Source organism: Phaethon aethereus, assembly GCF_964289735.1.
Source record: "Phaethon aethereus genome assembly, chromosome: 5".
Taxonomy (NCBI): Eukaryota; Metazoa; Chordata; class Aves; order Phaethontiformes; family Phaethontidae; genus Phaethon; species Phaethon aethereus.
The window spans coordinates 5,158,368-5,230,048 of record NC_138579.1 but is presented as its reverse complement, the minus strand read 5'-3'; the positions used below and the strand labels follow the sequence as shown (position 1 = coordinate 5,230,048).

General features: G+C 45.4%; 3 protein-coding genes across 3 annotated transcripts; 2 read left to right on the top strand and 1 right to left on the bottom strand.

The window, feature by feature from the left end:
• Window positions 1–13,290: 13,290 nt before the first annotated feature.
• TBPL2 (TATA-box binding protein like 2) lies at window positions 13,291–22,287 on the top strand (the record flags this gene model as incomplete). Its single annotated transcript, XM_082000694.1, has 7 exons — window positions 13,291–13,341; window positions 16,342–16,748; window positions 17,765–17,852; window positions 18,520–18,611; window positions 19,490–19,657; window positions 21,230–21,324; window positions 22,208–22,287. The coding sequence occupies 7 exons, from the start codon at window positions 13,291–13,293 to the stop codon at window positions 22,285–22,287; spliced, it is 981 nt and encodes a 326-aa protein (XP_081856820.1).
• A 2,348-nt stretch (window positions 22,288–24,635) lies between these two features.
• Window positions 24,636–41,839, top strand: ATG14 (autophagy related 14; the record flags this gene model as incomplete). Its single annotated transcript, XM_082000807.1, has 10 exons — window positions 24,636–25,031; window positions 30,393–30,455; window positions 30,592–30,634; window positions 31,046–31,127; window positions 35,797–36,034; window positions 36,476–36,705; window positions 37,147–37,268; window positions 38,384–38,470; window positions 38,581–38,666; window positions 41,533–41,839. Exons 1-10 carry the CDS (start codon window positions 24,754–24,756, stop codon window positions 41,837–41,839), a joined length of 1,536 nt encoding a protein of 511 aa, XP_081856933.1. The 5' UTR covers window positions 24,636–24,753.
• A 7,054-nt stretch (window positions 41,840–48,893) lies between these two features.
• Window positions 48,894–59,974, bottom strand: FBXO34 (F-box protein 34; the record flags this gene model as incomplete). Its single annotated transcript, XM_082000693.1, has 2 exons — window positions 59,795–59,974; window positions 48,894–51,078 (listed from the first exon to the last, which is right to left on the bottom strand). Exons 1-2 carry the CDS (start codon window positions 59,869–59,871, stop codon window positions 48,894–48,896), a joined length of 2,262 nt encoding a protein of 753 aa, XP_081856819.1. The 5' UTR covers window positions 59,872–59,974.
• Between the last annotated feature and the right edge of the window lie 11,707 nt (window positions 59,975–71,681).

Below are 71,681 nucleotides of genomic sequence, written 5' to 3'. Positions count from 1 at the left end.
TAGTTAAAGTTTGCAGGGCCACCCAAGCGTCGCAGCGTTCGGCTCACGCCTAACCTTACCCGGGGGGCCAAAAACCACGGGAAATTCCGATAAATCAGATTGGGAGGCTACAGTTTTTTTACTTAGCCGCCCTTCACAGGTCCCTGCCTCCCGCGGAGAGCAGGTAAAGACCCAGACCCACAGGAGACGACCGATACATCATTTTCCGCTCCCCCGCCCTTTTTACCGGTTAACGTGGCCTGGGGAAGGTTACCGGGAGATGCTGCGCTGCTCCACAGCCGCGGCCACTGGAGGCCCGCAGCGGGAGCCGCCCCACGGCCGCGGGCGGGAGCGGCTTCTCCCCACCACCCCCCTCCCCGAGCAGGACCCACGGCACACCCTCCGCCCTCGGCCCCCCGCCCAGGCCGCTCCCGGGGCCCGCCCCACCGCCCACCTGCCGGCACCGCCCGCCCGCCCGCGCCCCGCGGCCACGCCGCGGCCTAGGCCCGCCACCCCTCACCGGGCAGGCCGCGGGCAGGCCCCGGCTCCGGCCCGGACCCCCACGCCGCCGGGCCAGGCGCTTCCCAGGCGGGACTTACCGTGAGGCGCGGCGGGCCGAGCCGGGCCGGACCGTGCGGAGCGGCGGGGACGGAGCGGCGACGAGTCGGAGCCGGTGCCTGCGCGGCGCTGGCAGGCAGGAAGGGCGGGCGGGCGGGAGGAGGCGGCACCGCACGTCCGCCGCGTCTGCCGGCCCCCCCGCCCGTTAAAGGCGCGACGCCGCCGCGGCCGCCTCCTCCGTCTCGCCGCCCCTCCGCCTCCCCCCGTGGGGATCCCTCTCCGCCTGTCCCACGCGCGGGGATACCCCTGCCAGAGCCCACCCACACGTGGGGAGCCCCTCAGGCTGAGATACCGCCGGCAGTGAGCATCGCCCACCCGGACCTCCCCCACCGAGGGAGCCTCCCAGCCACGTTTCCCACGTCTGTGGGTACATCCACCCAGACCCTTCCCGCGTGCACGGGGATCGCATCCCAGAGCTTCCCCACGCGGGGATCCTACCCCCCATACTTCCCCCACGCAGGGATCCCCCACCTATTCGTGGAGATCACTCACCCAGACGTCTCCCACGCGAGTATCCCCATGGATCGCCCCACCCAGCCCCCACCCATGGACAGGCATCACCCACCCAGACCTCCAGCACGCAGGGATCCTCCCACCCAAGTTTCCCACACGTGTGGGTACATCCACCCCGTCCCCACCCAAGCATGGGAATCCCCCCTCAGGACCTCCCCCACGCAGGGATCTCCCACCCATGCATGGGTACCGCACCCCCTCAGACCTCCCCCACGCAGGGACCCCGCTGTCCAGACCTTCCATGCACAGGGCTCCCCCACCCACACATCAAACAGGGGTTGCCCCTAAATTTCCTTTAATTGCCTTAAAACCGCCTGGGTCTGCAGCATGGAGCAGCCCTGCTCCCAGCGCTCGTTCAACCCATGGGGGCTCGTTCAACCCACGACCCCACCGGTCTGCAGTCGTGGGGAGCTGAGATGGAATTTTTCAGCTCTGACTTCCTAAAGCCCTGACTTTTTCTTCCCTCTGACGCGGATCCTTCCCCAAGCGCTCGTGGGGAAGATTTCTTTCACCTTAAACGTCGCAACAGCTTGCGCATGAGATCACCACGGATCTGCGGGTACCCACGGGGATGAAAACTGGTGCTCCGTCGTATGGTTACTTGGGGACAACAAAACAGCACAAGAAGCCACCAAGTGCACCAGTCCAGCTCCGTTGCTGAGGGATTGACATTAACTCTGAGCTTCCCGGAGTCCTAAACATCAATGGGAAAAAGCAAACTCCTGCGCACAAGCAAATTCATGTTTTTTGGCAGCGGGAAGCGGTGACAAGGACAGCCGAGCCAGCGGCAGCTGCAGGTCAGCACCAGTATCTGCAGTATCCACCGTGGCTGGTCGCTCTGCAGCGGGGAAGCAGTTATCCCGGTGAAGTGGGGCGGCTGGTATCGCCCCAGAGCCTTGCACGCATGCTCCCGTCGTTTCTACAGACCTCAGATGTAACCCCCAGGCCCCGTTGCTCACAGCAAACAATTTCTTTATTTGTCCCAAAGCATCTTTGAGAAATCAACTGCTCCACAGCATTCAGTATCAAAGAAGGATTTGCATCCAGCTGCACTAAGGGCTCATCATTACCCTCTTTGCCAGCCCTGTGTGTCACTCGGCTGCAGGCTACCGCCGCGTTTCCAAACTATCTGGAGAAAAGAAAGGCAGCGGCGCAAAGCAGACGGATGCTGGCGGAAGCTGTGCCTTGCATGGGAGGCTAAGTGGGCCCGGAGGCAAGGCCACGCCGGCGGCACACCACACGGGACCGGCCACCAGCTGGCGAGGCAGCATTTTAAAGCCGCTTCATCCCAGAGCTTCCCTGGCTCAGCGTGTCCCGGCCGGTCACTCCGCTCTTGCGGGATCGCTGCTGAGAGCAGCATGTGAGCCAGCCAGAGGCAGCAAACGCACCCTATGCTCACAAGGTGCAAATTTAAGGTCAAATCTTGCTTATCTTAACCATTTAGGTAGCTGCAGTGGTTGTGGCAGGGCTCCGCAGCAGCAGATGTTGCCAACATTTAATTGCTTTTGTCCACAGCAGAGTTTTCCAGCTGGCATCAGAACCAAATCACCTCTTCCCAGGAGCAGGAACAGATTTGCTGCCCCACGGACAGGGGATGGGGAGTCCTGCCAACAGGGAGAGAAAAGCTGGGGCCAAAACCCAGGGAAGGGCGTAGAAGGGACAGGGCTGCCCCTCCTGCAGGGAGCTGAGCAGGAATGGAAGAGCAGAGGGTGCAAATCCAGCTGCTACAGCTGCAGAAGATTTTTCTTTTCCTCCACCTTCCAGGACTCGGAGGCAGTTGCCCCGCTGTCTGCTTACTGCTCGCTCTGAAGGGATCTCAGCCGAGAACATACCGCTTACCACCAGCTCAGAAATTTCTTGTCCTTCAAGTCCCTTATACATTTGCCACAACATCACAGCATAAGGTGTGATATAAGGACCTGAAAATGCTTTTAAATCATACGTTGTGTACTGTTGCCCAGTACGTAAGGCAATAAACCATCTAGATTATGTGGACCGGTGGAAAAACTCAGTGGAGAGCTACCACTGTGCAGATCAGCCAGCCTGGCTAATGATGCTGAATATCCCCAACCACAGGGAGGAAATAAGGCAAACAGTCACTGAAATCCCAGTCACATTAGGCAGCCACTCATGGGGAAAAAGAAAAGGTTTTAAAATGCCGCAGGAGCCTGAAGTCATTTACTTCTGACAGGAATTTTGCTTTCTCAGATCACAGGGAAAATGCCTTTCAGATCTGTGGATTCAGAGGAGGCCCGAGAGAAAGGCAAGCTATGTGCTTAGCGGGACTGTAAGTCATGGAAGCCGATTATTGTTAATTTAGTGTTTTATATAAGAACATGAGACATCCTTATCAATGCCAGAAACAAACGCCCTGCAAAGTTTCAGCACCTCACTGATTCCAGCTAAGAGGAGAAAAAAAAAAAAAAAAGAGATAACCAAATGCTGAATTTTCTCGCTCTTTTTATTTGCATTAATTTTCTCAATAGTATTTACAAGCATGAATTCCTACAACTGGTAGGAAGTAAAAATTAATAGATCAAAGGCACATGTGCCAGAAAGGTTTCAACTGCTGCTAAAGGTCACAAAAATGACTACAATTTTCTTCTTGGTGTAGTAAACTAGGAGTAACTTCACTGTGGAAACTTGAGCAACATGGAAAAAGACATTTGATTCCATCCAACTGTAAGGGAATAAAAACACATCTGTCCTCTGCAGCATCTGTCAGCAGAAATGCTGCTGGAAATTCTTGCGAGAAGGATAAAAGCTCATGATAAAAAACAGCCATGACATTGTATATGACCAGTATAAATCCATCAGGCTAATACAAGTCTTCACATAATCCACACGCTATCACAACGTCTACACATTTTTAATTAAACTGAGAGGATCATGGTCACATTTTGTACTGATGAAAATCCAGCTAATGAAGTGAATTGTTAGAAGCTCAGAATTTCAGAGCTCACCAAAAAAACTTGTGTATTTATAAACTACATTCACCTTCCACTTCTGGATTTCACCATTATAATAGAGCACTGAAAAGCCCAAAATAGGGGGCTTAAGACTCTGCTGTTCAATTCTATCACGTTCAAAAGAGGACCAACTACGAGCAGCACAATTAAAGTCACCCAAACAATTCAGTGCCCACCTCAGTGACTGACGTTTTCAGAGTGATCAGACTCAAATCATAACTTCTGACAGTTTCCCTTCAGGCTCTTCAGTCCTTGCCTCCTAGCTCAGGCCTGGGACTAGTCCCTCTGAGCTTTCACATTTGCAATGAAAAATGGAAATCCCATGGGAAACCGCAATGGGAAACCCCTTTCCTTCCCTCCCCAGGCTGCCGGTCCTGTACCAGACACCCGAACCACACACAGGTCCTCTCCCAAAACGCTGCGGTTTATACCCAACATACCAGCAGCAATTGCTGTCGATGCCGTTAAGCGCTGCATCTCACCCGGCTGTCCCGACTGCACGGCTCATCACCCCGAGCCATGGTCACGGCCACCCTAAATCCCCCGTCAGCCTGAGACTGAGCCTTTCCGACCATCCTATGCGCCAACACATGCAAGAATAAAACAAGCACCTAAATCCTTGCAAGGTCAGGGCCTGCTATCAGTCTGAATAATCCCTTCCTGTTTTCAAGTCACTAATTATTCTTATGCCTGTATCGCATGGCTTTAACTATCTTTTCTTCCAAAAGAGTTCAATCTTGACCAAAAAGCAACAGCTTTAGCTGGAAGAGCTCCCTGTAAAGAAAAACCTATTTGCCGTGACTCGAGTGGGTCATCAGGTCTGGGCCACAGTGGTAGAATTTAATTTCTAATCTGGAGATTTCAAGCCTTCAGTATCAGATATAGCTAAAGGGATCACAGGGAAGCTGCACAGAAAAGCAGCTTTCCGAGCAGCACAATAATAACCATACTTTGAATTCACATCAGAGTACTGTTTCAAAGCAAGTTTCAAATATTCTTCCTCTTTCTCGGTAGCATCCTAGCAGAAGATGATTTTTTTGAGTGGATGGGTATCGTTAAGCAAAGCAAATGAAGAAACAACACAGAAAATACCTTGTCTCCTGTAAAACGCTCCCTGTGTGGTATCACAGTGACAGCTCAAGTCTTTCCTCCGATTCGTCATTCATAGCACCCAGTTGTTATTTATGCTGCTCTACATTAATCTATAGCAGGTTTTAAATTAATACTCTTCTTCATCGATACCTACAGAAGGAAGATATTTCCCTTTGCAAAAAGCCACGTTTGCCACACCAACACCATGCCCCTCCTGTACTTACAGACCTGTAACTCACCTGAGACATAGCAGGATGGGTAGCAGAGAGAAACGATACGCAGTGAGAAATGGAGGGGGGAAGATGAAACGGAAAGTCAGACAAACCTTCTGCTCCACGGGCTCTGTCAGTACGAGGATAAGCTATCCCACCGCCGAAGCAGCCTGCGAGGCTGGCTCAGCATGTTTTCCTCCCGCAGCCGGGGAAGGACACGGACTGAGCTCTGCGAGGCATCACGGGAACGGCGTGCGTCAGGCTGTGACAAACTCCTAAGGAAATGTGCAGCAAACACGCTCGGAAGCCTGTCTGGATAAATCAAAGAGCGCAGGAACCATCCCAGCTGTTTGTGCCACCGCAGAGTAAGTTAATATCGACGTATTTCATCTCCGGCTACACAAAGGATGCGGCCGCCTGCCTGGTGCAATGAGTGTCACGCCGGAGGGGATCTTTGTTCTCCGGTCCCCAGTTTGCCACCACTGGTGGTGGTGACACGCACCTGCATCCCCAGGGTGGCTGGAGACGTGGAAATGTTTGCACATCCTTGAGTCTGAGGAGATGTCCTGCAAACGGCATAAGGATCGCCAGCATCCCAGGAGATCCAGTGACAATTCCCAGCAGTGTCACAAACTCACTGTACACCCCTCTGCCTGTTGCTGTTTTAGCTCCTCATGCTTAAAATGAGCAAATATTCTTCCCTTCGCCTATATATCCGATCTTTTTAGATAGTGACAAGCCTCTCCCCAGTGAACTTACCATCTGCCCATGCTGTGTCTAGACTCATAAGACACCCAAGTGTTTCTATCATACCATTCGTAAGGCCTGGAGGACAGAAAGGTTAAGAACCAACTCGGATTCTCTAGGGAAAATAGAAAGGTGCCAGAAAAGAAGCCAATTCAACTGATTTTACCCAAAGGGACAAAAGGAGGTTTAAAAGGTCCTTCATAAAACGTCAGAGAAAAGCATTATTGTTCTAAAGAGAAAAACTTACCCGTTTTAACAAATTAGGTGAGAATCGAGTGAGATGTAAGAGATCTGAAACAGAGGCGTTCCCTGACGCCTTTACACTGTCTGTCTTCACACACTTCATTTATTTTGGATAGCAGCATTGCCCATGCCAATTTGGGAGTAAAGGGGACTGTAAAAATACCTGGAGATAAATATGAGTATTTTTCATGTTAATAGGCAAAACCTAACAGATCTGAGCAACATGATTTGGGTTTTAGAAAACAGCCAACTTAGCACCCTCCCAAACACATGCCCATCTGGGTTCCTCATTTTCCTCAAAGCATTGCTGAGCGTACCTTAGCAACTCTACCCGAGCCCTCTCAAATGGTCCGAATGGAAACGGAGCTCAGGGGAGCTCTTCCTGTATTAGCAAGTTGGGTAAATGCCCGTTGAAGGGAGGCCAAAGCAATCACAGCATTTAATTATTTCTGCCAAGTCGCAGATAAGTGAACTGAAGAAAAAAAAAAAAAGAGGAAAAAATTGATACTTTCTTAAGGAAGGGCACTGTGACAAGTCTGCTTCTTCCACAGCCTGCTGACACCAAAAACATGTAAAAATATTCCATCATATTATCCTGTATTGTATGGGGAAAATTAATTATATTCCACTTCTATACACTGACCATAAAAGCTAAGGTATAAGAAAGCATGATATCCACAGTCTAATGCCATAACCTTTCCAAGGGTACACTTACTGACAACAGAAACTGCAAAGACAGCAAGGAGGAGCAAGGAAGAACCAAATGGAGGGATGAGGCTGTACCGACAGGGATCTCAGGCTGGATTCCTGTGTGGCTGGGACAAGCACGGAAACGAGCTGAACCACAGGAGCACACGATGGCTGAGCTGGGCACGGACTCCTTCGTCACGGCTAAGCTAACAGCATTCATTGGCAGACCACGGGCGAAGGGCTGGACTGACAGAAACATGACTGTGTTAACAGTTAATTATGTGTGTTAAAAGTACAAAAAGGTCAAGGCGGGGGGCGGATCAGAGCTTCTGCTGACATCTGGCAGCATTTTGGGGGAAGTCTAGTTTCTCCTGAGGTCTTCGTTGACTCAGGAGCGCTGATTTGCTTGCTGTTAATTGGAGGAAGAGGTAATGAGAACTGACTCATCGCTGAGCTGTGCAGCCTGCGGACTCATTCCAGTGTCAGTCATTATGTCTTGCTGATCACTCAGACAAAACTTTTACAGGGATTTCAGTGACTAGTCAGCACCCTTCCTTGGCTCATGCTATTTGCAGAATTCTCAGCTGCCCTCCCCTATATGATAAGCTAGTAAAATCTCTAGTGCTGGCGTAACTCAGCTGACACAGCAGTGAGGGCATCACGGTATATGTTCTAATTCCTGGAGAGCTTGCACTGAAGGTCCTAGACATGCTAATGGCATCGCTGATGTCTTCAATGATACTGCGACCCCTGCAAACTAAATTAATAGAGGTCTGTTAGCATCTGCTATAGGCACACCCCTCTGCTTTTCTGTGCAAACACGCATGAGTGCTATTACTATATTGTTTTTTTCCAGACAAGGCTTAAAGGATCGGTATTTAATTGCAGCAGTAAGTTCAAGGTAAGAGACACGGTGTTTGCATTAGAGTGATTTGTCACAAAACTTGGAGGGAAACAGCAGCAGTCAGATGATCCATTGCACACTCACCTCATTTAAATGCAATTCCATTTAGACAGACCATTTGGCACAAAAATTAGAAAGATGACTTAACAAAAAGCACGGAAGAATACTTCTGAACCTGGCTGTCAGATATATTTGTGTGTGACATTCATGGAGGAGCTATCCAAGAAAGCCTCTAGCCATTTTTTCTAGCCATAATTGCTCAGTTGCAATTAAGATGGCAGCCAATGTTTAGAGCCCCCCCCCCCCGCGCCCTCTCTCCCCCTTTTCTGGCCCTATTTTGAATGCAACACAGAATGAAAAATAAAAATAGACCAATGTGCTCTCCCCCACGCCGCAGTACAAGGCTTAAGAGCATGGCTGGGCCAGGACAAGTGGATTTCTATGCAAACAACATACAGAATGCCTTCATTTAATCAGTTGTTTTGCACAGATATGAAAATTAAATGAAGTTAACTGTATAGTTTTAAAGTCTCCATTCAGCCTTTCAGTTGAGACGGATGGCTTTTACTTACAGTGCTTCCTCTAGCATTCAGTGGTGGATTTGGCAATCCTCTCCGGGTCTGGTTCTCAGCAATTCTCTGACATGGGGGCAGTTAGTGTCTTCATTGCACATAATAGTCCTGTAGAAGCCAGAAAAAATGGCTCTTTTCTGGCCAATTTACCCCTTTTCCGTCTGACAGAAGTGACTTTCTTTCCTGGTCCAGAAGTCAATGCACGCTGAGCATTGACCTCACGCTAGTCTCTGCCAGCAAGCATGGAAGGCACATGCATTAGCAGAGAAATGCTGAGAGTCCACTAACATTTGCAAAGAGTACCAAATCCCCCCTTACTGTCCTTTCCAGGGAATAAGAGAGCCCAAATTTAAGTGGGACAAAGAAGGGGCAGCTTTACCGCTGTGTGACCTGGGCTGCATCGTCCGGTGCAGGGAGGAACACATGGCACTAGGGAGTAAGTGGGAAGGCACAGCCCTTCTTCCCATCGCCCAGCAAACCTGCAAAATTAAACTAGATTCTGACCCAATTTCAAATCATTGTGACCTCACTTCTGTACAAGGGTTACTCCTGATTTACACAGGGGCAAGTTAGAACCAAATATCAGAACTAATGGACCTGATTCTGTTCGTATTTACACCAGCATAACTTGATGATCATACACTTAATAAATCACAATTAGAAGTCAAATTACTCACTATTGCTCAGTGAATAGTCATGGTGGTTTCCTTCCTTCCCTGGCAATAAATCCAGTATCTACTGACACTGGCAAGTGTTGATCAGGTCTAGAATAGAGTACTGTGGGACAAATGAGTATGAGAGAGAGCGATGGTCACATTTGTCAGACCAAAGGCACTCCAGCATCTACCTCCGAGTTGCCTTTCGGGCTGCAGCTGCTTCTTGAGAACCTTGCAAGGTCCATGCAGGTCCTTTGCTCCCGCAGAGCCCGCTGACCTTGCTGCAGCTTGCCCGCTCCTCTCTTTGACCCCTCTTTGGCATCCTCCTCAGCACCTCACCCTGCTTACATCCCTGGCAAGAAGGAAATCGAGGAACAAGGACCAAAACGGGGCTAAACCAAACAGAAGGCATCACCTTCACAACAAGATTTGGATTCTGCTGTTGACAGAAAAGAGTGGAGTCCTGGGGTAATTGGAAGGTGCTGCGTTCAGGGACATCTTGTGCATAATACATTGCTCTCTTCTTGGAACACAACCCTGGACAATCCTGCTGGCAGTTACTCTTCCACCTCCTCCAAAGGCTGGGCTGTAACTCTGCAGGCACTGAGGGCACCAGGAGGTGCAAGCTACACCTGAGACAAGCTACAATTACAGCTACGAAAGTTAGCATAAAGCTCAGGAGAGCAGAAAGCAGAACATTGTCAGTCACGAGCTTTTCATTCCCAAACTGGCTCCTGAAAAAGATAAGATAAAGCCAAACCAGATTAAGCAACTTCAAAGCAAGCAGCAAGGCATTTACGGGGTGCTAGAATAGAAGGCAGCTGTCGAGAGCACTAATGAATAACACAGGTAGAGCTTCCTTACTGACTTGCTCCTTGTCCCTTCCAGGTTTTTGGAAGTCTCTGTGATTAGTCCCATCCCATAACCAGATTAGAGCATTCAGGTAATGCAGGGATGTTTAGGTGACAGATACAGAAATGCTAGTAGAAGCTCTGGGGAATAGTCTTCTCCAATTAGTTAATCAAATAAGAACGATATTGAATGACTCTTACAAAGGATGCACAAAGCAGTTATTGTTGCACTAATCATCAGCTTTCTAAGTAAAATGAACCAATTTGCTAATTAAGACTCATGACAATTCGTCATTACTGTAACTATGCACTTCAGATGGTTCATCACCCCGTAACCGGCTCCTGCCGCTCGGGTTGGTGCGTAATGGCTGCCTCCAGCGCGCAGGAGGGAGCACCGCTCCTTCCCTGCTCTGAGCAGTCCTGCTCATGAGTCACCTTGGCCTGGCTCTGGGCTGCCGCTTTCAAAGGGAAGGAAAAAATAAAAGAAAAAAAAAGTGTGTAGGGGGGAAAGGTGGCAGCTCGAGACAGAAGTAACCTTTTTTAAATTGGGATGGGAAAAATAGTTGCCCTTTCCAATGTTATTCGACCTGGATGATCAGAAACTGAGCAAACGTCACACAAGTTCCAAGTGACATGTTTTAAATTAACATCTGTCCAGTTGATGACAGGGGTCAAAGTCTTCTGATGAAGAAGGAAGGAAGAGCACTACCTTGCAGCAGAGGGAGGATGATGCCTCTGATGACTAAGAAGGGGAAACCCACAGACTGGGAGACTCAGGAAGAGGGAAGCCCAGACTTGGTGCCTCCTGCTCACTGGATCACCGCTCTCTGGACCTCCCACTACGTAGCCTCCACTCACTGGGGCTCCCCATCACCGGGCACCCCACTTGCTGAGCCTCTCACACGCTGGGCACCACAAGTGGATGCCCAGCCTTGAGGAGGAGGCTGTGAGCACAGAGCCCTCCTGAGACACAGCCATGCCTCCTCTCCCTTGGGCAGCAGCCAGAAGACCCTTCCCCTACATCAAAGCAACCCTGAGAGCTTGAATCGCCCACACAATGTGACTCTTGACTCCTCTGATGATCTCTCAGCTTTCTAAACATCTTCCCTTCTTTTCCACCTCAATATGGGTAAACAATCTTACACCCCTTTGTCAGAGGAGGCACCAAACTCCATGACTTACCCAAAATCACATCACTTCCCACTGGTGCCCATGCCATTTGCAGAATGCCCCTACCCAAGGCAAGAAGGAACACCAATATTAAGAGATTTGTATTTTATGTTCATCTCTGATGTAGCCTTTCTCACTTAAAGACCATGGTTTGACCTCTCTGTCTCAAGTTTATAAAATGCAGACAAGTCAGTCCCCAGGACTGCAGGATGAACATACCTCATCTCCAGGGGGTTCTGCAGTGCAAACGAAGGATTAATTAGACAAGGAAACTCAAGGTGCTGTGGCTGCAACGATCCAGGCAGGACCACACCAGGGAAACACCATGACCACCACAATACTCCAGCTTCCCAACTTCAACACAGCAACAATGTTCACACACTGGGGGAGCATCACTCTCCTGTCTCCGTGGGATGTCACCACGAGAACAAAACGAAATTCAGCATAATCCCTGCATTGAATTCAATGACTCTCCTCGGCAACAGAGACCTGCGCTGTCATGACGGAGCCTCCAAGGGTCAGGCTTGCTGCTGCTGGTGGGAGCAGGGCTCCCCACCACAGCCCTTGGCACCCCATCCCATTGTGTTGGCAAAAGGAGGTGAGGCCATGGAGCTATCTGCAACTGCCCCAATGTTTTAGTTTTAACCATCCTGAACTGGTCCAAGCTAGCTCCACCAGCCTCCATAACTCAAGGTGCAACCTCTTGGAGAGTCTCTCCTTGCTTTGCTGCTCCACTTGCCTCCTGGGTACTTCGGGAGGGGTTGTGTGATGTAAATCAACCTGCCTGAGGCTGAATTTTTATGGGGCCATGGGGGGAGGAATCTGGCACCTGTAAAGCACTGGGGCAAGATGAGTCCCAAAAATACCACAAAACCAGCCCAGCAGGTTGTGCTGAGGAGGGAAGGATGCTCCTCAGCCACATAAGCTCTGCCCCACGGATAAAGGGTACAAATCTAATCCTTCACACCTCCAAGGCAGTGAGAAGAGCCTGACAGCACCTCCCAAACACCTGCTGCAAGCCTGGACTTTAATGTCTTCTTCCAAAGGGTTTCTTCAGCTCAGCCAGCTGTTTGCAAGCAAATCTCACACCAGAAAGCAAAGCCCTGTCTAGCAGAGCAACAAGTGCATTGATCATGGCCGCCAGCGCATCCACCAGTGCAGACAGGGACGGGTCCCCAGCTGCGCCTTCACAGAAAGCCACCCGTCCATCACCGCGCAGTGGCAGGACGCGAAAGAAGGAACAAGTCACACAGCAACGCTGGCATCGCGTCAAGCAGCGCCCAAACCGAGCTGCAGTGGCAGCGCGAGACTGCCGCAGCACCGATCAGCGCTCCCAGGCACAACACGAACTCCCCACCCTGGAACATGCCGCCTCACACTCAGACTCTCCACACATGAGTCTTTTGGAAAAGGGAATGGCCTTAAATCATCCCTCACGGCAAGGCAGAAACAGAGACCCCGGGGAGGGGGGGGAATGTCTGCAAGAGGAGGGCAGCAGCTGATGTAGGGAGCAATGGCTGCCTCCCCCAAGCAGCATTAGCAACACTGGCCCAGCTGAGAACAGGCCACTTCATTGCAATGCCTCGAGTTTGAGGTTTATAATTTTGGACTGGGGCTCTTCTCAAAGCACCAGCTGTGCCTTATTGCACTCGACGAGGCAGGTGGGAGAAATTAACGGCACGTCACAGTCGCTCGCTAAAAAGCACCAGCTAGAGGCAAAGCTTTATCTTTACAAGGTCAAAGTCACGGCTCTGACTCCTCGTTTGTCTTCAACCCCGCAGAGGGGAGCAGGCTCGGGCACAGGCTGTTGTAAAGCACATGAAAGCACCCCGATTTCTCTCGCCCTTCCACAGGATGGAGCAAACGCTTGCGGACAGCCCTGCCACGGGCAGGTGAAAGGCTCACAGGGGTAAAATTCACAGCCGGTGAGGGCCCGCAGGGCCCGCTTGTTTGTTTAAAATCAGCTGCGCTGGGCCCCGCTCCCCGACGAGCCTCACCTGCCCCCGGCGCCGCACCTCGGGGTTAAAGCCGGGCCCGGGGCTGTGCTGTGGCGCCCGGGTGGGCGGCTGCGCCCATGGACGGCGTGTCGCCGCTGGAGCAGTACCTGGAGCACTGCTGCGGGCAGGTAGGGAGGGAGAAGGAAGGAAAAAGAGAAGTGGAGGGGGGCAAAAACACAGACTTGCGTTGGCCGGGAATCGAACCCGGGTCAACTGCTTGGAAGGCAGCTATGCTCACCACTATACCACCAACGCCGCGCTGCTATTGCATTTCCGCCTGCGGCCCAACTGCACCGCACTCCTGGCTGGGCCGGGCCGGGGATCTGCTGCCCTGCGGGGCTTCCCTCTACCCTAAGCCGGCCTGGCCGCCATCTCCAGCCCAGCCTTGAGTAGGGAAGGAGTGGGCTATATGGGCTTGGAGCTGCCGGGGGCGGAGGGAGCGCTGGAGGGGCTCTGTGCTGTGGGGGTTGCTCTCTGTTGTGGGGGGGATGCTGCTGCATTTAGGCTCTTGCTGTGGGGTGCTGTTTGTGAGGGGTGGCCTCTGTGCTGGTGTGTGGTGGCACTTGGGGCAGGAGGCTCGGCTCTCTTCTTTCTGGCTAGTAAATGCTTGCAAAAATTATTACTAATTTTTTATTTAGAATAGCCCTCCTGCTCTCAGGTGGTTGCAGAGACAAATGGGTGAGGGACTAGGAGAGGTCTGGGCTCCACAGCTGAGCAGCATCTTCACCCAGGGAACACAACTTCCTTTTGAACTACTCTTCAGCTCAGAAAATGTGTCTGGTACAGGCTGTTTAAATCCAAAGACCTCCTAGTGGGAGTCAGTAAAGCCCTCTGAATATGGCCCTATAAAGTGGTGAGGTATAACCAGGGTTTTACAAATGATACTGAGCTTTTTGTGTTTTAGAGTTGCTGGGATAAGTGATAACAGCAGATGTGTGAAATATCACGGCAGAAAGGAAAAAAAATCTAAGTCTGTTGCTTAAAGCAGCTGGATTTGATTTATGTGTACCTGGGTTACAGGGATTTCTGCAGTGGAAGTGAAAATGGCCGTTTCCGCTCAAGCTGCCCCAAACTTCATGATCTCAGACAGGATCTTTGTGTGAAATCCCCTTCCTGGAGCTGCTGGGAGACATCCAAAGCTATGCAGTTGATGGGGCCTTCAGTGAAGTTAATTAACCTAGAGTCTATAGCAATAACCCTTGGCAGCTGGCCCAATATAAACACGGTCTTGTGCCCCTTTCACAGCCTCCAGCATCTGTCTGACAAGAAGGCAATCGTCCCCAGCGCTTAACCCTATAAGGGCTTTTTCCCAGTCCAGTTACATGGAAAACCCATGAGAAAGGAAGATTTGCTTTCTGTTTCTAACTACTCTATGCAGTTTACTTTCGGTTACTTTTTTATAACTTGTTTTACAGCTGTTTAATACTTCCAGCCTCATATACCTCTCCTTTTTCCATCAGCTGCTTTCTTTAAGCTATGCCACAAACTGTGGGGGTTTTTTGACTGTCATACACTTACCGCATCCCTTAGTTTGATGTGTGAGAAGTCCTACAGGCTCGCAGTGATAAGGCTTTTTTGTACCATCTTCTCCACATCATAATTCATACAAAACTTTCCTAATTAGTTCCTGCACAACTAAGCCTTAGTCCACTGGAGGTCTTGCAGAGCCTGTGCCTTCCTTCTCCTGTTGCTAACTTGAAAAGTATCTATTTAAAACAGATGTGTTTTAGTTATTCCATAGTATATTGTTATTTGTAGCTGTTAATACATTTGTGTCTGACCTTTTAATTCTCAAATAGCACTCTTGAACCCAGTTTTCCAAAGAGCCAAGGGGTTACCGAGTACCTAGTCTTATTCAGTAGCACTCTGCCCCAACAGATCTCATATGGGGCTCTGCATCTAGAAGCCAGTTTTGGAAACAGTTTTGAACCTAGGTGTTTGTGATGCTTTCAGAGCTTGACCTGATCACATTTGTATTCAAGCTAGTAAGGGTTCTCTGGGAGGATTTGTCATTTAGTAAGAGTTTTCCAAGTGTCTACAGGCAAATATACTGTGAAGTAGGGCCAGAGACCTCCCTGTGTGCATGGCCGTGTTGCTAAGTGAGCTGATTAGCACAGAACATAGGGCAGCACTAGCTCAGGGCTGAAAAGCGTTGATCTGGAAACCCTGCTCCCGCCGGAGCTCAGGCAGTTGCTGCTAGCTTGAGGGCCTCAGTCTTGTGCACTGTTCCCTGTTCCCATTTATGCTTGGACTTTTCAAATCCTTTTGGCTCTCAAGCCTAAAAATGCCGAAATGAACACGAAACTTCTCGCATTGATCATCTAGTCCAAGCTGTCACCTGCTCTGGGTATTGGCAGAAACCACCTTCTTGGAAGAATCTTTGTACTAACCAGGGGCTTATGCCCTAATGGAGAAGGGAATAAATCCTTTCCTAAACTCTTGCCTCCTCAATACTATGATGCCTTTTAAATAGCTTTTAATGATACATAGCTGATAAAGAAGGACATTAGTATGCAAGAACTTGCTTGCAGATCTGCTGCATGCTTAATCCGGGAAAGGATGCTGTCTTTGCTGACTGGGTCTCACTTAAATTCGTCCGGTGAGAGAATAAACTGATGGTGATCCTGTGAGCTGCTGCCCTCTGTTGCACAAATCCAACACAACACTGACGCTATCCCTTGGTAGCAGGGAGATGAAATAGTAATACCCTGACTGGGAGTTAATGGCAGCTGTCTTCCTTGGAAAAAACTCACGAGCGGTTATGTTGGTTTTCTGCATAACTTGAGGCACGACAATGGTTGTGAAGGGCAAAGTGCCAACGTTGTACCTCCAGCTATTGCTGAAGGTATGTAGTGTTTCTCTGTTTGTGGTATTACAGGAGTATTCTAGACTGCCTTTGAAGTGTGGTGGGGAAAATGCAGATCTCCGCTATCGAAGTTATTTGGATTTTTATATGCTGATAAACAAGCAAAGGACACACTTTCAAATCTTAAGACTATTCTTTGCTATAATATGTATGGGGGAAAAATTATTGTAATTTCGTCATTGAACAGAAGATTAATCTCAATTTAGTCTCCCAGTATGTGTTTTAATACAAGATCCTTAATGACACTTTTTCTTAATTCCAGGATGACCTCTCGGCTAGTCCTCAGCTGTTTACTTCCATGAGCGCTTATGATGTAGACCTTCCAATTCAAACAACTGAAGATGCATTGTTCTCTTCTCAATTTAATCAGCCCAAAGAGCTTCCTACAGACTTTTCCTCTGTGGATCTCAGCTTTCTTCCAGATATTACCCAAGATAACAAAGAACAAAACCTATCTGAAGAGGGTCATGAAATGCAAAAAGAGCTTGATGGGTCAATATCAAGGAATGAGGACAGTGGTATCTTCATGGATGAAAGCAGCTTGTCACATCCAGATGTGACTCGACCATCTCCTGAAGCATCTGGTGTATGTCCTTCTCTGACACCAATGACTCCTATGACCCCAGTGACACCTGCATCAGAAAGCTCTGGCATAGTTCCTCAGTTACAGTAAGTTTATGTATGTATTATACAAGTAGCTTATATAATAGTCATGGTTTCGCTTAAACTGCAAGGTACTGCTCTAACTTCTAGCTTAGAGAATGTAGCAAGCATGGTTTGGTCTTAAATAAGCCCACGCAAAAAACTAGAGGGGCAGCTATTCCTCTTTGGGGAGAGATGGAGCAAATGAACTGACAATACTGGAAGGCAACTAGATACTGTGCTGATCAGTGCAATACAAAAATGGAAGCAGCACAGAACAATACCCAGCTCAGCAAAACAGCGGAGCGTGGACTTGATGAACATGCTGGGTGAGTGAGTATCTGAAATGCCTCTGGCTTGTTAATGGGAAAAAGTCTCTTCTGGGAGACAGAAGATGAAGTCTCTCAATGGGATAAATTATTTATATATGGTATGTACTGCTAGTTAATTCAGTCTGCAAAAAGAAAAGATAAATAACACTCGAAAAGGAGTATTTCTTCCAGCAAGGAGAATGTTAAGGATCACAGCAGACTCCAGGGGTGTCAGTCTGCTTTTCTGAGTGCAGAAACAGGCTGAACTGAGCAAGGGAAAGGGGAATGAGAAGAAGGGTGAGAAATTCTGGCCTCGTTAAAAGATTCTGTCCTGTCTAGGCTAGAGCAACTATGAAGTAGTCTCTACCTGTAGAGAGTAACATACCCTTACCTACCTTGAGTGCTGTAGTAACTCTGTAAAACACTGAGTAATGGTTCAATTCAAAGCTGTAAAAGACTTCAGTGATGTAGTTATTGGAAGATACATAAACTAAGTATTCAGGGACTAATAATTTCATACTATGGTATAGCTCAGAAACTGTAATTTTGGTATTGAATTACTTAAGTTTTGCCAAAAGTAGCTTAATGCTAGAGTGGGGAAAAAGGCAGGCAGGAAATTAGTTGATAGCAATAATTAATTGGAGTGTGATTTCACATTAAGCTAATAATGTTGGGAGTTGGCTCTGTAGTGGCTTGCTTTTGCAATAAGAAAATTCCTCTCTCCTTCCTCAGGAATATAGTGTCAACTGTAAACTTGGCTTGTAAACTAGATCTGAAGAACATAGCTCTGCATGCCAGAAATGCAGAGTATAACCCAAAGGTAAATCTTAAGGACTGAAAGCTTTACACACACTCCCCTTTCTCAGTGCTGATGGCTTCTAATATAGAAATTCACCATGAGCTTTGTCCCTTTTCTAATAGCACTGTCTTGACCCATGGGGAAAGTCATAAAAATCTGCAATTTGGGCCTGTTAAATTAAAAGAAATACAGGTGGCCACAAGGAGACTTTCTTTTTTCTCTGAATAAAGCCCTAGCAATGAGATGTTACCCAGCTGTTTAAGAAAGGAGATGAACTCTCCCACCTGTGACCAGCTACCTCCAGCTGAAATGGCTAATGCAGCCCTTGCTGAGGGGGAGGAAAGATCTGCCCCTAAACTCTTGGCTGAAGGAAAAAGAATTACTGGAGTCAAACTGGTATTATGTGATACTTCTACCAAGTGGCCTAGACTGCAGTAACTTACTGGGAATAGATGGACTTTCTGTAACTGACTACAGACTGCTCAGCAAGATGTAAGGGACAAGGCAGTGGTCCTGTAACTGTAGTCTTAAGCCCCTGGGTCTTAGGGGGGTGGTAAATAAACAGTTTTACGAAGGAAATGCATGCTGTGTTGAGCTTTGAAAGTGACAGTTCTTGAAAGCATGAACAGAAATACAGTACCAGTTAAATCCCTCAGCTGGACTGTGATGTCTTCCTTTGAATTTGTAGAGGTTTGCTGCTGTGATCATGAGAATCAGGGAACCACGAACAACAGCCCTCATCTTCAGTTCAGGAAAGATGGTCTGCACAGGAGCAAAAAGGTATTTTTTTGCTTCTCCTTCCTTCTAAAGGTCTGGGTCTTACAGCTTTCTGATGAAAAATGTCAGAAAACCTTGTTTAAATTACCTAGCAGAGGGCTGTCATAATTGCGAGGAAAAAAATGCAGTACTGGTATTGAAAAAATGTCTAGCTTTCTTCATGATGGCAGTTCAGTAATTACTGAACTGTGAGCTTCTGTCCCTGAATATAGATTGAGTTGAGCAGACATTAGCAGAAAAGCTGCTAAAATGCCGGGGAATTGTTAAGGGGTTATTTGCATTTCTCACTGACTTTAAAGTGAGTTAGGACATAACTTGTGTCTGTCAAGTCTCTCCTCAGTGTCTGTGTTCACTAGTCAACACATCTGCCTCTAGAGAAAATGGGAATTGGAGAAAAGCAAAGATTGCTTCTGTGCTTGGAAGCTCTTATCCTCAAGTTCTTCAGCTGCTGTGGTTTTTATGTCCCTAAACTATCAATGAGCTAATCCATTAACTTGTAGCTTAGCAGACCTCTTCTCCAACCCCTACCACCATCCCAAACTAGCTAGGTGACTGTACTGGTGTCTGCAGTCTCCCTCTTGGGTCAGCTCTGAGAAGCTGTTGTAAGGAACTAAGAAAGAAACCTCTGAAGAGGGGAACCCCTGAGTGATGCAACATGCTCCAGTGTGCTCGGATACACCACAGGAAAGTGAATGACAAAGTGCCTTATTCTTTTTAGCTCACTGAAGTGGTTCTGGGGATAGAGGCTTGCTATTTTGAGCAGTAGCATATTTTTTTCCTGGAGCCCAGATTAGCATGGTGGTGGCTCTAAACTGACTTCCGTCTTGAGAGCAGAAGAAAGCCCTAATCGAAGCTGCTTTCCCCGTCTGCTCTTCCTTCAGTGAAGAGCAATCACGGCTCGCAGCCAGGAAGTACGCACGCGTGGTGCAGAAGCTTGGGTTCCCTGCCAAGTTCCTGGACTTCAAGATACAGAATATGGTTGGGAGCTGTGATGTGAGGTTCCCCATCCGGCTGGAAGGCTTGGTTCTCACTCACCAGCAGTTCAGCAGGTATGTGGCAGTCAGAGTTCCTACAGCCCCATGCAACTTGGAGCAGTGTCTTTGTAAAGTTGCAAACAGACTCAAATTCTGAGGCTGCCCAAGCCTGGCAAAGGAGAGTAATAGTTAATCAGATGCTGAATATCAAGAATGTCTTTTGCTCACCAGAAGAGATGCTCACTGTTTCAGTGAAGTGGCTGTATATGCCATGTGTTACAATACAGATAGTAAGGTTTATCTTCTGCAATGACTCCTGTTCTGAGTGGGGCACAGGCAAAAATGACCCTCTGCTTAATTGCTAGGATGACATAGAGCAGCTAGCAGTAAAGCTTCCAGTGCTTGAAACTGTGACTGACACAATTCAATAGTGAAGGGGTCTAAATTGCCCTCCTGTGTGGTGTTCACTGCTTTCTCCTTGCAGGGACACCATAAACACCAGCTTGAGAAACCTTGCAAATGAGAGCATACTACGCAAGCGTGCAGACACTTCTGGGGTAAACTGGATGCACGTTATATCTGGGCTGAAGCTCCTGGGTTCTTTGCTCAGTTGATTAATGAAGATACTAGCTTTTACAAAAGCTTTCTTTGACCATGAATATTGTTGATGCAATCTTTGGTGTTGCTGCATATTAGCAATGTGTACCAGAGATTTTCACTAATCTGAGCAGTGCTGGTGATCACAATTTTATGTCTCCTGTTACTGTCAAGTGCAGTATCAAACCTTACTGGGTATTTTTTGTCACTGCAGACCATGTCAATAGGAAAATAACCAGTCTTGATTACACACTTCATGTTTACTTGGAGCAGCTCTTAAGCTACTTGAACCTGGTCTATACCCTTGCTCTGTTGTGAACCTTTAATACTAAGCAGGCCTCTCAACTCCCATCAAACCAGATGCCTATCTGCAAGGATAAGGTTTCTAACCTTCAGGCATGAAGCCAGACTGCAGCTGCAAAATACAGAGCTGAAAATATAGTGTGTTTCTGGGATATTGCTTTGGTTCTTTCTGGCTGGGTATCTCTTGGCCATCAAGTTAAAATGAACCTGTGGCTGAGTGATTGGTATGATGTGCCTTCAGGATGAGCTTGTTCAGAACTAGTTATTGCCATCACTGAGGAAAGTATTAGGATTTTGGCACTGACAAAATAAAGATTTGTTTGTGTCTTTTATTAGCACTGCATTTAATACCTTTGCATTTAATTTGGGGACTAAATAGATAAGATTTGCTTGGCTGTCATCTTGTCTTAGTTGCACAAGTTGCTTCCTGATGAGGGCTCTTTGCAGACTAGAAAGGATTTGAGTACTGTCTGAAGACTACAGTAATAGTTTCAATGCTATGGAAAAATTACATTGGGAAGTGGTTCAGAAGTCTTTAAGCATGAAGAACTCCTACCAGTTCCCTACTCTGGCTGGGATTACCAGCTTTCTCTTGAAGATGTCTAAAACCTGACCTGCCTTTGGGTAGCTAGCTAAAATCTGTGGGTCTAATTACTCTATTGTTAGTATAATTAAAGAGCACTTTATGCATACAAAACTGAAACAGTATTTGTATTTTACTAATCTTACCTGCTTGCTTTGAAACAGCTATGAACCTGAACTATTTCCTGGCCTTATATATAGGATGGTCAAACCAAGGATAGTGTTGCTTATCTTTGTGTCGGGAAAAGTTGTACTAACTGGTAAGTGGTCTCCCTCTGTATATCTGTAATCAAGTGCCACCACATCTTCTGAGAAAGCATTTAAATGAAACATTAGCTAAGCTAATATCTTGCCACAGTAAAGCCACTTGGCAATCTTTTTTAATGCCTACTGCTGCTTATCTGTGTTTTCTGCAGATAACAATATCGGTATTGTTGCACTAAAATCTCCTATTGTAGAGGGTGTGTTCTGAGGGAAAGGTTTACACATTCATACTGAGTGCCACTTAATCCAGCTGCTAGTTCATTGAAACAGTTTTTTGTAGCTAATGTTTGTTGCACTAACACGGTAGTGTCACTATCAAGGAACATCCCTTCCTACTGCAATACAGCTTGTGTACAAGACTTGGTATTAAAGATTTGCTTGCAGTAAGGTGGAAAAGGTGGGGTTTGAAATCGCAGGTGCCCTAACAAAGCTTAAAAATAAAAAATCTTCTCGGAACCAGAGGAGGGGAGTTCTCAAACTATGAATCAACTTCCAGTATGGGAATAAATGCCCTTCATTTCTTGTTTCTGTCTTTCTACTTTATCAACAGGCAAAGGTGTTACTGTTAAGCAGATAACACCATGGTGGCTCTCAGTTGCTTTTTTTTTTCCCCCAAGCCAATGTTTTGCACCTGTCAAGAGTAGGCAACTCCTGTTTGTTCCACAGGTTAAACAAAACTGGTCTTAAGGCAAAGCAAGCCAGAAACTGTTCTTTGTGAGGTGGCAGAAGTATGATGAAAATTCTTCCTTAAACTAATAGCAAGTTGCTTTTAAACTCCTGTGTTTCTTCATGGTTTGTAATCTTATTAGGTTTGGGTTGCACTCAGTTGTTCTCAACACTGTTAATTCTTAACCTGTTTTTTTCTAAATGTCTGTCTAGGAGCAAAAGAGCGTTCTGAAATCTATGAGGCATTTGAGAACATTTACCCCATTCTAAAAGGCTTCAAGAAAGCATCATAACACAGCCCATAAAGCAACTAAGAATAATATATGGGTTTGTATTACTACACATGGAACAGAAGCAAGGGTATTCATGGACGCAGCTGTACAGTTGTGGATTGTTGAGCTCAGCTTTAAGTGTACTGAAACCTAGCTCCTGCAATGTTGTATTTTCATGTTTAAACTCAAGATATATTTTTGTCTACCACACAGCTTACAAAATCCAGCATGACTCAATTTCAGTGCTTTTGAAGACAGTGATTGCAGAGGAAAGCTGTTGAATCCCTCTGATCCTACTGGTTGGATAAACTCTTGTGTGTAATGGTGTTAGTAGTCCTTTCACAGAAGACACTCAAGGCCCCTGCCAGAGCTGGAACATACCTAGAAAGTCCACGTGTGGAAGGGGTAACTAAGCAAATTAGTTAACAAGATGGTACCCACTTGTATTGCTGAAGTCATCTCAGGTGATGGGAGTTTGTTGCTTGTCCCAAACAAAAGCATGTTGGTTAGGAGCTGCCTTTGAAGTGGACTTGAGGAAAATCCAAAGAATCTTGGATGATCAATGCTTAATTATCTGGGTTATTTAACTAGATGTCAGCCAATACCACTACATCAAAGCCTTTGGTAATTTTGCAGCTAGAACAGTGGGGTTCTTATACTTTTTTTTTATCTCCAGGTGAACTCAAGGCTTCCTTTTCAAAATGTGTCATGCTCAGGCTGGTGATGTGACTAGGAAGTCACACAGTGTCAAGATTATCTCTTGACTGTGCCGGTACCTCCTATGATTCTCTGGGAGCAAGTGGCTTTTTCCACAACAGGGCTTTGGTGCTGCTGGGGTTTGTCTTGCGTTCTCCCCTTGTTTCCTGCTGAAGATGGGACACATCTGTCGGAGAAAACCTGAGCCACTAGAGGTTGCTGTTAGATGACTTACGCATAACCCAGGCCAAAAGCTACCTCTGTGCTTCTCGATGGAAGTACATAATATGGGCTTAATATGGGACAGGGTGTCATAGTATTGTGGGGCTTAGTTTTGCTGTCACTAGTTTATTTCTAAGTTGGTGAGGATGTGATTTCAACTTCTGTGTCTGTAATATGTCTCAAGTGCTTTTATAACTGTCTCTCTGCTCCTCTGGAAAAAAGGTTTTCAACTTTGTGCACTTCCTTATGATAAACTGGTCTTAACTATGTTATCAGTTTCTTTGTCACAGTCAAGCTGTGGATTTCCACACTCAAATCTATTCTAAACAGAGGCTTACTTTTCTGTTTGTTTTCTGACACTGTAGACTTTCCATAGCTATGGGCTTAGACATCTATTTGCACTGTAGCTGTAAAAGCTGATAAGCTTGAGTTACAATAATCTTTTTTCAAGTGAAAAACAACCTGTGCTTACTGGGATGTTGGAAAAAGTTCATCTAAGATGAGCCCTCTTAAAGATTTTTGGTTTTAATTGAGAGCTTCCCACATAATTTCATCAGTAAAGTTAATGCTCTTTAAAAGTGTGGGTGAAGTCTTAAAGATTAAAAAAGGACTCTGTGCCTTTTCACTGAGCTACTAGTAACTTAATATTCATTATGATAACTTGTCTTAAACTATCTTGGTTCTACCTACATAGTGCTGTTCATGCTAGTGTTTTGTAGCACTTAAAATACACTAGGAAGGGTAAACAATACAGGCTGAGATTCTCTCTATTTTAAACTGGGATGTGTTTTGGTTTGTTGGGTTTTTTAAGGGGGTGTTGCTCTAAGTTATTCTGGCTTGCATAGACTGTACCAGATGTTTCCCACCATCCTCACGCAGAAGACTGTAGATTGTAGTTGACCATACCAATTTAACTCTTGATTCTGCCTCTAACCTTGAGGCTGGGGTGAGGAAACCTACTAGCTCAGGATGTGTATCAGTACTTGCCATTCTTCTTATGCAAATTATTCTTGATATTATTGTAACTATAACCCCAAAGGACTGACCTTTGTATATGTAGTCCATGAGGCAGTGCTACTGGTCAGCACTACCTATGCAAGGCTCATACAAACACCCAGCACCCTAGGAAGCAGAATACAACCACACTGCTTACTGCAGGCTTCAGTAAGCATGATGGCAGATCTGCAGTAGGTGCTAAGTTGGCTTTTTCTCAACTTCAGCTTTTGCAAAGAAAATAAAATTGCACCATTTCCCTACCAAGCCCAGTGTGGCTGGGCTGGCTGAGCCTCCTGTTGTGGGGCAGGGCCTGCACCACTGCTCACCCACTAAACCCTCCCCGGGAGCAGAGAAGGGGCGACCCGTCTTCCTTCAGGTGCCGTAGGCAGCCAGGCCCTGAGGCCGAGAGGAGGAAAACCCGAAATTTGTCTTTTTAAGGCCGTGACAGCGCTGCCTCTTTCCCCCAGTCTCGGCCCTGCGGAGGGAGCGGGTGTCCCGTTCTCCCCGCTCCTGGGGTCGCGGGAGGCCGGGCCCGGGCCCAGCCCGCCGCCGCCTCAGCGACCGCTTCCCACAATGCCCCTGTCCGAAAACAAAGTCCCACGTGACCGCCGGCGCGGGGCGCCCATCATGGCGTCTCCCAGCGGCTGCCGGCCGCAGCCCGGCGGGCAGGGCGGTGGCGGCGGGGCCGGGGCCGGGCCGGCGGCTCTGCGGGGTGCCGAGGAGGACGCCGAGGGGCTGTACGTGGCGGTGGAGCGGTGCCCGCTCTGCAACACCACGCGCCGCCGCCTCACCTGCGCCAAGTGCGTCCAGAGCGGCGACTTCGTCTTCTTCGACGGTCGCGACTCCGAGAGGTACTGGCTGTCCTGAGGGGGGGCGGGGGGGGAAACGGTACATCCTCTGCCTCCCTGGCCCCCCGCCGGGGGAGTGGGGGCCGACCCGCCTCGCGCGGCGGCCGTTGGGCTGCCCCTCCCCCGCTCTCCTCAGGGCCAGGGCGGGGGGGGGGGGGGGTGCGGTTTGTCCCCCCTTCGCCGCCCTTCACCGCTGCCCCGGGGCGGTAAACGGGGGGTGGGGCGGGGGTGAGGGGGCTCTGGGTGTGGGACGAGGGAGCGGTTCTGCCGCTGCCGGGCCCACCGCGGGGCTGCCTGCTGGGGGGCGCGCCCTGCGCAGGCAGGGCAGAGCGCACAGTGTTATAGTATCATAATAACGCTATAGTGCAGCGCCCTGAGTTTGAGCGAGGTGCAGCTGTCAGCAGGCCTGCCCGCGTTGCTGGAGCCGACAGAGCCGTGCGGTAGGATGTTTGAAACGCGTATCTCTCTTCGGCAGCGCGCGTTAAAGCGGTAGTCTTCTAAATCGTTAAACAAAATCAGGAAGGTGTACAAGAAAACGGCATCTTTCTTATTTTTCCTGTCTGTTTAAATAGTCTGAATCATGGGCCCCCTTTTACAACTACAAAAAGTACTCCACTTGAGTTAATCCTGCACCTTCCTGCTCCTTTTTGCAAAGCGTTGGCTCTGCGGGAGGGCGGCTGAATGAGTGTTACATCAATAAGTAAATATTATATGACTCAGATGCAGATTGCCCCAACGTAGCAGCCGTTCACGGCACGTCCGTCCCAGATTCTTAAAAAGTCTGCCCAGTGCTGCCTCCGGAATAGCTCTGTTTTTTGACGCTGTGTTCTTGGTCCTTCGCTTGTAGCTTCATTAGCAGCTGTTGAGAGTGATTTCTTGGACTATTTTGGGAAGGTGGTAAGCAGTATCTGGTGCAGTATGGTCCTCGCACCAAAGCCTCTTTCGCATCCTTCTGCCAAAAAGAAGAGCAGCCAAGGGGACGGCGGTGCCTGTCTTCCATGAACATCGGTGGGAGTGGGCACAGGGTGTCAGCCAGCATGAATCAGCCTGCACAATTGAGACCTTAGTCTGCCACTGGATTGGTTTTCTTTTCTTTTTTTATTTACATGAAAGACTCAGTCATGGAACCACAAACTGTATTTAGTCTTTCTAAAGTACATGGGAAAACTTGTGTTTGTGTGAGACTGCTTGCAGTTATCTGCACCCTCCATGAAAAAGTTGGGTTTGGAATTTGGAACATAAACCAAGTATATTGTCCTGCCCCTTCTGCAGCTTTAAGATTTTGGCCAAACATCTGGCTTAATTATAGAAATTCAACTGTAACCTTCATTATAGTGGAACCACTGTTGTTCTGTATTAACCAAGGCTTAAAAGTTTCTCTAGCTATCAGAAAAATGAAACCGTAAAGAAGCAGTTGTAGACAAAATACCAGAGGCAACAGCTTGTAGGAAAAAAAACCCTTTTATCTTTCTCTTGTCTTCTCATGTGAGGCAAGATCAGCTTTTCTGTCTGACAGTTTTCACTGTATCTGCCCAAGATGCTTTAACTGTCCCTTTTGTGGCTATAAAATCTTCTGTATATGCACACTGTGCTTCTTAAGTGCAAGAATTAGTCCCTTTTTTTTTCTTTGTCTTTTTTTGGACATCGTTGTTCCATCTGTGGGGATCACTGCTGTTCTTTTCTCCTAGAGCCTCCATTCTGGGGGGCCTCCCTGTATGCTCAATTTCCCCAGGCTTTGTCTCTGCTGCTCTAAACTTTTCCAAGCAGCAGTGCAATTCATTGAAAATAGCAACTTTGTATTAATGAAATAAAGGAAGAACCAAATGTATACGAATAACACAATGTGAGTAACATAAGCATGCTTGATTGCAGCAGGAATATTCAGCGTAGGGACAAAGCCGCGTAAAGCTTGGGTTTCTTCTTCTTTTGAAGATAATGGAATTACGTATTTCTAAAACTGTGCTTGGAATGTTTTGTCTGCATTCTAGAATTAATACTTGGGATGACTGATATTAGAGTGAGAGAGAAATAGCCTGTCGCTTCAGAGGTCAGTTTTCTTTTTCTGTGCTTTGTAAGCAGCGAGTGGGTTTCTATGAATTTCTTGCGATGTGAAGAGAGAGAGAGGAAAGCAACTTTTTAAAATAGTGACCACACACCATGGCAAAGTCATGCAGGGACAGGTGCAGTTAACTGGCTGGATTTCAGGTTGTGTTTACTGTCAGCGTTATTTATTTGTTTATTTTATGTCTTCTAGTAGTACCTGGGTTAATTTTAGATTAACGTTATGGCTGGTGCTGGAGGAGGCCGACAAGGGCTTTTCTGTGTGACTCGGTTATAAGCGTGGCCTGAGAAATTCAGGGTATGGAAGTGTATGGGGTCACTGGGACGTTTGTCTTTTTGAAGTGTTACAGATTGGGGAAAAGGGTTGTCCTCTCTCTCGTGAAAAGTAAAGAAAGCAAGCATTACCCCTTGTATCCAGTGGTGGTTTATTTTTAGAATTTACTTGTGATTTTTCCTTATAAGAAGATAAATGATTTCATGTTCTATCAGTAAGAATTATTTCAGATTTCTTTTCATTGGACTGTTTTGTGTGCTAATTTTTATAAAAGCTAGGGTAAAATTGAAGTTGTTCATAAGTCTGGCAAAAATCACACCCGATATCTGTGAGGGGGAGAGATTGAGGAGCTGTTAAGATTAATTATTGAAGTACAGCTACAATTAAGGATGAGTAGTCTGGAAGTCCTCCAGTAAAATAATCACTGACATTCTTCTTTTCATTAGTAATGTGTTGTATATTCAAAAGCTAAGCCAGCATCTTGATGCTGGTTTCAGCTTGGAGACTCTTCTTGCTCATGGGAGTTTACTCCAGCCTGTCATATGCATAAATTCTCAGAGTGTGTTTTACAAGCATACTGAATTGCTTTGCTTTGTATGTCTGCAGATGGCAAAAGCCAAAGACAATATAATTGTGATGTCTAAGCCTGTCTGACTTCTCTAAGCTGTGGGTTATGATTAGGAATAGTGACTTTTTGCAGCAGTGGAGTTCTATTATAGTTTATTATTGCTGTCCTCAACTCCTTCAGCATTAATCAATTCTTATAGATTAGGAAGTCCTCCTTTCTGGTTGCTTCTCTCTAATTATGAACATGTGGAAATAAGCCAGGTAACTGTAGAAAATCTCAGCTTAATGTGATAAGACTTGAGGAAAGAGAAACATTTAATGGGTAATTTGAGATGTTGAGCGTCTCCTTCTCTCAGTTTACATTTTATGGGAGTTCCTATAATAGTTCATGCAAAGTTTTGTTTCTTTGCCAAATTGAAAAGTGGTAGATACATAGAGAAAAATTAATTGCATTGCACCAAGTAACTAAAATTGGGGCTATACAAAGAAATGGAAATGTCTGCTTAGGAGAAACCTGTGAAAGAAGTTTGCAGGAGCTGTTTGACATAGTTGCTGAAGTGCGTGGTGAGCTGTAATTTTTGCAGGCTTTCACAAATATTTCTATCTTCCCTCTCCAGTAAGAACTTAATTTAGTCCCAGATTCTGGACAAATCTTTCAACTTTTTGCTGATGTGATGGATGTGATTTGGGTAATTGCATTTAGTCAGACTCTGTGCCCATTAATCCAGCTTTGAAAACAAGAATTGCCAAATTACCCCATCTCGCTCTCCCGGCGTGACTGCCTGGCGGTGTGTTTCTGGGCCAAGTTATTTTTAATTGCAGCCAAAGGTCAGGGGTACAGTAGGTGTGCATTACTCCGCAGTAAACAGGAGCCTAGTACAGTGCACTTTTGTAATTTCCATGATGACTGGTGGGGTGAGGACACAGGAAGAACGAAGGCGCTGGGTTGAGGGCTCCAGTTGCACCACATTCCTTCGGCTCACGCGTGGCCCCTGGCTTTTACGCCAAGCACCTGCATTTGGTTTTCGTTTGTTTTGGAAGGAAAACAGATATTTTTGGTTGATTATGAAGGCAGCAACTGGTAGTTTTGTTGGTTTTAATGCCAGTGTCATCTGGAAGGGTGATTACACGCTTTCGGAACCCAAAGTTAGTCACCAAGCTTTCAGATTTCAGCACTTCAAGGAAAGAAATGAAACATTTTAAAGTTTTACCCATAATCAAACAGAGCTGAACAGAGAGAGGCACAAGATACCATCCCATCAAGGCTCACTGTATAATTCTTTATAAATAAAGTTTAGATATCCCTGGAATAAAGGATTTGATGGGTTGTGTGTGAAGTGTTAGGCCTCAATAGAATTATCAATTTTATGCGTTCCTGAGGGAAATGTAATTAATTGTTTTTCCATACTTGGACTTAACCCAAGACACACTTCTGAGGTTTGGATCAGGATGGTGCCATAACATGGGAAGCACAAAGGAAAGTTGGGAAGCAATACGCTGGCAGAAGACAAAGCACGTTTGCTATTTTTTTATGCCATCTAAGTCTCTTGGCTGTTTCTCTTGCTGTTTGTTCTTACTGTTAGCTTTGTCACTTCACGCTTCATTGCAGTTTCTCAATATGCAGCATTCATATACTATTTTCTTTAAATGTATTTCTGAATACATTGTGGAACATGGAAGGGCAGAACATGGCTGCTGCATATTCAAAGGGTGAAAACACAGGATGGTGAATCCTAAAAAAAAAAATTCCTGTCTGATTAGTTCCGTGAGGTTCCTGTACCTCAGACATCTGGTGAAGCAGAACTCAAGCAGATATTTGGGTTGCGGACTTGTCATGGCTACAAGTGCCTAGCAGAAATAAGTAGAAGACAATGCAACTTACTGCTGTTATAATACAAGAAAGATTTAGATGTCATATAAAAGTCTTGAGAGAGTGCTGTCTTATTTGACCCATTAATGAATAAAGTGCAGACAATTCCACGTTAGAAGGGAGGAAATGCAATGCCTAGTGTATGAAAATCTGCATTTCCCACTATCGGAGTGGACTCAACTAACACCATCACAGCTTGTGAAATAACGCAGTTCAGACTCACTGTGGTATCTGAGATAGTACTGTTCATTTCTCCAGTGACTGAAGGTTTTAAAGAGTACTATATGTTTATCTTGGTACAGAAAATATTGAATTTGCTAAGCTATAAATCTTCTAGAAATAGCAAGTAATTTGTTTGCAAGTTCAATAATATGGCAAGCTGATGTTTCCTCAGCATAGAGGTTCTGTTGCAATTCCTGTGAGACAGATGCTCTAGAATTCTGCAAGAGTTTTATACATTTTACCATTACTTCCAAAGATTAAGACAGATAGTTGAGGTTTAAGGACTCCCAGAAGCTTCAGTCTTTTTATCGTTTCAACTTACAATGCCATATTTTGCAAAATATCAATAAAACCATTTAATTTCTTCCAGGTTTTCAGACAAGAAAGAAAGGCTGATGCATCTTAAAACCAAACAGAGAGAATTCCAAAAACAGTAAGTCGTAGTTATTAAATGAAAATAAACTATAAGAACTCTCAGAAAAACAACACAGTCTTTCTAACACACTGTTGCTGGAGACAGACGTAGTCCAGATAGTTATAAAACTTTCAATCATGTTTTTTTCCTCTAGTGTTTTGAAGGCCATGGAAGGGAAAGAGATAACAGATCAGCTGGTGAGTTGTTCAAAGCGTTCCATAGTTTTTTTAACTCTCTGAATTCCTAGATCTCGTAGTTCAAAGTTACAATTTACCTTGAGGGCATTGTGTTGCATTCCCTAAAAGCCTGTTGTAAGCAAAACTGAAATTGGCTCTGCAAGCAGAGTGCTCCAAACCGTCAATATTTTTCATTTCTTGCTAGGTATTTGTTCAATAATTTATTGTACTGATTGACTTTATACTAAGCATTTGGTTTGTTTGTGGCATTCTTCTGTGCACAAAACAGTGTATGAAATACTTATTTGTTCGTCTGATCCAATTAAGAACATCCTGATACTTTTGCACTAAAGCTGCTGGCTTTGTTGTTAATCATTAGTCAGTGTGTTTGAAGTTGTTTGTGCCCTAGAGTTGCTGAATGTTCTTTTTCAGAGATGGAAAATAATGTCTTGCAAGATGAGGATCGAGCAGCTGAAACAGACCATTTGTAAAGAAAATGATGAAATGACAAGACGTGAGTAATGCCTGTGCTTTTGTGATGCTTCTGTGATACGTAAAACTCTGTGCCTTAGAGTGTAAAATCAATTGACGTGAATTTGAGTGTTAGTTCTTAAATATAGCGAATTTCCAAACCAATCAACTTGAAGGCAAATTGGTGAGTGGATTTTAGCCTTTTATACTTGGGTTTTAATTAGCAAACGGTAGACATTATTCAGCTGGATGGAGATCATTTCGCAACAGCTTTAAAAGTGAATGCTTCGCAGCCTATGACTTTGGCTTTCTCCCTAGAGATGGCTTTATTCAGTCTTGTGTTTCTGATCACTTCCACTTGGTAAAGACGAGCAAACAGCTCTGCAGCTGTTAGGAATTTCATGAAACTGATGAATTTTAACCCACACCTGTCTAGAAATCCTAAAATACTACTTGAGCAAGGCTCACTGAAATACAGCATAGGCTAGTGAGTTGCTACCATTCAGCATCTTCAGCTTTACAGCTCGTTGAGTATTCTACATATGAGAGATTTGTAGGGTCATTTTTCAGAAGACACTATGCAGCATTCCTTACAACCTACAGGCAAAGGAAAGATAGGAAGCGTATTCAGAAGCATATTGATTGAATCGGGTACATTTTTTTGTAACTTGAAGTTCAAGAGGAGCTACACAGAGTGGAAGCACAGGCATATACCTGAGAATAGTTACAAGGGAGTAGCATAAGCTTACGGTGGTAACATCAAAAAGGCTGAGATGCAAAATGATTCTCAATACGGAGGATGGATAGTAACAATAAGAAATGTATAATAAGAAGATGATGAAGGAGTAGGCAAGCCTGTTGGTTAACAGGAAAGAGCACAAATAACAGCACAGACAAGTCTGAGGCATTCAGCGCCTTCTTTGCTTCATCTTCTCACAAAGAAAATGTGATCAGCTGCTTAGTCAGGTTAAATTTTACATCATGAGAGGACTGCAGGCTAAGAAAAGAAAATAACTAAGGAAACAGCCAGCTAAATATTATTTTGATTATGTCAGCAAGGCCTTATGAGATTCACCTTAGGCAACTTGAGGAACAAGCTGAAGTAGTCTGTGGAGCACTTGAGAACACATGAGGGAGAGAGGATGTCCCAGGAAACAGAGTGAAAACAGGATCTTTTTTTGAACGATGAAGGACTGATGACACAGTCATCCTGTTATAGACCTCTGACCATTTTGTAGATAGTTAGACGATAAGGAAATTAAAAACAGGCATCACTTTATTGAGACTAGATGATATCAAATCAACGCCTTGTCTGGGGGTCCGGTGGTCTAGTGGAGGATGAAGCAGAAGATGCAACATAGCTTGCCGTTGGGCACTACCCCAAACTGTCTTGCGAGCAAGCAAAGACATTTGCTCTGGGTGTAATCACTGTAAGGTTGACACAAAAAGCTAGAAAGGCTGCATTCAGAGGGCAGCAATACTTGTCAAACTGAGGAGGTGAGACAGGTGGAGCTCAGCAGGAACCAGTTCCTGGCCCAGTTATGCTCAGTATTTTCCATAATAGCTTGCGTGCTAGAATGGAAGGTGGAATGGAGGAAGCCAAGGTGAATGACGATACGACTTCTGTGGAAAACAGGATCAAATTTGCAATCATGCAGATAAATGGACAATGTCATCTGAAAAGAACAAAGTCAAGTGCATGATGTTTAGGAAAGAGAAATGTATAAACCCGAAGTGGGGGACAGTGGTGAGATTGGACAGGAAAGGATCTGGGGAATTACAAATTAAATAAAAAATATCAATCTAGTGCTGCTCCAGAAAGATTCAGACCTTATTCTGGGTTATACTAATATAAGGATTGTATTTAACATGGAAGCAATTATCCTGCTGTGCCCAGCATTGGTGTTGCCTCAGTGGAAGTCTGGTGTTCAATTTGAGCAATTTAAGAAAGATACAAATCAACTGGAGAAAGTCTGGAAGAGAATATTAGGAATAAAACACAAGAAATGTCTAAGAAAATTGATGTTTGGTTTGATTGAGAGAAGGGAAAGATGAAGAAAAGGAGTTTTTCAGTAGGTAGAAGGTTATTATGAAGGAGACAACTACTTTTTCTCTTCAGGCTGTGAAGAAAGGAAAAATAGTAGTCAATGTCACTTTGAGGAACTTAGTCACCTTTTCTCAAAATGCAGCTCTGAAGGTGGCAAAATATTAGGATCAACTGGGGAGGGGAGATCCTCCACTTTTCTATTATTCTGTGAAGCATATTATCTGCAGTTTTTGCATGTTCTCTGATTCGCAATGGAATTGATGAGACTTAACCCATGAACTAACCTATTGCCCAGCCAACCTGTTGTTAGCTCAGTTACCCCAAAACTGCTCTTGCAGATGGACCCAAAATGGACTTTTGCCCTGAGTAGCCAACAGATCAGGAAGTCAACTTGGTTCATTCTTGGACCACACTAGAAAATGTAAATAGGTTGTTTCTCTTAGATATGGCATAGTTTAGTTTTCTGAAGTAAGAATAATTTCAAGAGCATTGGACTCCTGCTTGTACAGTTGACTTTCCTGGATACCTCAATAATTGGTGCTAATCAAAATAAGGTTTTAAAATATATGTGTTTGCCTTCCTTCTGTGGAGAACAGTTCAAGGAGACAATCTTGCAAATATCTGGCATAGCTGTCTGCTGGGCAGAGATCGCTGTGCCTGTACTCGCGTTTATCAGCAGGCAGTGTAGATGTGTGGGACGTAGCAGTGTCCTGAAATACTTCTGGGGACAAACTTTAATCACCTCATAAACTGGGTCATAAAGCAGTGGCGCTATGCCAAAAAAAAGACAGTTGTTTCTGCACCAGGACCGCTAGAGGAAGTGTGTGTGCAGTGTTCGCCCCTGCTTCGCAAATTATTGCTGTTGGACCTGCAGAAAAGGGAGTTCACTCTGTGAAAAACTAAGCCTTTCAAGTACAATGTGAATGTGAAAATTGAACAGATGGACCTTTTAGTCCTCCTCTGTCTCTTATTCTGGATGGAAAGGGAGAGTTTGGGAATACGAATGCAAGCATTAATTGATTTTCTGTTGATGTTACAAGAATGCTTAAAGGAAATTGAATCCCTGGCTGAAACATAGGGATTCTTGGTATTGCTGAGAGAAAAGTCGATTTCTCTATGGTTCCTTTAACAGGGGTCACTTATTTTATAAAACTGAGGATTTTTAGGTCTTATCTGCATGGGGAAACTACTCTTGTCGTCTTTAATTTGGGACTTTGCATCCCCCACGTATCCTATCTTTCTTCCTACCAAACACATCACGGATCGCAACAGATCAGTTAGATGACTAGAAATAATTCCTGATGTTCAGAGAAAGCACGCTCTGTGTCTGTGGGGGCAGGCGCACTCAGAGGGGTACCGGCAGTCCTGGTCTCCCACCCTGCCAGACCGGGGACCAGCCAGGGGTCTGTGTGGTTCCAGCCCTGGTGCAAACCAGGACTAGCAGGAAGGTGTCACGTGCTGGCCGAGCATGGCTGGGCGCAGACCCGCAGATGGCAATCGGTCTCAGGTCGCATTCTTCGAATGGAGCCTTTGATTTTTGTGCTCCCCTGTTGGTAAGACTGACCGTCTGAACGTGGCATTTGAGGTAACTATAGCTGCTTAGAAGTTTACTTGACTTTTTAGTAGTATAAAACGCAACTTCTTTGAGTAGCAGATGCCATGGAGCATTCTTATTGTAGCTCTGGTCTCATCTGTGCCTTGCAATCAAAATATTTCAGTCAAACGATGTCAGGGCTTAGTGCTTCCCTTCTGTGCAAGGGACAGTTATCCCACTTCTTGATTACAGGAAAGTGATGCTTTGCTGTAAAAGAACCTGACTAACACTGTTTCTTTTCAGCCATAAAAACAGAAAGTGAGTGACTAGTAGATGGGGGCTCTTCTTCAAACTAGGGTACATTAAGATTTTTAGACACGTACTTGGAGAGTGTGTGGAAGAAATAATTTCCTATGCTTTTGAAAGATAGAGGTGGTTAACTCACTCTCTTGAGCACCATATGTTTGTGGAAGCATTACTGCAGTCAGTTATTTTCTGGGAGAGTCAGCAGATGCTGTTGAAGGATATTTTTCCAAGCCTTGGTGTGCCTGATGCGTGGAGTAAGTTCAGGCAGTGTAGCACTTCAGTACATAAGTGCATTGGTAGTTTTGTGACTGGAAAGGGAAATAGTCAGTGTTTCCTTGTGGTAATAAGAAGTCTGCACCGTTGGGATACAAGTGCTTTAAGACCACATACATGAGTGCAAATAACATAGAAGCAGTGGTGCCAGAAATGGTGAATGAAGATGCTATCTGCACTTGATTTTGGCTGCCAGCAATGCATGTCTTTTTGGCCAGCACCATACAAACATGTACAGTCAAGCTATTTCTGTCATGATGATTACCTCAGAAGTTTAATTAAACTGTGAAATCTTGGCTTTTCTGCTCCAAATCCAAAAATAGCTGGGTAAAAGATAGGGAAAGATTAATTTCAGTCTCTTTGGAGATCTTCAGAAAAGATTGAAAAGTGTACCGCTTAGCAGCTGGAAAATGTTAATAGTGAAGCAGGTTTTTCTGTTTTAAGCTGCTATAGATCTTGTTTTCTATAAATATTAGTAATGCTTTTCTCAAGCTTACTACAAGTACCTCACAGCTCCTTTTCCAAGGCTAACATCTGCTGCTGTTTTCACAGATGCCGAGGGGCTTCTGAGAATTAAAGAGGAAAACCAGAAGCATTATCGCAGGGCGCAGCGGCATCAGGAGAAGAAAGAGAAGATCCAGAGGCATAACCGCAAGCTGGGAGACTTGGTAGAGAAAAAAACCTATGACTTGAAAACCCAGTATGAGCATCTGGCAAATCTTCGTCGGACACATATCCTGGAGCTAACATCAGTCATATTTCCCATTGAAGAAGTAAAGACAAGCATGAGGTACAGAAGGCTTATCCTTTTGGACTCATTTTGCTTAGCTTTAGACACCCACAAGTGAGTCACGTAAGTCTAAGCTAGATGCTCTGGCTGCGTTGGCATCTGTGAGGAGAAGGACATGTTTCCCAAAGGCAAAGCATCTAACCCATCAGAATAGAATAGAATAGAAGAATACGGAGAATAATCCAGAATAGAAGAACCTAGAGGTGCTAACATTTCCCTGCTGAGAGATCTGAGCTATGTGTCAATGTTAAACTTTCTTAAAATAGATAATTAAAGCTCCCAGAAAGAAGGAAAGTAGTTTTGGGAATAAGGAGTTTTGCAGGAGTGTTTCTACAAGCATTTTGTTCTCTGTGAAATCTGGCTAAGTGCCTACCAAGTACATTGCTGATTATATTTTTAAAACTTCTTTAAAAACACTCTGTTCCTCTTTGGGTGCCACAGAGATCCTGCAGATGTGTCTGCTGAGAACGACAATGCTATGACCTCTAGCACTGTGAGCAAGCTCGCGGAAGCCAGGAGAACCACGTATCTCTCTGGGAGATGGGTGTGTGATGATCATAATGGGGACACCAGCATCAGTATCACAGGGCCTTGGATAACCCTTCCTAATAATGGAGACTATTCAGCGTATTACAACTGGGTGGAAGAGAAGAAGACTACGCAAGGACCAGGTAAAGAGCAAGGTCTGATTAAGCATCTGGGATACTCCGGAAGCCATAGAACTTGCAGCCTTGAATGCCAACAGAAGGTGACGAGGAGCAGTAGGCTGGTCCGTTTGTCCTGAGCCAGAAATAAATACCAGTATAGGGATTAGTCCACTGAAATCCTCTTTTGCAGGAAATGCTCGCTGGGACACAGCACAACGTAATAGAGAGATGAAGTTAATTATTCACAGTTTTGACATGGTTCACATGCCGTCATTTTAGCAGGAATTCCAAGAATTACTATTTTCTACCAACTTCTGACAGATTTCACTGTAAATGATTGCTGTATTCAGGCTGTTCCCAATACTTACAAATGACATTTTCCACAGTAGACTTCAGTAACACATTAACACACCCACTGAGGCTTCATTTAAAATGAGACTTTCATGATGTTTTTATTTCTTTCAGATATGGAACATAATAACCCTGCTTATACCATCAGTGCTGCATTGTGCTATGCAACTCAGCTTGTTAACACACTGTCTCTAATACTTGATGTAAATCTTCCCAAGAAGCTCTGCAACAGGCAAGTACATGCAAGCCTCTGAGGAGGTGAATCAGTGACCAGTTTTGACTGATCTTAATTAAGTTTGTTTTTGTGAACGAAGTCATCACTTGGAACAGCTTTGATGGTAACGGTTGATGGCTGATGGATTTTTGTGCCGTTTAATTTTGGATGGAGGGCTAGTAGGATTTTAGACCACAGTTAATAGTCCCTGCCTCCTTTTTTACCTCCCAAGAGTGTAGACCAACCATCATAGTTGAAAATAACAGCTTTCTAATTGGTGTTTTCAGCATCCCCAGATTAGAAATGAAATATGATACTCCATGAACAGCACTTTTCATTTTACGGGACCCTACTGTGCTTTACAAAATCCCAGCCCAATTCAGCAACTCTTAGTCATCTTGAATAGCTCCACTACATTAAGTGCTGTAGAATGAGGCCTTATAATATGGCATGACAGCAATGTAATTCTTTTTAGGATAAAACACCAATGGGGAACGTACCTGCCTGCCAGACATGTGGGAGGGTATTGCATAAACCCTATTTGTGATGAAAAATACTGTTAGTTTTTAATGTCTATGAGGAGCAGATGGGATCTGTAGTGAAGAAGTACTGAGGAAGCTGTAGACCTGGTCAGTCTTCCAGAGGTCTCAAATATGCTGCTGAGATTTTTTTAAGTGTTTAATATAGTGGTTGCCAAAGTGGGAGCACAAAAGTTCTTTAGGGTCTCTGTAGGTCTTTTTATGCTATTATTTGGGTGCCCAGTCTTCACAGAAGGAAAAGGTTGGGAACAGGAAATGATGCAAGATTTAAAAGAAAAGCCGAAATACCTTGGCTGCAGTAGGTCTTTGAGTTTCATAAAGTTTACATCACCTGTCCTGTTGAAACCAGTGAGACTGGAGCAAGCAGTGCTTGTTGATGAAATGCTAACAGTCTTGGTAAGGTGAAGAATTCATGTCCTGGGCACCCTAAAACTGGTTGTACAGTTTAAACAAGTGCTCACTACTCGGGTGTTTACTCCGGGATTTGTTAGGAAGCCAGGGCACAGAATGCTGATGTGTCCAGTAGATGTATTTTCACAGCATTTTGCTTTCTGTGTGTGTATATATATGTGTGTGTGTGTGGTGTTTCAACAGTGAGTTCTGTGGAGAGAATCTCAGCAGACACAGGTTCACACGGGCAGTGAAGAAGCTGAATGCTAATATCCTCCACCTTTGCTTCTCTCAGGTAGGGGGAATGCACATTTGTATTCTTTAAATAGCTTTTAAAATATCTACTGTGCCTGGAAGTTTCCTTCTGTAATTGATCGTGTCTTTTTCTTACCTTCCCCATGGTAGCATGTAAATTTAGATCTGTTGCACCCACTGCATACGCTCAGGAACCTTATGTACCTGGTCAGCCCAGACACTGAGAACTTGGGCAGGTAAGAAAAGCAGCATCTCAACTCACCTGTGACTGAATCCCTTTTGAAGTTATGCATTTGCCTTGTTACTTATAAGGGACGTTTTTCTCTTCTGCTGTACCTATAGATCAGTCCTCAGCACATCAGAAATCAGGGTAGTTACAAGGAGGAGATAGGAGAGGACAGAAAAAGGGGGGTCCCGAGTAGGAAACGAGATTTCAGAGCTGTGTGTATGGCAGGCTCAGCTGGAGGCTTTGTGGGCGATTATAGACTTGTTTCCCCAATGCCCAGAAGCAGGAACGCCTTCCCTCCAGGGGACAGCAGCACATATGCCAGGCAGCCTCCCTGTGCTCCAAACATGACCCTGCCCACACCTTGCCAACATGTAAATACCTAAGAGCATCCAGCAACATAAACCCTAAAACAAATACGAGGTAAACTTTCCCGAAATACGTCCAGCCAGTGAACACCCTAGACCAAAGTCGACACTTCAAGTAATCTTAATTTCAACGTAAATTAAGGTTAAGGCAACTTTTCTGTTAATTTAGTACGTGGTGAAAAGAACATCAGTTCCTGTGGGCTGCACGCACCAGGCTTAATAATCTTCCTTTTTTTTTTTTTAACTTCTATTTAAGAAAGCCAACAACATTGATTTCCTGTTGGGATAATCCAGTCACAAGTCACTTGACTGAGACAGTCTGCAAATATTTGTTTAATCTGAGTACTGCTTTATTCCCCCTTACACACAGTAATGTTCTGAAATCGACTTTTCTGCTTTGTTCTCATGTACAAATCTAGTTTTATTTAAAAACCTGCAGTGCCACTAAGGGGAACTGAATGCATGCTTCTGACCGCTTACTTTATGTTCTTTGGGTTATATCCCTACTGATTCAGCCCAAAGATATGAAGAGCCAAATCTTAATGTTAACGTAGCTCAGTTTGGAAAAAATTATGTGCTTGCTGCTGCTTGTCCGAAAACAAGGAGAGTGCAGGAAATACCCAGAGTGTGGAGAACTGTGTCCTGGAAAGCAGCTGCTGTAAAGGATCCAAGTGCCGCAGTGGACAAAAAGCTAAGCCCCACTGATCCCTGTGGTATGAAGTAAAAGGGAATGAGCAGAGAGATGGGTCTCACTTCTCATAGAATCATTAAGGTTGGAAAAGACCTTTAAGATCATCAAGTCCAACCGTCAGATGTCTCTATGCAGATGTTACAGAGCTCCACACACATCAGTCGAGTCCATGTAGTAAAAGAAGAGGTTACAGGAAGGAGTCAGAGAAAATACCTACCAGTGAGGGCAATAGTTTAGCCTGTGTAAAACTGTCTTAGCTTGCTAGAGGTGAGATTGAGAGATGACTTGATTTCCATGACTTCATTGGGAGAAAATACAGGCTACTGAATGGCTTTGTAGACACTGTTGGAAGCAAAGAGTCTGAGCTAGGCTGAAATGAGGTGCATGCGCCTAGCACAGAGTTTAATTACCCGCGAGAATGAAGGTGGGGATTCTGTGTTTCCTTCTGTCGTCCGGTCAAGGCTGGATGAGTTTCTGGAATGGATGGATGCTTTCATCAGGCAGAAGTTACTGTAACTCAGGACAGGGGCAATGGGTGGAATGTAATGGCCTTTGTTGTAGAGGAGGTCACTCGAGATGATCTAATGGTCCCTTCTGGCCTTAAATCTGATGACTCTCTTCTTATGTTGCTTTGTTAAGCAAAATGCTTTGCCAGAAGGCAGCGCTCCCGTTCCTTTCTGGATTATGAAAGAGGAGTGTTTACCTTTAATTTCTCAGCTGTCTGCAAAGTTTGCAGCAATCTGCTCTCTTTATTTTCCTTTGGATATCTAGGCCTATAGCTGCCTGATAGTCTCCTTTATAAGCTACTGTTTTCAGACTCGTACAATTTTACCAAGCTTTAATTGTCTGGATTAAAATTTTCCATGCTAAATCACTACTTTAGGCTCCTTCTCCCACTAAGGCTGGAGAAAGACTTTTACCTGTGTTAAATTCTTGCTCCTGTTTCACTGAGAAGCTTTGTGCTTTGCAATGAACTTGTAAATGGCTCAGTAAAGACGTTTCTGATTTTGGCTGCCTGCACTCCAGTGCAAGGCAGTGGGACGGGGCGGGATGCAATTGCTGCTCCCACCAGGCAGTGGCAGCAGGGAACTCGGAGTCACAGCCCAGGTGGGTTTGGGCCGGGACCTCTGGAGATCCAACCCACCGCCCCACTCAAAGCAGAGCCAACTTAGAGCAAGTTACTCAAGACTGTGGCCGGTGGGGTCATGAATGTCTCCAGTGATGGAGATTCCACAGCCTCTCTGAGCAACCTGTTCCAGTGTTTGACCAGCCTCATAGTGTGAAAGACCTTGAGCTGTTGCTCAGGGTCAAGTGCTATTAGAAGTCTCCGCTAGTGAGTTGTGCCAACCCGGTTCTCTTAAATTGTAAACTACGCCCTTCCCCTCGCTGACAGAGCTGCAGCCATCTTGGCCTGTTAAAAATAAAAGCTGTTCCACATCAAGCTGAGATTTCCACCAGTGGAGCTGTGAGTTATTATCAACAACATTTTCTTGTGTGTGTGTGTGTGTGTGTGTGTGTGTTTTACTATCCACTGGCAGAGCAGAACAGCTCTTCCGCCGTTCCTGCTCCACGGATTGGAACCCAGCTATTGCTTCCTTGGCCAACTGTTTTCATTTCACCATTGTCATAATACAGTTACCTCTGTAGCCAGCGAGTTTCTCTTTGCCAGCTGATAAACACAGAGGTATTTTAATTTCTCTGCTGTACACACGACAGAGCAGGGTGTGTTGGCATGCCTAGGACTTGGACCAGTGAAGCGAGAGTCCTTCTCCTGCATGGTACCAAACGGGCTGATGGCATTGTGTCCATGTTCGCAGGTCTGGGCCTTTCGAAATTAGCGCTGATCTCGAAGACTCCATGGAGTTTGTGGATCCCAGTGCCACCGGTGAAACAGATGAGAGCGGAGATGAGCACGTCAGTGATGAAGAGACAGACCTAGGGACAGACTGGGAGAATCTGCCAAGCCCCAGGTTCTGCGATATCCCCTCTCAGCAGGTGGAGATGCTGCAGAGCCAGAGCACGCAGGTATCTCAGCCCATTGCCAGCAGCAGTGCTGGCGGAATGATCTCGTCCGCTGCTGCCTCGGTGACCTCGTGGCTGAAGGCGTACACTGGACATCGCTAACGAGCGTGGGAAAAGGATCATAGGATTTGTGGAAGGAATCCCTCCCCGACAATGCTGTAGTAAACCTTACATATTCAGTTAAGTAGTGCCTGGAACAAAGAAAAGGTCAGACTTTCATTTTTGTAAACCAGAAAAACCTTTTTATTTACCCAAGATGACTGTGATGGTACCATTTTGTAAATTAGCTAGCTACGTACTTCTGACGGATTTTGTGATGGCACTTTGTGTCTTGGTTCTGTCTGCGTTGTTGAGTATCAAAGAAAAATGACCCGGCAGCCTCCAGCTCTACTTTCTGAAAAAGAAACAGATTTTGGAGTATTTGGATTGGGATGAGTACAGAGAGAAGGCTGCTCAGTGTGCAGCCTGGACAGTGGTGCAAATGCAGTTCACATTTTCTTAACTCCTTACAGGGTTTTCGTTAGTGTGTGTGTTTTAAATCTGTCTTGCGTAATGCAAAAATGCGTATTTCTAAATTTTTTTCATTCAGGACATGAAAATTATGCATTTTTAACATGTTTTCTAATCTCTGTTGCCATATTTTTTAATACAAAGAATCAGCATGGACAGGAGTTCACACAGCGAGCTGCTCCTCGTTTAGATTTGGTTGTGAATCTTTACCCAGTTTTGCTGTAGAAAACTGGCTTGTTTCATGCCGTTTCCACCAGTAGGTAGTTTAGAAGTTTCACGTTGTGCTGTCCAAAGCACACAGGCTCTTTACTCTTGATATCATACACCAAAGAAACACTGGACGATCTCTTAGCTAGACCCACATTTGACGCCAATACAGGATTGCGTTGTTGCAATAATATTCATCAGTTACAACACCATGTTGCCACTTATTAATATTAGAAAAAACTCATTTCAAGTTAGTTTAATGAAGTCACACGGTCTCCACACTACGCATTTTAAACCCTATTCTATTTTATGTTTATGGTGGGGTTTATTTTGCTTTTCTTGTTTACTGAATGCCAAGAAGTTGATTTCATTTCACTGCAGAAATGCTCACAGCGCAGCTGGCTCGCATGTAAAATTACGGGAGGTGCGATGCTGACAGATGTGTTGGTTAACAAGTGCTCCTCCGCTTCCTCTGCCTTGTGGTATGTATTCCTTAAAGATGGGTTTGCTCAGTGAAGCTTCCAACGTATGGTTTACATTTGATATAGTTGGGACGTTGTACTTCTCCATGGGGTAAACTAATGTAAAAGCATCCTCCCACCGCTCCAGGAGGGAAGATTTCTGACACTCTTCCCTGTAGCTTCCCCGTGGCGACGCGGCTCGTAACGGGAGCCCGGCGAGGCCGCAGGGAGCGAGGCACAAGCCGCGTCCCTGCCATCAGGCAGTGCCCTGCCGCGCGTTTGAAGTCCCAGCTCCGGGGTTGGCTTACCCGCCCATCTCGTGGAGTGTTCCTGGTGGGTTTGCTCTGTTCCTCTCCAGGCCAGCCAGCGCTGCCTCCCGTCTCCACTGAGGAGCGGGTGGAAGAGCAGTCCCGGTGCTGATGCCCGTGTACCCCAGCGAGCTCCACGCCAGGGGTACTGCCTGAGGATCGCGTCTCCCTGCCCCTCTCATATGGCAGCTCTTTCTCTTTGGCCTTGGGCGTGGGCATCTGTTGTTGGTAGTTTCGGTTTTGTTGGTTTTTTTTTTTTTTTTAAACCAAAGACCCTTAACTCCACACTAACAGCACAGGCGTTGTTAGATGAAGACACCCTCAGTCTTACCATTCTTCTGGTCTAAATCCAACGGTTGGGTTCGTTTTAAGAGAACGGCCCAGGCTCCCTGGACTACCGCAGCCTGAACGGGCGACGGTGCCCCCCAGACCCCCAGCAGCGAGCGGGGCCGGGGGCCTTTGGTCACTGTTCAGTTCACAGCACTTTACTCACTTGCAGCTATCGGATCCCTCGCAGTTCTGAGCAGCCAGCACACGCTCACCAGTACTGTATATTGGGCTCCTAGCATCACACAGCCCCTTCTGGTTCCCCATTTATTTTGCACTGGACCCTGCCATAGAAATATCTTCTCTTCCTTTTTTTTGTTGTTAATATGCATTTCAGTCACTCTTTCATTGCTGCCTTTGTGCTACTTAGAACCCCTGAAGGTCAGGCCATGATTCTGCTTTGTACACTGTCATTTCCTTGGGGGGGAAAACAAAATCTTTTTAAGCCATATACTTCATAACCGTCATGTTTTCCAAATAATTTATTTGCAACCATGTCACATGCTGAAAGTGCACAACAGCACTGCAAGAGTGGTAAAATGCATCAGGATAGGTCTTCTCATGAAATGTTTTTGTAACAGATTGTGGTTTGTTGGTGGTTTTTGTTTTGTTTTGCACATGTGTAGCTGAGGAAAAATTGTGTGTGTCCAAACCTTGAGTGCAATCGCCAGGACTAGTTTTCCGGGTTGTTTTGGGGGCGAGGAGGGAGGGCAGGAATATCTGTAATTACAGATATTTGAAGACAGCCAGCTGAGAGTTTACAAAACACTTTGCGTAGTATGAATGCAGGAATTTCAGTTTAGGCCGTGACTTTTGTCGTGACTGGTGATCTGGGGTGGCTGATCTCTGAGCTGCCACGAAAGTACCTGATTTCGAGAGCCCAGCCCTCCACTGAAAATCGGGTGCCTTTGAAGGGTCTCAGGTAGGACACCCAAGGGTTGCTTGGCACCTGCAAAAACTCGGGGCCTCTCTCTCCAACTTCCGATCTAGATGTAACTAAACACAAATGTTTTGGGTTTTTTTTTTTCTAAATTTTATTGTATTATTGCAATAAATCTTTAACAGTAATTTTTTTAAAGTTGTATATTTATAATTGTTACTTGTGTGGTTTGTTTTTAACCATGCTGGGGAAGTACGCAAGAATTTCCATCTTTCAAAGCATCACAGGGACCAGACCTGTTACAGTGCAATCGTACAGCGGTGCGATAAGCAATACCCATTCTAAAAAAAATACTCTTACATAAAATAACTGCATCTCCATTGGAGCAGGTAGAGGAGTCCTGCCAAACATGCACACATACACACCTTCCTATATGTACATGTAAACTGATTAATCTCCCCTGTAAGCCTGGCTTTGAACTGCTCCGCTGCTGCGTCACGCTTGTTTCTGCAGGGGCTGAGCCAGAACCACTTCTGCGAGCAAGGGAGGCGGCTCCTCTTCACACGGTCACTTCAGAAGGATGCAAGCACGTGTCTTTGGAAGGAGGTAACCGTTAAAGTGAACCCTTGTCTGTCTGAGCGACGGGGATGCGGAAGGCCCACGTTTGTCAGCAAGAGGCAGGCTCTGCCAGCAGGACCTGGTTTACTGGCTGCTGAGTGATGGAGGGGAAGCAACCCATCCCACTGGATTTTTGTGGGAGCTACCTGAGCGGGAGGACCGATGCCCCAAGATCCCTGGCTGCTGCATGCCTGAGAGCAGGAGCAGCCTGCGGCTCCTGCATGCAGAGCTGGGGCAGGTCCCAGCATCATCGGTCATGGCCATGCAGGAAAGCAGCCTGTGTGCAAAGCCAAGCCTGGCTCCAAGCTCGGCTCATGCCTACAGGTTGCTTAAGTAGAAGTGACCTAAGCAGTGCCAGCAGCAAGAGTTTTTGTCCTCTGCCAACACTGGTTTGTGGCAGCAGAGCAGCCCTGAGTCCTCTCCCCACTCTGGGGTTGCAGGGACCAGCCCACCACAGGCTGGGGAGGAGAAAGAGCCCAGGGTGAGGCTTCAGCACCGTTCCCACCTTGCAAGGTGTAGGAGTGGTGACGGAGGTCAGATGCATCAGTGCAGTTCTGTGCAGGGGTGAAAGGACGGTTCTGGGGGCTGGCACAGGGGCAGACGCTGCCGAAAGTGAGCTGGGGCAAAGGCACAGGAGCTGAATTCGGACGAAGCACTGCAGAGCCTCGCTCTGGGGAGCGGGAACAGGCAGGATGGAGCAAGAGCCCAACCACAAGCCTCAGCCATGGGTGGCTTTTTCAGTGGTGTCCATGCCAAAAGATCCCCAGAGCTTGATGAAAACTGGAAGCTTATGAACAATGGAAATATTATTACAATTCCTTCACAGGCAGATTTGGAAATGCAGTTCAGATGCTTCAGCTGCTCCCAGGCAGGAAAGTCAAGCACAGCAGCAGAGTCTTTAGACCTCAGTTCTTCTGAACACTGAATTTTCTAAATCTGATGCTGGCCTTTTTTGGGGTTTAATTGATGATTTCCCCCACTGCCCTCCAAGAGGCAGGGTGTGGGTTCTCCCTGAACTGGCCCTTAAGGAAACAGAAATCTGCACTTTTACTGCTTTATGGGAAAAAATGCTTGCAGGCAGCTCAGCATGCCTACATTCAGAACAACCCACTTCTAGATGCAAAAGGTTGTTCCATAAAACAATTTTTAAGAGCAATACTGTGCAACAGCGATAGTTCCAGCGAACAGTGTATTAGCTGATGCATAAAACAGCCCATGTTCCTCAGCCAGCTTAGGGGCAGGGTGGGGATGGGTAGGGTAGACAACAAATTGTCCTCTGAATTTAACTGCTCCAAGGAACAAAATAGCCCAATGCTATTATTTTATTCTCATTTTTCCCCTTGTTCAACAAAGGTGACCAAATTCTCACACCCTGTTCCAAAAAAAATTACCTCACTGGCCCCTTATCTAGTTACAAAATATTTTCCTCTGCTGCTTCTATTTCAGCCTCGCAGGGACTTTCCTCGCTGCTGTCAGCCTGCGGCAGGTTATCAAGTTTTCCAGTCTTGGGTGGGGGGGCAGGAAAGCAGTTTCTTCCCCCTCTGCCTTAATTGAAATTAAGATGAAGGCCTTTGATGCTGATGGCTTTGGCAAGACAACTCCTTCCAGAAAGGTGTTTTGCTGCTCGTCCCAGCACAGCAGATTGAAGTTTGGGTGAAGCCTGTGCCCCGTTAGAGAATGAAGTCACAAATTAATGAGGGATCCTGCTTTTCCTCTCCCTCTTCATGCTTGATTACAAGACAACCACACCCTCCTTTTAAATTTCTAATTTCATTCCTCCTGGTTGTCATAATGTCTGCTGCATTGCAGAGATGGCTGAGCAGCAGTGGGGAGAGGTGCCCAATGCCCAGGGTCCCAGGGTTGTCAGGCACCAGGAAAGCAGGGACTGGGGGGATAGCATCTTGTAAGTCTACCATGAGCATCCTGAGCTTACCAAACCCCCATTTCAGGCTTTAAGGGCTCAGTTTTCTCTCTCTCGCTGTTAACAGGGAGAATAAAAGCATGTGCCTTCAACCCCTCTCTGTCCTCACGTTCTAAAACATGAGGCGCTGCCTGCGCTCCCAGCGCCATTCTGGGCAAGTGCAGGCGAAGCAGAGGGAGGTGGGGGCTTCAGCCCTGCCGCCCCAGTCAGCGGCTCCCCTCACCCCTCCGGCCCTCCCCGATCTTGTGCCAAAGGCTAGAGAAGTCATGGAGCTGCCCCATGCAGATGCGACTCCCTGGCCCTGGTGCTCCCTTGGGGTTTGCAGGGCAGCGGAAAGCCCGGGGTGAAGCCCTGTGGGAAGATCACACTGGCTCTTCTTGTGCTGGGTGGGAGATGTTGTCTGCTGCGGTTGCAGTGGTGATGGCTGGGGATCCATCCTCGTTCTGGGAAGGGGCAGAGAAACAGCCACAGCATGAAGTGCAAGGAGAGGAGGGACTCAACAAGGACACGACTGCTGCTTTCCGCTTGGCTCCCATACCCTGCAAAACAGCTACTGCTCCACTCTGCTCCCAGGAACTGAAGGCAGCTGTAGGGTTGCCCAGGGTGCATTCCCGGACTTCCAAACTGTTCATCTCAGCACGAGGAGGGCTGTAACTGGAGGCTGGAACACAGCACTGCAGGAAAGGAATGTGTTCAAAAAGGCACTCAAATAGATGCCATGCTCGGCTCCCATTTGGAGTTTGAGGAGTTATAGTTCATCTGCACTTCTGCCACAAATGTTCACAACTCCCCGCTGAAAGCACCACCTCACACCTCAGAAACAAGATGCCAGAGGCTGGAGCGGAGCAGGGCGAAGCCCTGCAAGGACTCCCCTTGCAAGGGAAAAATTCCATATACAGCAGCCAGCAAAGCTTCCAAGCACATCGCTGAGCCAAGGCAACTCTGCTTTCATCCCACTGCACCCACGCTCTGTCCTCGAGCACCCAGGGCACAGCTGAGGGGCCGAGGCAAGAGCTGAGAAGCAGGACTCCAGCTGAAGAGTCCCAGTTCTTGCAAGTCTTACAGGCGTAGCATCAGCTTTCCAGACAACAGGAGTCTCGGTCAAGCCGCTGCTGCACATACAGCTGATGGGAGGGCAAGGAAAACCTGGAGCTTGTGAATGTTACAGCAGGAAGTTCTCCAAGGAATACAGGGTTGGGGTTTTTTTTGTTTCTTTTTTAGTAGGATGACTTGTTCGCTACAGGAAGTACACTGCAAGTCTGAACTATATCACAGTACTAAGTTTCTGCCATGTGTTTTACAGTATTTTTATTTTGGGGCAAGAGTTTTACAAGAGAAAATCAGGTAAGGCAGATCTAGAATGCACATTTTATTTACATAAAAAAACAAACAAAACAACCAGACAACATGGGTAAGGTAGACAAGAACTTTTTATATTCTGACTATACAATAATATTCCTCTCTTTTTATCCACTGCCACACTACTATAATGGATCTGTTCTAGTCTAATTTTAAGGTTGTCCAGTTAAGTTGTCTGAAAATTCTTTAAACAAGTTGACCTTTACCTATTTAGAGTTTCTTCTCAGAAACATTCATATATTATACAGGATATACAGATTTTGAAACAAGACACTTAAAAACACACACAACTATAGCCGCAACACTATCATAGCTGCATTGTAGTGATTACGTTGTTCAGCCAGCTGTAGACTCTGTATGTACAATTAGTTTTTATAGTGTTATTTACATTGATGGACTAAAAGCTATCTTTAATCTAAAAGGTAAAGGCTCTTGTGTTTAAGTATGTGCAGTTTCATAGCCCTGTGAAAAAAAACCAAACACGACAATTATATACACTGTAAACAGCACAAGGCATGAGAATCTCCTCCTACCCCAAACAATCTTGCAGGAAAGTGTATGTGCACTAATATTCCTCTTCCACGTCGGCTCCCGCTCCTCTGGTTTTCTTATGAATAGCACGGTTAAAGCTGTGGCAGGCAGGAACCCAGTGATTGTCATGAAGACCTAACTTACAGCCTGGGATGCCCTTCTGAGACCGGTGACAGCACATCCAGTACCCAGGCCCGTAGGGTAAAGCTTGACAGTATGGTTTGGGATGCCACCGGCACAGCGATACGTCCCCTTTCACGTACTTCTTCTTGCACTGCTTGCAAGGGTCTTCTCTGTAGCGGGGATCACGGACCCAGCGGGAGTCTGCTGGCCTGATGTTGTAGTATTCAATGATGAATTTGAAGTAGTAGCAAGTGCATTTTAGGGCAACCAGACTCCTAGTAGGAAGCAATCCAAAGATCTTCACTATGATGTGGTGAGGCAGGAAGGCCATATACTGCTGAGGCTCCAAAAGCTGCTGAATTTTAAACCTGGTCTCCAGAAAGTCATGTGAAACCTGCCTTTTTAAGCAGGAAGCATCGAGTACTTGCAAAGTCCCTTCTGTTGGAGGAACAGAAAGGGCAGATGGCTCTGTAGGGACACTGTTTCCAACATGTGATCTGTCAGATGCCAAAGCATCCTCATCTTGGGCTACTTCTCCTGGCTTTTCTTGGGTACTTTGCCGTAGTGGCTGTTGCTCACGAGCAGCAGGCTGGTCAGCCTGGAGAAAAAACAGCCTCCCTGGGAGAAGATCCTCACTAGAACTGGAGTTCAAGAGCTTCTCTTTCCTGCACCCTTTCTCAGTCTTGGTGACAGATATACTGATACATAAGGGCTCCTTCCTAGCAGGATGCAGACTCTGCTTTGGGAAAATTACAGGCTCTTTTGACATACAATCAACAGTCATGTTCTTGCTCTGCAAGGAATCTGGTGGCAACCCGGCAGCAGCTGGACACACAGACAGCAGCGGTCTGGGAGGCTCAATTCGTGTTTCAGAATCGCTCCTGCCAATGGTTATTGCCAACACTGCATGAGCAAGTCCCGAATTCACATTCCCCATCCGAGTATCCAGCCCAGAAGGAAAAGGCTGCTCAGCAGAGGCAGCACCATCCCACAACTCAGTGTCACCCAGAGGACCACACCGCCCTCCACATCCAGCCTCTGCTACCCCTGCCTCCTCCAAGCCATCCCCTGGGGCCAGGACCCCCAAGGAGACCTTCCCCACCTCTCCCTCGGGCTGGGTGCCATTCGCCAGGAGCACCCTCCCGACGTTTCTGCGGAAGCTGTTGTTCCGCGAGAGGCTCCCGGCCTCCCGCTCACTCTGGCGCTTCAGACACTCTGACTCCAGCTTGGCCACCATGTCCAGCACGCGCACGGGCTCACTCTGCTGCTGCTCGCTACTGCCGCAAGATCCCCTCTCCGTGTGTACCTCGCACGCCCCAGCAGAGGAGAAAGGGTCCGAGCCGGGAAGCGCACCTTTAGGCTGAGCACTCAGCCTCGTAGTAGAAGCAGGCGGGCAGGTTTTAGCACAGTCGACCAGTAAAGCACTTGCTCGTTGCTCCAGAAAGGCTACCATCTCTATCACAGAGAGGGACCGGCCCGGGAACACACTCTCACCGTTGTCATTCACGTAATGCACCGAACAGTGCTCGATGCCACAGGCAAAAGGCTCTGGCTGGGAGCACCTGGCGTTCGCCTCCCTCATTCTTTCCAGTTGAATTTTGGCTTTTTTAAGATCTACTGATTTTTTCCTGCGTTTAGCTGTTCTTCCATCGATATCCCACGTGCTTTTAATTTTCATGGAGCCTAGCCGGTTGTTGCTGCTGCATTGCTGGGCTGCAAAGAACGCGATCTTCTCCTTTGTATTGCCAGGTTTCACTACAGCCCAGACATCCAGAGGCCCTTCCCCTTCTTCTCCCTGGTGGATGGTTGCAGACAGGGCGTTCTTCTTTTCCCTTGCACTTGGACCATCCGCTGGACCTTTCCCATTCATATTGCACATAGTATTTGGATAAATAATCCCCAGAAGCTTTCGAGATTGAGTCCCGAGGGAGGGTTTTGGGAAAACGCTCAGTTTGGTGCAGTTGTTGGTGTATTTTTCTTCTTGTGCTGATCTCTGATGGCTCATAAGTGGGCCTCTCAGGGAATCCTGGCTTATTTCTGAAGATCGCTCTTTCTTCTGTAACTTGAGATATGGCTTTAAGTGCATACCAGAAACCCTAGAAAAACAGAAAGGCAAGAAGTTATAGTTGTGAAATACACCTGCCTGGAATTAGAGAAGGTGGCCCGGAGCAGGCACCAGCACACCTCCTACTCTGCGTCAAGCAGCCCACACCTCAAAAGGAACCACGTGAGAACGGAAAAGCATCCACCAGGCTGCAACATCCACCCTTGGAGAACTTCCTGCTTTATGATCATACAGATCGCAGAGATCTTCCCATTAGAGAAATCTGTTTCCAGGGAGTTGGAAAGAGAAATCCTAACGTTTAAGTTCCATCCATTGTGCAAACATAGCTAGAGGTTTGTTCTAGAGTTAGAGCCAACCTTCTGTCCTTTAATTTTTTAATCCAGTTGTAAAGCACATGTTGGGTCCAAGGGTTCATTTTGTCACTAGCTACCATTTATATATATATACACACACACACTTTTCAGTAGATAAAGTACAGTTAAAGCTGAAATGGGAAATTAGCAAGTGTAATTATATTCATCAGAAATCCCAGCAGAGCACTGACCTAATACCACCCAAAATGAAACCTACCGTTTAGAATATCAATAATGGCAAATTTCGTATACTTTCCCATAAGGGTCCTTATGCTATACCTCAGATCCACAGCCCCCCCCGCAACATGACAGAAGCATCATGTACAGCTGGAGAGAACCACTTTCAAGTATGTGTTTTTATGGTTAAGAATTTAAGAGCTGTGAATAGACACTTGGATGCTGCTGACATTACAGCAACAGCACCACTCCTGCGACAGTCCCAGCCACTCGACTCCTCCTTTCTGTTACACCTTCGCAGTAATCTTCCATTCAAAGCTGCAAAAACGTAAAAGCCCAGGGCACTGCCACATACGACGCAATTATCAGGAGACTGCAGGCTCTTCTCCCAGGAGTACCACATAAGCATATTACAGAACTAACTATAGATTATGTTTCCATGGTAATCTTTGAATTGTTATATTAAAAAGCCTCCTTTTTGAAAGGGGTATAATCCATGCTTGCTCATTTAAGAACAGCAGGTTCAGTGCCACATTTATCATGAGCCGATACGGACACATTCAAACATTGAATATGTTTCCCTTGACAGCCACCACCAAAACAGTTGCTTTAGTATTGTGTTTCTAGCCTAAAAACAGCTTTTAATTAAAAACCTCAAGCCATAAAACCTATAAAGTTGGACAAATTTATAGTTTTAACACCTGCAGTCTGCATGCATCAGACAGACACAGCCAGAGTCCAGCTGGGCTCTGCCATGCCACGGTGCGATCAGGACACACACCTACCCCAAGATGCCCTCGCTGATGGGAACCCGTGGGGTCAGCATAGGAGGAGGGAACCCAGCTCACCCACCCCTCGGGCAGACCCACCAGAGTGCAGAGGATGGCTGCAAGAGGGAAGTCAAAACAGCAGATGGTGACCAAGAACGCACATGGATGTGCTGTCCCAGCAACCTGGAGCACAGGCTGGGGACCTTCCAGGCAGCCCTGCCCTGTAGACCCTCCACAGTAAGCGACGGCAGAACGGAGAGCTGAGCCAGAGAGCACCAGAGCCAGCTGAGGGAAGGCTTTGAAAGCAAGATGCTTCGCTTCCAGCTGCTAACGCAACACGAGGGCAACAACTCGGGCAGGCACTACCTGTGCCTGCCCAGGCAGAGGAAGCCTCCTGCTCTAGAAGCAGCCATGCTGCTTAACCATTGCTCTTCCCTAAGGTTTTGCTTCTTTCTTCTGGCCCTAGGGATGAGTAGTGAGGGGATGGGTGATAAGCACAGGCGGAGAGGTTTGGGGGAGGTACATCATGAGGAAGGGCTTAATTCACCTTCCTATGAGTGTGCATAAAACACAAGGGACCCCTTTGGTCCCGTGCAGTGCTTTGAAGGCCAGGAGGCAAACACTGGAAAGGATGCTGTTATGTTCTCTCCCCTCCTGATTTTATAGGAAGATCATCACCTCACTCTTCAGCCAGTGCTAAAACCACCTGCAGTTCACGTACGGACTGTGGGGATAAGAGAGGTCCCATTACTGCAGATAAGCCTACCTAGTCCCTGGGTTAATTCTCTCCCCGCGCCTTCTGCGTGCCAGTTCCAGCTCTTGTTGGAACTGGGTCACCTCTGCAAAACACAACCGAGCTGTTTTGTTTGCCTTCTCAGTTGGAGGCTAAAAACTAAAATAATCTGATAAAAATAGAACTTCAGGGTGCTGAAATAGATGAATAAAGAGAGAATGGGAAATCAAGGCTGCCCTCATTTTCCATAGGGTCTGCCTCATCTTGGTGGCACTTTATAGCTAACCAGGACCAGGCCACCAACATGCTTAGACCAGAGGTCAGCCAAGAAAAGCAGCACGTGAACCACTGCAATGAGCTGCTGCAGAAAACGGTGCCTGCAGGCCTCCCTTCCCCATCCACAAGGGCATTTTGGAGCTGTGCTTTTCAGACTAGAGAGAGAAAAGCTCCAATGGCTGCCCACCACTGTACCCTGGGGAGAAGAGGTGAATACAATTAAATATATGACTTTGCATGTTGAAATCTCATGAGCTAGGAGCAGAAGATCACATTTCATGAGTTTTCATGCCAGGGTGTTTGAAAGATGAGCTGAACGTGTTTTTAAAAGGCTTTCTTCAAGCAGTTTTCAGGAATCCAGCAGGACAATCAGTTCAACACCCTTCATTAAGAGAAGCTGCAAAGGAAGGTGAGACCAGGTATTACACGAATGAAAACAGGAACAAACTGGTTACCCCAACGTGCTTAGAGGACACGTTTAGCCAGCAAAGTTGGTTCAGCTGCTCCCAGCTATTTCTGGTCTATGGAGAAAGACAAAGGGTGAAGTTGTGCCTCACCTATTAACAGATTTTTCGTTTAAGGTTGTATTTCCTCCTATGTTTCAGTTAGTCTCTGGCTCGGCCAACAATACCATTTAAGGTTGAAAAGTTATAATTTACATAACAAAATTATTCCTTAGTCAGAAGTTTTACTGCCAGAATAATTGCCTCATTTGAATTCAGCATTCAGTTCATTGCACTGTTTTAATGGATCCAAATTTAAAGAAAAACTCATGTAATAATTTCAGAGAGCTCTAAAGAGTACTGCTAACTCCCCTTGACCAGCTGAATCACAGTGCCACCTGCTTCCCAGTTTTTGGGCAGCAGGGAAGAGAACTTCCATTTTAAAAGGGATGTTAGCAATGGACCTTACCTGAAAGTGTTACTTGGAAAAAAAAAGCCCCCACCCCACACCCACTTAGCTTTGAACATTGAGAACAACGAACTTTCAGGCAAACGTAGCTTCTTCCCTGCATGTCAGCAGCATTTCTAGCTCCTAGAAGTAGAACAAGGCTTCCCAGCAGAAATTGCTTTGAAGATGAACCAGAGCCCAGTCCCCACCCACAGACTGCCTTACTTCTGGAACATTTCAGTGCTGGCAAGCAGAAAATGGTGGCAGCTGCAGGTTAAGTTTTAAAATATTTTAAAGCACCAAAAATAGTTGTTGAAAGGTTAAGTCACTGACAATTCCCCATGATACTGAATTCCAGAATAATTCTGTTAGCTTTCCTCCACCCTTTCAGTTATCAAGCTTTCTAATTTTATCTTTAGAGACAATGACTCTTCAGAAGTTCATGGAGTAAGCATAAAAGGTTTTCAATCCCAAATGTGTGGTTTTGAATTGCTGATAAAAGTAATTCTAGCAGGAATGATCAGCACTGAAACAACTAGCAGTGCCGCCTTTAAACTGTTATTCCATCCTTAAGCTGATGAAAGAAAAGGGCCAGTTTTTCTATTTCTAATCAGCCGTGTCTGAAAAACAGGATACTTACACTTCTGGAATGACACTGCTGTTTTTACAAGTCCTGACTACAGCTTGTTTCCACTACAGTTTTATCAAGTTGGTTACTACACAGGATTGATATAGAAATATATGCCTATATACAGGCACACACCCCACTCTCCCCACGGAAGGGAAGGCCCATAAGGTACTGGGCCAAGCTGGCCAGAATCGTTTTGAATGCTTTTGTATTTACATATCTTCTAAATCACAGCAGCCTAAAAAAAAAAATATACATATTTACTTTAGTGGAAGCTCCAAAGTTGAGGAGAAAACTGGTAAAAACAGCTCAATTTTCACAACTCCGTTCTAGGGTCCACAGAGAGGCTACATGCCCCTCGTGGCACCCAGGTTGGGGACTCTCATGACACCCTGTGAAGCCAAAAGATTTGCTCTGGCCAACATGAACAACCAAAAAAAAAGTGTAATTTGCTCAAACAGCATATTCACACTGCAAGTTTTCTGGGCAAAGCACCGGAAGGGTTTATTAAGGCGAAAATTTCAATCAAAGCCCCAAAGTTTCCTGTGGATTTCTTTTTGTAAACACTAACTCCAGTCAACAAAAGTTCCTAGCTTTGCTGACTGCACATGCAGTGCCAATTACAACTCTGAAAAAACCCTCAGGACATACTAACACAAGGCAGAAGCCAAAAAAAAAAGGGGGAGGGGGGAAGAAAAAAAACATAACAACAATAAAAACCCACACCAAGCGTAACCTCTGGCAAGGCATTTCTCTGGCATCCCATTTCTCCATCTATAAAAGCTTAGCTCCTCTGTAAAGGACACTGACAATTATAAAGGACTGAGTACCGAATGCAAGTTAAACTACGGTCAACCACTTGTTTTTTCTGGAAGTACTCAGTGGGTCCTTTGGGCTCAATCTCCAGTACCACTTCCATCTCCTTTGCACTGCCGGGGCAAGGCAAAGCAGACAGAGAGCTGCTTCAAAGGCATTCCACGGATTCTGCCGGGGCGGGAAAGTCCCAGCCGAGCAGCCGGGATGGACGACGCTCCACTGCTCACTGGAGCTTGTTCTGGCACGTGGCAAGTGTCCAAGCTCGGAGCAACGCAGGTTAGGAAGCACGATCCTTCAGACCAGGGGTGGGTTCGCCTTCAGCAGCTGCGGAGGCATCCGATTTCTAGAAAACCCGCTCCCTTTTTCCCCACTTCATATTAAACCAACTGCTCCTGACCCAGCTCCGAACGCCTGTGAAACCACCTCTTGCATCAATGGGAGAGCTAGCGAGCATTATTGCGGGCTTTGAAGGTAAACAGAAGGTATCTGACTGCTGAAGCAGCGCTCTCCGCTTGAGCGGCCAGCCTGGAGGGAAGTGGGAACAAACCAAACGTCTGGGGCAGAGCTGGCCCAAAAGAGCCGAGGAGCTACACACAAAGTAGGTGCTTAACTCTTAACGCTGGATCCCCCACCGTTTGTTCACCCACATCAAGTACTCAACCTGATTTTGGGAGAAATGACACCCAAATGCAGCTGCACATAGGAGCAGCTATAAAATCTGTCATGCATAAAATCCATCATCTTCACCAAGCAGATGTTTCAGGTGACAGATTGCACATCCAAGCCCAACGCACAGAATACTCCAGTTTGAGGGCTCCCACCCATTAATAAGTTTTGAACACATTTTAAAACTAAACACACACACACACCTCCCCTTCAGCATAAAGCACAGTAGCCTCAGCTACTTTCTACACTCTACACAGAAAAAAGTGCCATTGCTTTGCCAGGCTTTTCTATAAAAGCACTTACCATGAAGCAAGTGACACAGAAGCAATTCTTTGTTGAGCCTAAGGAAGCTCAGACCTATGCTCCCTGCTTCCCAACCATACCACAGATGACACAGGGATGACATAAAGCAGAAAGGAAAAAAATAAACTGGAAGACTTGGTATTCAAGGTTATAAGCTGCTCCAGAAACATGTAGCTCAAAGACGGTGGGATAGTACGCATGCCTGTGGTGGAACAGGCTAAGGCAGGAAGGAATCACACAAGTCATTTGGGAGAAGGACAGTAAGAAAAAAGTGGTGGCTTCTGCTGAAAACTGCTCACAGAGCAGCGCAGAGATAGTGACAGGTTTCCTTCTGGAAATGCTTTATTTTCCTTGATTTAACATTTGTTTTCTAATTTATTAACTGCAAGAGGACCAAGATCCTTCTGGATATCATGGCGCAACAAATTTCTTCAAACAGTTAACGAACCAACACAAAGTGATGCTATTTAGTCTTCATTTTTGTGCATGCATAATGACAACACATGAAAGGTTGCAGAAATTAACCTTGGGACCGCACTATCATTAAGAGACTTGGAGTTCAAAAGAAAGAAAAAGCAAAAGTAGATCTGAAGGCAAGTCATCAGGTTGTTCTTTTGAAACTCAAGACCGAAAGGAACTGGTTCATGAAGCCAGCTGCACCGTGGTGCAGAGGATTCCACTGCAGAACCCAGCAGGTATTCTCCAGGAGTCGAAAAGTGTTTTCATGATTAAGAAAACATCCCAAACAAGAACAGAAGAAACTCCAGCTGAACATGTTCCTTTGTCAGGAAGGATACAAGCAGCAGATACAGGTTTCAAGTCACCAGGTCACATCACTTGGAAACTTGTATGTTAGAGATCAAATAGTCTAGGAATAAACGTAAGAAGTGGTGAAGTGTTAAGTCACTGCAAAGATATTTAAAAACAAAGAAATAGTAAAAGGTTCTTCAGCATGTGAGAAAGGACAGGGCAAGAAACAGGGCTGCACACAAGGTCAGGGCAGAGATTAAGAGTACTCTAGGTACAGAACAAAATACCAAATTTGACTTTGCATCATTTTTAAAGAGGGGTGGTAAGGGTGATCATGAGGGCAAAACTTGAACAAGAACATTCGCAGGGGGAGGATTAAAAAGGATTGGCTCATCTTAGTTTTAGAATCCAGGATAGATAGGCTCATAAACTGCAGGCCAAGAAGCAAGATTTATAAACCTCTTGAAAGGCAACAATATGACTTAATAAAACATGTGGCACATTGGAGGTGGCACTGCAGGGAAGAAAGAGAAGGGAGAGACATCACAGCCTCTCCAGGCCTGGTAGTCTGACTTCTATATAAAGGTGCTTTGCAAGCAAAGAGGATTAAGGTGACACAGAGAAAAAGGGGGAAGAGGGAATAGTTCAGTATGCCAGACTAACCTGAAGGTTCTCAAAAAAGTGATCTTTTTAGACAAATGTACTACATCTTTCTCACATGGACTTCAGAAAGCACAAGGAGATTTACTGGTTAAGACACATTGGCAGAAGAATGGGAAAACAGACAAAAGAGCTGGCTTAACAGCAGACAGCCCCAGGTGATGCTGAATAAGAAAACACCAGCCTGGAAACCAAAGACTTGCCTCAAGAATCAGTCTTGGGAACACTCTGTGTTAGGAATGACAAATCAGCACAAATACTACAAGTGCACCCACAGAAATGAAGGCCTTTCCAAAACAGCAGAGGCACAAACCACCAGGTAACACAAATGGAGCAGTTTTGAAATACAGGTGGTGATGCACCAGCAAGCTGAATACCAAGAATTTTTGGGGGTACCTAAGAAAGATGCACTGGCCACCACAGACACATCTGTGAAACAGAGGTAAGTGGACGTGATTCTGTGATACACTCAAGGCAGCAGTGAAAAGCCCTCCTCCCAGATCTGTTCCGGAGTGCAGTGTACACTTTTTGACATGACTCAGAGGAGATTCATCCACACTGAGAATGACAATGACAGTTGTTATTCAAGAAGGTACTAGATAACACTTGGGTCATTTAGCACAGTAAAAGCCACAGGTGAGGGCATACAACCACATTTTACAGAATACAGCAAGACGTAAACCACTGAAAATAAGAAGTGGTCCTTACGCAAAAGAAAAAAAAAGGAACACAAGCTCAAACGAGTATACAAGCTGGCATGAATGTTCAGTCTGGGAATCAAAAGAAGGTTCCTAATAGCACAGCTAGTCTGTCATCTTCAGTAATGATTCAATCTACAGGAGGAGAGAAGAAAAGATGTAATTGTTTTTAGGCTGGACTAAGTTTACAAAAGGGATTGAGATACTGCTTGGGAAAGCAAGGAGCTGGGTGACCTAGGAAGTCTTTTGCAGCACTAAATTACCATGGACTAACATAGCAAGTATATGCTGTCTACACAACCACAAAGAACCAATGTTAAAGTTTGCTTTAAACCCACATAACTTTTGGAAACCAGAAAGCTGGCTCTCTTCCTCCAGACTGAGGAAGCTTAAGAGGCTTGGTTTCAGAAAAAGAAAAAAGATACATATATTTTCAAGTAGCTTGAACTCAAACTGGCATGTTCTTACATTTGCATAAGGACAAGTTGTTCTGTACGGTGTTCCTATAACAAGACAGTGAGAGGCATCCACTTAATTGTCAAATAAGCACAAGTGTTTGAAATCAATCGTGCATTTCTTCTTAATAAGAGACACAGGAAAGTAAGCAATACAAGATCCGAGCTTAAACTAATCTAATTACTTACTCCGTAGTAAGACAAACCGCAACAATGACTGCCAGTATTTCCACTTGCTTTAAGCTGACTGCATGTTTTAAAGCCTACTACGACAAGCCATTCTCCAATTAAGCTGTACTTCAAAGCCATGTTCCCAAGTTAAGTTACAGCTGTTGCTAAAAACCCCAAAGATTTCTCTAAGTACAGTATGGAATCTGTAGTTGTCATTATCAAATAAATATCAAAGAACATTTCTGCCCTTAAGCCATTACAACATTTCACTTAAACACTATCCAAAAGTAAGAAGTTAGACCAAACCTTTGAGTGACACACAAGACAATAGGAAAGTGAGGAGAAGGCTAAATCAGTGCTAAATACTTAACTATAGGCAGACCAGCCAGTCTTTTCATACCGTTTGACTTGATGGAAGGTGGAGGATGTGGAATTCAGCGGTTCCCTGTGGAGGCCAGCTCTGCAGGAACTCTTCATCGTAACTATCTCTCCAGCTAAGGCACGCCGTCACAGCCAGTCCATCCTGGGTTATGCGCAAGGCTCCCCCATCAGCTCTCCTGGCCCCACGCAGAGCTTCACCGTGTCTCTGCCACCTAGAAACTGAACAAACGAGAGGTACGCAAGATGATCACATTCAAGTACAGCAGCAACTGAAGCACAAGTGATGAGGACTTTTTGCCCCAAGAGAGAGAAAATACATATTCACATATATGCATACACATATATAAAAGATATATACATATAAATATAAAAGAACTTAACATCATCATGCCATTATTGCAGTTGGACTTTCTGAACACCATTAAAATACAAATTGACGCCCCCCACAACAGCCTGTCTGCACATACAATGCTTCTTCACCTTATATACGACTGCAGCACTACCTTGGCACCTCCCATGGAACAAGCTGTTCCACAAGCTCCATGCAAACAGGACGCACAAGATCATTCTGCTTGTTAGCACCACATCAAGCTTTGGAGGGAAGTCGCTGCTAGCAGTAAGATTTGATGCTGCCAGGACTTACGTTAGTGTTCTAATCAAAATAACATGGCAGATTTCACAAAGGACAAAAAACATGCCACCATGCAGCCTCCAAGCCTTGTGCATACTGCCCGTCTTTGCATCACATACAGATAAGATAACAGATTTCACCAAAACAAAATTGTTCTGCAATATCTCTCGTTCGCAGTAGGCTGCTGCCTTCTATGCCTTGTCCTTCGAGTAGGCACTATTACCAGCACTTTAACATACTTTGATGGTGAAGGAACAACAACCTTCAAGTTGGAACATAAAAGGAAAAAGTGACACAGCAAAAGAGCCCTGGAAAAACTCAAACACTCAAGCCCAAGTTGCCAGCAGATTGTTTTAAAGATCTTTGTCTTCCTCTCTAGAGGAACGTGCACAATGATGCCGTAGTAAAAGGAATGCCATTTGAAAATGCTAACTATAGAGCTGTTGACCCCAGGGGATTTGTTGATTTAGTGTAGCAGGTTGTTCTCTCTCTTTAGCGGCTTTGCCCAGTGCTCCTACCACTGCCCTATTCCTACCGCGGCACTTCCACAGTGCAGCCTGGCAGAGGCACCCGCTGGAGCTTTCTGCTTGCTAGCAGCTGAGCTCTCGCAGAGATGGAGCCCCTCACATCACCCCTTCCCCAACACCTACCAGAGAAAAAAATCCCACGAAAAGAGCACCTACCCAGGCACGGCTCAGCTAATCAGTACTTGATCAGTGTGGTTTACAACAGAAGCTGGTTTAGATCCAGCTGACTTGATATCTGCTATAGCGATTTCCCGATTCCTCTAGTGATGGTAAATGAGAGGTTAATCATTTGCCTACATCTGAGTAAGCAGGAGCCTAAAATAATATATAAAATATTATATAAACACATTCCAGTCTTCATGAAGAAATCTCTGCTGAGCTCTACACAAGGCAAAGAAACATGTCAGATGGAAAAAGCATTGCACTGGCAGAGGTGGAGGATGAGAGTATGCCCTCTACCCCATGAATTCAGAAAGACAAGGAGTTAGGCTGCCATGGTTAACAGAAATCGAAGCTTTGTGGTTAAGTACCATTTTCATTAGACTGCCCGGAGCCTATAACAAGGACCTACCTGCAAGAATGAAACCTAGGCACAAAAATCAGCCATTTCTAGTCTTTTGTGGGCTGTAAAAATATATATTCCCAAAGAAAAAAGCATGTGCCTAGTGCTTTATGAAAATCAAACGTTAAATACAAAATCATTACTTTCCCATGAACCATCAGTAAGAGGCACTGAAATTCTGACTTTTATCCAAGCTTTTGTCTGGCTTTCCTTCTGGCTTTACTGACACTAGCATTTCAGACTCAGCAGGAACTGTATCACAGAAACATGATTATATCCACACCCAAATAAATGCAACCATACCATTGCAAGAATGCCAGTCACTTTTTCAATAGCTAAAACTCTCTCCATGTATTCCTGGTTAGGAATATCAAATGTTTTGTCCTAGGGCTACTCCTTTGCAGGTTGATTGAGAAGTAAATGATGAAAAGTCAGACAAAAAAACTGCAACCAAAAGATCATCTTGTTTGCAGCAAGGAGCTTGAGAAGCAAAACCATCAGGCGAACTGGTTCAGGTCAGGGGCAGCCACAACCCCGATCCAAGTACAGGCATCATACGGCGGGACATCATGTGTTTCAGAAGGGACTAGCTCCTACTAGAGGACAGCAAAGTTGACAAAATAGACACAGACAAGCTCAGATGGACACTGCAGCACAGATCCAAACACACACAGCTCCATACAAAGCATGCTTTTTCCCCTCCTCTAGCTGCTGGGCTACAGAAAAGAGCTGCAATAGACTATTAATGCCAGCAAGCTACTGACAAATTCCCACTGTGTAAGTAGTAAAAAGCTGTGCTTGTGAATTAAAACAAAACAAAAAAAAAAATCCGCATCCAAGCTAGCACAGAGATACTTACTGCCTTTTAACTACCACAGTGTGTTTCTTTACCAAGGCTGATCCTTATCAGTAGGTGCTTCAGCTGGTTTGTTAGTTTTGCACAGAGTTGGGTACAGCCCGAAAACTGAAATACAGATGCACAGAGAAACAAAACACATGAGGAAGAACCTAATCATGGTGTTCTCCCCTTCTGAAACCACCCCCAAACACATGCCTTTATGCATAAGATGTGGGAAGGACTCAGATTTTGGCAGCAGTAAACATCACGTCCTCTCAGCAACGGAGAACAATCCGCTGAATGGTCACACAAAACTCCCCGTCCTATCATCAGGTTTGAACGCTGCTGCAGTTTTAGGAAGACAAATGTATTAACTCAGGTAGAGTAGATCAGGGGGGCACAAGGTCTCTTCATCTGTGCAGCAATACGCTACAGTTTTTGGTATTTTGACAGCTAAAGCTTCACTGCAAGAGCAAGTGTTTTAGCAGTTGCTGTTGCTACTGTTTAACGAACAAGTCCAAAGGATGGGCACATCCTTTCAGAAAATACGCTTTCTAGGAGGGAGGCAGTGGCCTCGGGACTGGTCCCGAGCCACAACCATACTGTTGGTAGAAGCAAGTTTGACCACCCCAGCTCCACAGGGGGCCAACTTTAGGATGCTCCAAAGGACCATCTCACTGGATTGGCTGGGCAAAGAGCATCAGCACACTCAGGATGCAGAAGAAAGCAATGGCAAGTATTTCAGAGGGGGAACTCAGAAGAGTTAATACCAAAACCCAGTCATTATGAAGGACAGGTAATCTTTTAAACAAAATTTAAAAAAATGCCAGCGCTGAGGCCTTATAATAGAGATCTCCACATGGGTTTTTGTTGTTTTCTTGCAAGAACAGAGTTTCGTGTCCATTCCCCTCAACTCAGCTCAAGTTTAGGTTGTTACATGATACTTGCCTCTAAACGCGGATTCCACCAGACATGCAATTCTGCCATTTCCCAGCCTAGCCATCCCTCCAGCCCACCCTCTCTCCCCAAACACCCTCCCCGGGACACCTGTAACAGCACTGGACTCTTTCTCTCACAGAAAGCTTTCCCTACTCCCAACGTTCACGCTTCGTGGCAGCAACCAGCGATCCGCAGCAGCTCCCAGACTAGGTGGGACAGCAGGATGATACACCTGGTCCTTGCACTGAGCCTCTTCAACACCTATAGGAACACAACCCTTTCTTTTCAACTCTTCTTTGTATAGGATCTACCTCTTTCAAACACCTTAAAGAACTACCTTTTAACACTAAGTTCATCAGCTAGGTTTTACTTCTTTATTTAATAGAACAGTCTTAGCCAAAATAAGAGAAAACCAGCACATTTTGACTAAAACTATCTTACAAAGAGTTTCAGAGTGAACTCACGTTTGTGTTTCCATCCACCTGCAGCGGGCAACAAACCCTGACAGAAAACTACACCTTTACTAAAGACACTGTATCCAACTTATGAGCATTAAGAGATGCAAAGGTTAATACCTACGATCAGATGAGATTCTCCGAGTCCTGCTGAACTGGAGACTGGCCTTTTCACCTGCAGCAGGAGGTTGCAAGAGCCACCACAGACATCACTTGCCTTGTAAAACCTCGTGTGCTCAGCTTCCCCTCTGTTTGATGGTCAAAAGATGTAACTTTGCATAGATCTTGTGTTACCTAATTTAAAAGCAATAAAGCTGCCACAGGGGCTCCAGCTGGAATAAATGGGGAGGGGGAGGAGCTTCCCATGTCTACTTACACACCAAAACCTGCTGCCTGATACCACTTCTTCTAGGCATTGGGAATCAGAGCTGCCAAGCAGCAGGACCTCATTACCATGGCCCTTGGCTCACTTCCCCACCAAATTCACTTCTCAAAGCTCCACTAAGCCCCCATACATACTCTGTACCCTGGATAACACAAGATGGAACAGTTATTTAACTGAGATCTGAAGACTTCCGTGTAAATTTGGGCTTGGGTACCCATGTCAGCAGGGACCACATGGATGCTCCACAACACTGTGCAGCCCCATAGTCGTTCAGTCACTGTAATTCCTGCCCGGCTGGGGTCTCATCCCTCTCTTCCTCCCAGCCCTTTCACACTTTCCCCTTATCAGCACTGGCTCCTGTCCGATTTCTCACTTGAAGCAGCTCAAGGAGCTGAACTAGGAGAACTTTGCTGCACTAGCAAAGCCCGGTGGGACAAGGTTCCCCCCAACTCAAACAGCACTCAACTGTCTTGAATCCACACCTTGAATCGTACCAGGAAAGGTGTCTGCCACAAAGTGGCTTTTCGCTTCTTTCAAGTCAGTGGAAAGGAACAGTTCTGAAGGCATAGTGTGCAAAATACAGAGCGTTTCAGAAGCTACTTGCTGTACCGATAAGCAAACAAAATGCTTATTGTAATGGAGCGCTACAGGGAGGAACTGTCTTCCTTCCAAGATCATGTCAATAAAGAATGAAAGGCTTCAGATGCATAGCTCTCATGCTTGTTCTCCTCTAGGTGTGATTAGTGTTGGAAGGACTAAGTAATCCCCTCTCTCCTCAAAAGGAAAATCTCAGAAGGGAAAAAGAAAAAGACAAGCTGGGCCGCACCTTGTTAACCCCATATTTTAATATTGGGGAAGGGGGAAATATTACAAGTGTTTCCCGTGTTCAACTATTCCTGAAAAGTTTCAGCTGTCTTGCACAATTTGAGTAAGGACATCCTCAGTTGCTCAACTGGGAAGAAGTTAAGAACTGGCTCATTAGATTTGTTCTGCTTGATCCAAGAGGAAAACAAAAACAGTAAATCCCTTACTTGCCAGTGCTGCTGCAGCACTGGGGACAAATGCACCCAGATCACACATGACTCCGCTTTCTAGAAAGCTACCACTTACTTTGGCACTCCTTGTCACCACACAATCTACTGTGTGCCCCGAATGATAAATAGGGGGTAGCTGAGCACCCCTGAGCAGGGCTACAGCTGCTGCGTCCTCAAGTTACGGGCTAGGGGTGAAGATACTCACTGGAAGTAACGCTGCGCATTCAAGACCACGTGATCCATGAGCCACAGCTGAATTATTTAGTGCATAAAACTAGATTTGTTTTGCCATGCAGATTCTGAATTAAATGAAAGCTCAGCTGAAAGACTACTTTCTTAGGGAGAAGGGAAGGAGAAAGCTTCCAGAAGCCTTCCTATTATAGAAGCAATAGAGCTGGTTCCAAAAATAGTAGAGAAGCACTCCCAGAGCTCTGGAGACGTTGTGCCCTTGTTTTGTAAGGCTGAGGTCTTGCTGGATTGCTCCTGTACATGCAAAGAACGGCAGAAACAACCGCAAGATGCAGAATTGATGTTCAAGTGGAGTTTTAGGAAAAACACCAGAGACAGAAATCCAGACAGCCTACACGGAAGGGATCAGCTTGAATGCCAATACAGAGCCAACCTGTCCCACTTTAGAGAAAGCCAGTTAAAACCAACAAGAAGAAGAATCTCATCTTTTTCAAGAACACAACGTTAGTTTGCTAAAGATGATCCTGATTATTATTACAACACTGACGTGGCAGATGAGGATTGCCCACAAGAATTTCATCACCCTGTTTCGCCTGTGGATGTTAGGGATGCTGGCTGGAGAGGTCCACTTGACTCATTTTGGCACACATTTGGTAGATTCGTTTTTTGCTGCGACAGCTAATAAATTGACCATCACATGGCCTGCCTGACAGTAATTACTCACTAGTTCGCCCGTAATAGTTCGTTAGTGATCCAGCAGCACGGCGTAACAACCCACTCTAATTCTTAAAAGTTTCCTTTGCCTGTTTTGTGGCAGCTCTTATAACACAGTGAAAATAAACCCGTTTGCAATACTCCTCTGATGAAAAGTGTATCTTTGAATCTATGTACTCCAGCATAGAACTGGCCATCTCATTGGCATATACTGACAAAGTATAATGTCAGCAGGAAACCAAAAAGCTCATACTTGACGCTATATACGCAAGAAGTCCCCTTGCACCACAGCACGCAATGCACATTGATAATTGCTTCCGTACATCTCTCCATGGGGTATTAAATGGCTTCTGAAGTAGAAGAGCAAACCTACAGCTAACGTCCAAATAGCTGGTAAATAAACAAATAAATATAATTCCTTCTTTAGAACTTTGCTAATAAAGAAAACCCCACAGCAGGTGACCCAATGTTAAACACTAAATTTACCAGCTTTAAACTTAAAGTCCTATTTAATTCAGTGAATTAACTGGCTTATATGGCTTTAACTGGTTTGGACCAGCCTTTGGGATGATAGTTCTCGTTTCACACAGACTGCCCCATATACTCTGATCACACAGGTCCAGCCCTAAATTGTTTAGCAGAGTAAGGTGTAATACATTTTTGTTTACTTTTGTGGCATCTTACCCTTTAACCAAAAGGTTCTGTGGTGGATTTCTGTCCTGTACCACCTTCCCAACAAAACCCAGGCACCAACACACCCAAGACTCAAAGCAGAGAAACCTAATTTTGCCCAGGTGGATTCATCTGGCCAATCCATTGCAAAGTTGAGAGGTTACAATACTCGCTAGGCATCTCTAAGGCATCCGAATTTTTCCTAACCAAATTCAACCACCAGAAGCCTTGCTCAGCAATACAAACACCAGATTAAATATAACAATACTAAAAAAAAAAGTTTAGAAGCAACTGTGCCACCAGTTGCAAATATTTCTGTAATTCAAAATGCCCAAATTTTTCTATCATACTCCTGAATCCACCCTGTTTTCACATACTAGCATCTTCCACAAATTTTTGCATCAAAGTCTCATGATCTGTCATGAAGTCTTAAATCCTTCCAAGTTTTAGTTTAAACTAGGACACTGCTGATGCCCTGACTTCATGTTTACACAGAAAACTATCTTTCATCTTGCAAGGATAATGAAATTTCAGAGTTCAGCACTTCTACAAGTTTATACATCAGCCGTTCACGGAAGAAAATTCTGCTCTGCAAACTAGAAAAACATTTATACAAAGTATACCCAGCTTCAGGACTGATGTCACATAAAAGGAGGCTAAAACTATTTTTCACAGAACGCTTTATAACAAAGTGCATCATTACATTTGATGAGGACAGAAACCTTCCAACACAACAGATTCATTAGGAGCATCCAGGAAAAACCCACCCACAAACAAACACAACGCATCACTACACACACGCTCACAACAAGCTTTGGATTCACTGTTTTTTCCAGTGGTATCTTATAAAACACAACAAAAAGCCCCCAAAGAACAGGCGACGGTCTAAGACCAAAAATAAAAATTAAAAAAAAGAAAAAAAAAAGAAAAAAACCCCACTAATTAGTGTCAGGTTCTCATATGGCCTCTGTGAGAGGTGGTCATGGCTGCCTTGGGCCCTTTCCATCCAGCTCCACCGCAACGCGTCACAGAACACAGCTGAGCCTGTCAGCCAAGCGACTGGCACTGTGCAGAAAAATATTTAAGAAAAGCCAAAAACACACCCGACAGACAGGAGCGGGGGGAAACCCCCCAAGACCAGAGAAGGACGGGGAGGAGGTGCTCCATGGTGGGGCAGCTATTTCCCTGCAGCAGAAGGACAGAGGAAAAGGTTCTGCTTTAACATTTACCTTTTTATTTCTCACTACCCAGATCTATTTTAACTGGCGATAAATCAATTTTTCTGTTTTGCCCACAAAAGTAATCAGCAATCTCCAACTTTGTCTCGATCCTTAAGCTCCCTAAGCCTACTCTCACCCCCGGGCCGCTGAGGAGAGGGAGAGAGGGAGCAGCTGGGTGGGTGTTTGCTGTTGGCCAAGGCTAACTCGCCACCCACTTTTCACAAAATCTAAAGAAATTAAAGTTACTCTGACCCTGCCATTAAGTGTTCGTGCCATTTAACTGACGCCACACACAAGAATCATACATTTTCAATTGGGCTGCAAGCCAAAGACTGCCAATCTTCACTCTTCATGAGGAGATCAGTCTCTGACGGTACCAGAGACGTTTGCTCACCACAGGCAGAATGAGGCCTCCTCACTGCAATCCAGCAGCGTATTTTTTGCCTACTGTCGCGCATCGTGCTAGCGTCCCTCCAACAGCTCCAGGCCTGCAGCATGAAGTCATACACATGCGTGGCAAGGAAACAGGACAGCAGGGTGTCAAAGCCAGCAAAATACAGACGTGATCCAAACCAGCGACAGAAGGAACAACACGGCAACGCAGATGAGACTCACAACGGCGCTTGGCACCACGCCGCAATCAAAGCGGACCCCCTAGTCATCTGTCACACAAAACCAGGCGCCGGCGGCCATCACGCGCCAGAGCTCATCCAAGCGCACGCCGCGCCGCAGGCACGGGGGCAAGACGGCGTGTCGGTGCGTGGAGCCGGGGCCACCCAAAGGCAAGTGAACCGTCCGGGAAACTGCATCTGGACGCGGAGGATGTTTCTCGCCGCTAAACTGCTTTGCAGCTTGCAAACCACGGAACCTGCTCAAAGAGACCAGAGAGACTTTCGAAGACTCAAAAGCGCAGGCGTGTGACCAGTTAACTGCTATGGCTAATGTGCTTAAGATGAAGACAGAAGGCAGGCAAGAGTACATGCTAAAAATCTTTCCCAGCCAAAGCATTTGCTTGGTTTTATACAAATTCTTAAAAAAAAAAAAAAAGAACATTCACAGAACATCTTCTGCTGAACTTGCTCAGCTACAGACAAGCTTGGGTTTTTGGCAGGTAAGCTGCAGTAGAGAGCAGCGTTAAATACAGTATGTTTTCACATGATTGTTTCAAAAGACTGTTTAAAATCTAAGCTAATTTTGAAACCTACCAATTCCATGGATCTTTAATCTTTTTTTGGCTACATTTTCAAAGATTTTTTTTTTTCCATTAATAACTCAGAGTTACTTGAAGTCAAAAATAGTTTTATATATTCAGACCTTTGTAGTTGACATGCCTATCAACTAAACACAATTAAATTTGCAGAAATTCCTAGCATAGCACAAATTTCGCTGTAATTAATTTTTTAAAGAAAAAAGAAAGCCTCCAAAACAGCATCTAAATTTCAGTAAAGGATAGCTTCTGCACGTCTAAATGCCTCATTAACTGTGAGAACTTCTGTTGAAAATCTTTCCCCTTCCATGTGTCATCTTCAAAATTCAGTAACACAACCTACAACAGGACACCAGAAATACTTCTGGTGCAATTCTTTCCAGGCTAACGACCACTTTAAAAGTATGAACTTTTCTAAAAATTCACCTGAAAACATCAGACTCGGGTTTGTTTCACAAGACACAGACTTACTGATGCAAAGACAGCTTTATAAGCAAGACAGAAAAGGAAGAATATAAGTATTGCTATCTAATTCCATATTCTCTGTTGCTCCCACCCCAGGTACAATCAATATTCTCTTTTCAGGGTTTCCTCCTCTAGGATAGAATGGAATAAATGTTAATATGAACCACCAAATTACCAAGAAACTAAGCAGAAAATAAGGTACCCACAACTGTGTTTTTAAAAGGATGGTTTAAGTGAACCAGATTTTGAGCTGGGGATTGTTACTTTACTGTGAAAATACTCGGCACATTTTTAGGCTCCCCAGTGGAGCAACTGGTGTGAGTACACCATACAGCAGAAGACTGTAACCTCACAAATCAAACATGCCAGCTCCAGAGCTCCTACTCGCACACTGGATTTCGTCAACAAATTGCTACCAAACCCATCTCCCAAAAGCCAGCTGGAGTTTGCTAGCCTGAAAACTAAATTACTGAAGTAATCACCAAGTCCCATCAGCTTGATCTCTCACCATTTAACATCTCTTAGTAATACCCCATGAGCTTGCAGGAAGTAGTTTCAAACAGCTCCCTCAAAAAATAAGTTTCAAGCCTTAGTTTTTCCATTCTGAGCCATCCCTGCACTATTTCATAGCTCTGATAATTGTACCACTGACTAACCTCCAACTGGGAATAGCTGTTTTTATCATCACTATTAAAAACAGTCCCTCACACTGTTAGGAATCTGGAAACTCACTGTAGCTGCATCCCACCCTTCAGCCTCTCTAAACACTACAGAGCAATGAAACTATGTGCTGAAACCAGAGGATCCCTGTGCTGAACAACTCCTGTAATTTCTGGGTAATTACAACTGCTTCCTAAGCAAAGGCAGCCAAGGGGGTTTGGTTATTGATTTTAGAGGGGCAAGTGGCATGAGATCTTAGAAAGTCAAAAAGAACTTACAGTTTTCCATACAGAACTGGGAAAGTTAAATTATTTTTAGAAATGTAGCATTAATGTGCATGTTAAAAAGCCTCACACATTCACCTAGTTTTGTAGTTTTTGCATTTTGTTTTTTTAAAAAGGAAGGAGATTCACCTGCAGTTTTCCGTTCCTAAAACCACGTTCTCTTGGCTTTTATACCTTAGGCAGAAGAGTGACTGACAGCTCTCAGAGAAGTGGCAAGATGCAAAAAAAATAAGAGTTGAAAGAAGAGTGGATTTAAAAAACAGCTTTTAATTATCTGAAGGTACAGTTGCCAAGTAGACAGCAAAGAGGCTGTGCATCACATACAGACGGGAAAATTCCCCCAGGTTTATTTCACAGTCAATTACAGTGGATTAACCTAATAGTAAGAGCAAAATATACTTTTTTTTGGATGCAAGTTCCAACAACTTGAAAAAATCATTGCCACTCTTACTTTGATACATCGGATTAGCAATCTGTTTTATCACACTTCCAGTCATCACCATCCATAAACACACCCTACAAGCAACCTCTCCCTCTTTTTTAATGCACCTTCTGTCATTATTTCTTTCTCAGGGAACAGCATCCCTCTTGGCTTCCCATTTTGAGTATCACTTTATACATCCATTAAGATTTTTTTTTTTAAATTGTTATTAAAGAAAAGCATCACACACCTCCAAACTCTTCCACACACACCTTTGCACAAACTCACAGGTGCTTATATTATTCACTTCTGCCTCTGTGAGATGTCACTGTACACCACATTTGCCAAACAGAAAAGCATCGCAGCACTGAAAAGCAGCTTTCCAGGATCCCTGTGCTAAATCCTGGGTGTGCCTACTTTTGTTTGGTATCAAGTTCCTTCTGCTGGCTCTGCCGCAAGAGCCAACTCCATGGATAGTTAAGTTTTTCCCAACTCCAAAAACATCTGTTCCTTTTCTAAGTTCTCCAGACTTCCTTCCCCTTTACCATATCACAAAGCCTCTCTTTTTAGCAAGGCAGCCTTCTTGATAGTCCATGACCATTATCTTCTTGTTCACTGCAGAGCAGCGTGAATCACTGAATCTTGCAGAGCTTCCAGCCCTTTCAGCTCAAGGCCAGGCACGGAATTCAAGCATCCTGATTTA